Genomic DNA, 70,987 nt, shown 5'->3' with positions numbered 1-70,987 from the left:
TCTTGCCCATGATGTATTTATCCAAGTCATTGACATCACAATAATCCAGATTTGAGTTACTTACATTGTGGTGCTGAAACTTGAAGCAGCAATCGCAGCACAATCAATTGGAAATGGACAGCTGATAGTGCTGAAAATAGGCAAATTGGAGAAGGAATAATTCATTTAAACCGTCTTCATTTAATCAGACTTTACTAACAACAAGAGGGCTTTGTGTTGGAGCCTATTTCTTCCTTTCTGATTAAGAAATAAGAGGTAGCTCTACCTGTTTGACAGACAGAATTAGGCTATAGGCTGCTATATCCATAGATTTGTCGTTCAATTCCTCCACCCACTATGCACTCTTTAAATAACAGTCCTTCACTGACTTGGAGGGAGGCTAAGTTAAAACCAGTACTGGAATTGAGGGGGTATGAGAGGGTATGACACAGGCCTACCTTTTATTGAAGAAAATTTCAAAAAGAAAATGGCTACCATAAAACAGATCCGATTACATATAGTGATCTATAACAGCACTCTGGTCCATTACCCATTGTTATCTTAAGATTTGGATGCGTTATGCTTTATGCAAAAAACAACTTGAAAATACCCTGGAAAGACATGACTTCGATGCATATGGGAATGTCATTGTTTAGTTTCTTTGACATTCAGAGTCTGAGCTACAATCTCCTATAGTGGAGGAGGCAAACAATGTAATTTGCTTTTGAAGTCATCTAATTCTGTACCTTTAGATTGATTAAGCTATTTACTTTCTGTACAAAATATGTTTAAACCCAGACAGCTTTTAGGGAAACCCTTGTGAACTTCTGTTGTTAAAGAAGAGTAGAAGTCTGTTAAATCTTACATTTTGTCTGCGTCGGTAGGCCTAACTTTTGAAAGAAAGTACCATAGTCAGATTCCTAACAGGCACTGTTCGTTGCAAACAAGACACACTGATTTGGCATTGGAGAAATATGTTGGTAAACTCCCCCCCCCCCCCCCCCCCCCCACAAAACATGTAGCTGCATGCCAGCAAAGCACTAAACAATACATTAATTGCACTATAACGGTGCCCAAAATGTTAGGGCCTACATAAAGCTGTTCCAACAGCAGGCTCAACACCTTACTCCTGCTACACCTGGTAGCAATACAGTTAATTCAGCCTCAATTATTGCCTTTATAAAAAACAGATAGCTGGTATGGCTGACTTGCCAAATCAGATGTTTCTACTGACAATTGAGAATCACAAATGATGGCATAAGGGGACGACGAGCGGTTAAGAGGCAATGCGTAATTTCGATAAAGACATTAATCTGTGACGATGATTCGTGGGTGGCTGTTGTTGATGTGTGCAGAGGATCCCTGGTTCGCGCCCGGGTATGGGCGAGGGGACGGTCTAAGGTTATACTGTTACATTGATGCTGTTGACCCGGATCACTGGTTGCTGCGGAAAAGGAGGAGGTCAAAAGGGGGGTGAGTGTAACGGATGTGAAACGCTAGCTTAGTTAGCGGTGGTTCGCGCTAAATAGCGTTTCAATCGGTGACGTCACTTGCTCTGAGACCTTGAAGTTGTAGTTCCCCTTGCGATGGGTAACGATGCTTCGTGGGTGACTGTTGTTGATGTGTGCAGAGAGTCCCTGGTTCGCGCCCGGGTATGGGCGAGGGGACGGTCTAAAGTTATACTGTTACACCAGCACCCTGAAAGCACCCTGTCAACAGTTGTGGAAGATCAGGTCATGGGAAGTTGTGAGGAAGGTTATTACTTTCGTCTTTGATTTTCATTAGCTGTAAAAAGTTTTCCACTTCACAGTTTTAGCTTAATAACCTATGTATGGTTAGATGAATGTAGCTACTGATTTTGTGTAGTTATTTCTAGCCTAATGTAATCAACTGACATACCATTTGTCAACCTCAATATGTAATTTGAAACCGAAAGGTGTATCTTCAAATACCATTTCTACAAAAGCCAGCCTTTCTTTCTCTGTCCACTACTATATTCCCATACCTCATATTGAAAATTGAGCTGATATTTAAAAAAAGTGTGATAAACCATACAGTTTTTCTTTTGGCTCTATTCTGGAAAAGGTAAACAATTAAGCTAGGTATGCTATTGAAACATATGGTCTTAGAAAATGAAACAGAAGTTTACAGAACTGCGTCTCAAAGTTCAATTCCTTTTATATCCTAAATCAAACGTAGAAGTAGACTATTTCTAAATGAGCCTAATATTAGAATTCTTTCTATTTTCTTCTAAGGATATAACACACGCACATTTTTCAACAATAACTTCTGTAGTTAGACCTGCACTGTAGCATTGCTTTTGGCTGATACTACTGCTATAGTTGTTTCCAACAGAATGTTACTTTGTAATAAACAAAGTATTATTTTTTTTAAACAGTCCAAGAGGAAGAGGTCAAGGCGAGAGCATTTACTCTGCCCAAAATCTTTCCGCGTGAGATAACCCCGTTTTCTTTCAAATTACTTGAGGATTATGATCGAATAGAAGTTTCGTAATGTTTAAGCTTTTACAAATGTACTGATATATGTGGATGTATGTGGTATTCCGGAAACTTTGAGAAAAAATAAGTATATTTGTGCATAGTGTTCACACACGTACTTGCCCTCTTATTGGCTAGAATGGTCCCACCTGATCTCCCTGTCTTCATTCGTTGAGCACATGTATTTCCATTGATAGAGTGGTCACTCGACTCTCTTGTCAATATAAAAAATAATCTTTGCTCGGTTATGTGTATGAGTGGGCTGGTCTTTAAATGACCCGCCTAGTTCCTGTTGAAATTCTAAAGGTGATTGGCTACGCTTTGTGAGGGTGTATTTCACTGTCGTATACCGTTTGGAACAATAAATAGAGCGAACAAGACTCCTTCCAGTTCACAAGTCTGAGAAGACGCATGAAGAAGTTCTTGCTTCAACAGTGATTGAACGGAACTCCTCTGCCTTCGTCCCGCATTATAGAACATTACGGATTGATAACATAACACTTAGTTGAACTATAATAGCAATATAGTTTAAGAAACTCTATTTTTGTACTTTTCATTTTGATATAAAAGAAAATCTGCCAAGATGGAGTCTCAGATCCGCCAGAACTATCACCACGATTGCGAAGCTGCCATCAACCGGATGATCAACTTGGAGATGTTTGCCTCCTACACATACACCTCAATGGTAAGGAGTCTACCAAGATGACCGTGTTGTTGATCTACCTGTGTATTATTTTTATGCCTGGTCCTAAATGGCTTTTTTCACTTGATTTTTCTGTAGTCCTAGACAATTAATAGCCAAGAATCTCAACTCCGTGAAGTACATTTGAGTTTTACTTGGCAAGGCTATTAAGACCCTCCAGTTAGATATAGCATTCAAATGAAGTTGGGACTCTATCCTACCTCTGTCAGAGCAGGTGACTCATTGACAGGTTAATTGTCAGGTTACCAAGTAGACAACGGACTAGAATAGATTGCTTCATCCCTATATCATCAAGCCTAGTCGCCACAACAAGAACACAATACTGTCATGTTTTTTCCTTTTTCTAACTACAATGTTTTGTTTATCCACCCAGGCTTTCTATTTCTCCCGTGACGATGTGGCTCTGCGTGGCTTCGCGCATTTCTTCAAGGAGAACAGCGACGAGGAGCGGGAGCACGCCGACAAGCTACTCTCCTTCCAGAACAAGAGAGGTGGACGCATTTTACTCCAGGACATCAAGGTGAGCGACTGAGCTTCAAACACATTTAGATTGTAGACTGATTGAGAATGTAGTTTATCACTTTTGTGTTCACTCTGTCCTGTGTAGAAGCCAGAACGTGATGAGTGGGGCAATGGGCTGGAGGCCATGCAGTGTGCTCTGCAGCTGGAGAAGAATGTGAACCAGGCCCTGCTGGACCTGCACAAGATTGCCTCTGACAAGGTTGACCCCCATGTAAGTTATGGTGGAACTGCACTTCACATGTATGTATCACATAGAATACAGGTACTGTCCCAGGAGATGATCAGGTTATTGTAGCTCTGATAACTAATGACACAGGATTGTGTGACCTGCTTCTTCACAGGCGCACAATAGTCCACAGATGCAGCTAATGCATAAGCGGCAGCAGGTTGTGTAGTGGTTAGAGCTTTGAGCCAGTAACAAAGGTTGCAGGGTTGAATCCCAGAGCTGACAAGGTAAAAAATGTGTTCTGCCCCTGAACAAGGCAGTTAACCTATTGTTCCACATTAGGATGCCATTGTAAATAAGTTTGTTAACGGACTTGTCTAGTTAAAAAATAGACACCTCATTATCTACACATGCCATTACCACCAGGCTCTTGTGTGTTACTGTTACAATAGTCTGTATTCATTCTCTTGTCTGACCTGTGTTTTCCCTCTAGCTGTGTGACTTCCTGGAGACTCATTACCTGAATGAGCAGGTGGAGGCCATTAAGAAGCTGGGTGACCACATCACCAACCTCACCAAGATGGATGCTGTCAAAAACAAGATGGCAGAGTACCTGTTTGACAAGCACACCCTGGGAGGCCAGAGCTAAACCACTACCATCCCCAGGCTACGGCCTCCAGCCTCAGACCAGGACTCCTGGCTTCTCTGATAGATCCTACTGGCTTTCGTTTTATAGGGATGGGAGTGTTAAACTGGTGAATTGCAATACTGCTGTGACATTGTTTCTGTTCAACACTACTGTATTGGAGGCAAGGCATCTTGTAAAACAATAAAAAAATATCACTGAAGTTTGTTTCTGTTTTCTAAGTGTTGACCTGTAGTAATGGATGTTGTATCAGTCTAAGGTGCTTTGCTCTTTTACTGAGTGTCTTCATACCAGTGATAAATACTGACAATTGTAGACCTACTAGTGGCTGAGGGTCATAAGAGAAGTTAAACATGAGTTTTATAAAGGATGTGACCTCTGACCACAGGGTGTCCTTTACTGTATCTTGTAATAGTGCCATGTCAATTAAGGACCCAGCTGTCAACTCTAGCTCCGTAGGAGTGAAATTGTTACCTACAATTGATGTAGACCTTTACACTGTGCATCACAAGTTATTAGACAGCCTAGAGGTCAATCAAAACCGTTAGCCAGTTATGGCACATTTCTCTAGTGATGGGAAGTTTGGCTCTGACTGAGATATCGTCACTCATTATTTATTTCAGTTGGTAATGCCCAATAGTTCCCCTACAGCAAATTATGATCTGAATACTCAAAAAAGGAATGATTCTACAAGCCTCTCGTTCTTAAGGGGCTTATTTGTGCTGTCATATGGTTGCAACGTTACTGTTACTTTACATAAGTTACTGAACGCTGTCATTTTGGTAATTAACAGGCAAGCCAAACTTTAATACTTGAACTGAAAAAGATTGTTTTCAAGATCTAGCGAAATAATTTCTGGTGGCTAGACCACTTGGATAAAGGGGAAAATAGCCTAATGAGAACTGCCTAATCAGCAATGGCATTTTCAATTACTCTTCAACTTTATTGATTATACAACCAAGTATTGACATGGTAAAATTGAGTACATTTGTATGGTATTGACTAACTTGGTATATACACTGCTCAAAAGAAAGGGAACACTAAAATAACATCTGAATGAAAATATTATTAAATTTCTTTACATAGTTGAATGTGCTGACAAATCACACATGCTCAATGGAAATCAAATTTATCAACCCATGGAGGTCTGGATTTGGAGTCACACTCAAAATTAAAGTGGAAAACCACACTACAGGCTGATCACAATTAAATGTCCTTAAAACATGTCAAAATTAGGCTCAGTAGTGTGTGTGGCCTCCACGTGCCTGTATGACCTCCCTACAACGCCTGGGCATGCTCCTGATGAGGTGGCGGATGGTCTCCTGAGGGATCTCCTCCTGGACTAAAGCATCCGCCAACTCCTGGACAGTCTGTGGTGCAACGTGGCGTTGGTGGATGGAGCGAGACATGATGTCCCAGATGTGCTCAATTGGATTCAGGTCTGGGGAACGAGGAACTCAGGGCCAACCGCACCAGCATATGGTCTAACAAGGGGTCTGAGGATCTCATCTCGGTACCTAATGGCAGCCAGGCTACCTCTGGCGAGCACATGGAGGGCTGTGCGGCCCCCCAAAGAAATGCCACCCCACACCATGACTGACCCACCGCCAAACCGGTCATGCTGGAGGATGTTGCAGGCAGCAGAACGTTCTCCACGGCGTCTCCAGACTGTCACGTCTGTCACATGTGCTCAGTGTGAACCTGCTTTCATCTGTGAAGAGCACAGGGCGCCAGTGGCGAATTTGCCAATCTTGGTGTTCTCTGGCAAATGCCAAATGTCCTGCACGGTGTTTGGCTGTAAGCACAACCCCCAACCGGGGATGTCGGGCCCTCATACCATCCTCATGGAGTCTGTTTCTGACCGTTTGAGCAGACACATGCACATTTGTGGCCTGTTGGAGGTCATTTTTCAGGGCTCTGGCAGTGCTCCTCCTGCTCCTCCTTGCACAAAGGCGGAGGTAGCGGTCCTGCTGCTGGGTTGTTGCCCTCCTACGGCCTCCTCCACGTCTCCTGATATACTGGCCTGTCTCCTGGTAGCGCCTCCATGCTCTGGACACTACGCTGACAGACACAGCAAACCTTCTTGCCACAGCTCGCATTGATGTGCCATCCTGGATGAGCTGCACAACCTGAGCCACTTGTGTGGGTTGTAGACTCTGTCTCATGCTACCACTAGAGTGAAAGCACCGCCAGCATTCAAAAGTGACCAAAACATCAGCCAGGAAGCATAGGAACTGAGAAGTGGTCTGTGGTCACCACCTGCAGAACCACTCCTTTATTGGGGGTGTCTTGCTAATTGCGATAATTTCCACCTGTTGTCTATTCAATTTGCACAACAGCATGTGAAATGTGTCAATCAGAGGTGCTTCCTAAATGGACAGTTTGATTTCACAGAAGTGTGATTGACTTGGAGTTACACTGTGTTGTTTAAGTGTTCCCTTTATTTTTTTGAGCAGTGTATATAGAATAATGGGTTTTGACATTGGTGGTGACTTTCTGAACTGTTATAGTTAGACCAACAGTTTAAAGTAATACAGAAAAATATTGCTATTTGAGTTCTGATTGACTAAATTGACAACATTTTCTGGAAATTTGTTGTATTTTCCCTTAATTTCACCAAAAACAACCATTCACGTCTATTTGTTTTAAAATTCCTTAGTAAGTTACAAAGTATATGTAAATTGCATAGTATAGTGTTTGTTCCTGCTGTTCTCTCCTTCTTCCCTTTTTCCTTTTCTTCAAATCTGGTATCAGTCGGTCTTCGCCCATTCATCACCCCTCATGTCTGTTTCTGCAGTCACAAAACTCTGCCTCCTTCCACCATTGTCACTGTGATAACAGAACAGAACTACCTCGAGACCAACGATGGTTGATAAATGAAGATAGTTAACTCAGGACGTTTACCACTGTCTGATTTAGGAGGTGGCTCCTTAAGCAGACATCAATGCGATAGTGCGATGACTTCCTATGGGGGGGGGGGGGGGGGAATGAAGGAGTGGGCTGTCTCGCTTCCTCTTCCGTCTCTACTTGAGACTCCGGAATGCTGAGTCACAATGACAAGGCAGAAATACAGCCAGGGCAGAGCCTGAGTCATTCCATACTGTAGTATAACCAACAGGAGGTTATGACAGGAATAAGCAGGGGTGCTAATTTCACTGGTCATTTCACTGGTGACATGCATTTTTGTCCCCTCCCCAGTTTTATCATTGGAATGTGATACAAAACGAGGCAACGGTGTGCTTTAGAACCATGCGGATGCCTCCGAACAGTCGGGTAGGCTGTTTGCTGTGTTTATTCGACCAAAAATATATATAAATATATATGTCCCCTCCACATCTAAAACCAATGTTGCGCCCCTGGTAAAAATAGTGGGAGGGAGCAATTGAGAGGGGAAGGGGGGAAAGAGTACAGACTAAAACACTGTGTCACCCTTCAGAATTTAAATAGAAAGAGTTATGTAATGGTTAATCATTTACAGTATTACTTACTGTTTATAACTTTGTGCAGCTGGTCACATGATGGACCCTGTCATGACTTTAACAACTTAACACAGGTTCTCGGTTTTGAACATTACAGAAAAGAATTGCATAAAAAAATGAAGACAATTCTATGTCATTTTCATTTTTAATGCTATGTTTGCCCTTCTGCTAAAATATGGTCACTTAGAACAATCTGGACTCAGGGGTAGACGTAACATAGTAAAAGTAAATTCAGGATACTCCCATTAGTATGATGTGTTTTGTATGGTATGTATTAATTTGTGGATGTCCATCATCCATTTCGTATTATATTTTACTAATTGCAATTTTTACAATATGTTACGATTTGCTAAACATATGATATCTTACGAAATCCAATTTGTTGTGGCTAACATTATCTCGGTGGCTAGGTGCTAGCGTTAGCTAGGTGGCTGAAATTAGCTAGGCTAGGGGTTAAGGGTTAAGGTTAGGTCTAAGGTTAGGAGTTAGGTTAAAGGGCAACCTTTGTGATGCTAGACGTTCGCCTTATATGCTCACCCTAAATTATCCTTTAAGCATGACACATCATTTAGTCAACAGGTGATGTCCCTTTTCGCAAAAAAAAAAGAATGCCAACTATGTCACAGCCCTTTTTGTAACACCAGTTTAAGCATAAGTCTACTGTCACTCCCAACAGTCTGAAGAGGCTTCGACTCATTGTCTCCAAATCTTTGTTTGCGCTCATAATGAAAACATTACACTATAAACTGAGGTTCAGTCTAAAACAGTTGATCAAAGTAACAGAAAGCAGGGCACATAGTTCAAGGATTATCTATGTTGAAGACCCTTACCCCCATTTGAAGCAGCTTCATAATTTTTCATCAAACATTGCACCAAGATAGTAGTTATGACAAACTGATAGATAGAGCCTGTTTTGGCTTACATTTTAGGAGAAAGGGGGTCCTGTCCTCAAACAATTGGAGTAGAGGCACTACCTTACATACTAGGCCAGGAAAGATCAGGGGCTGTAAAATCAGTGGCGGCTGGGGGGAGGAGCTTCCCCATCAATGTGATGTTATTCAATGTGATCTAAAAGGCTAAACTGATCCTAAATCGGCACTCTTACTTTGAGACGCTTGATGCCCAAGAAGACCTAAGTAGTGTCCGATTACCCATTCTAACATACTGTATACTACATACATACTGCATACTATATACTATTAGTTCATAGGGCTCCCGAGTGGCGCAGTGGTCTAGGGCTCCCGAGTGGCGCAGCAGTCTAAGGCACAGCATCCCAGTGCAAGCGGCATCACTTTAGTACCTGGTTTGAATCCAGGCTGTATCACATCTGGCTGTGATTGGCCCAGCATCGTCCGGGTTTGGCTGGAGTAGGCCGAATTTGTTGACTTGCCTAGTTAAATAAAAGGTTACATTTGAGTATACTGTAAAAGAACGGTAAACTTCTAGATGAGCTTACTAGCGCTTCGCCTGTCTACCGGAAGCTGATGGTGTTGCTATGCAACGTCTTGCTAGCTTGTTAGCATAACAAATTACTAGCTAGACATCATACGTTTTCGGGTGTGTTTGTAAATTAAATCTGGAGTGCCAGAGTACACTCTCGGAGTTCATAAATTCAGAGCGTTGTCAGATTGTCCATTCGTAAATTTAAAGCGTTTCGCCCTCGGAGCGTTCAGACGTTCAGAGCCGAGGAGTAGGGTTGATCCGAGCATTTTGACCTCACAACGGCAGTCAAGCACCCAAGCTAACTGGCTAACTTTGGCTAGCTTGCTAGCTACTTCCAGTGTCCATTGAGAGCGCACAATGACTATACCACTTAGCTAATCCTGATGTATTAATAGCCAACTAACTTTACGTTAGGTAGCTAGCTAACATACTGGTACATACTGCTGTAATGATATGCTATGCAGTTCGTAAGGATAGCGTAGCTCAAAAATTGTCAGCCAACATCAGACATAACGTGTAACGTAACTTATTTGAAAAGTCATTACACCTCTCAACATTTTCTTAACTCTTGTCATAATTAGTCAAAACAAGTAAATTTATCCACTCTCGTAATAAACAAAGTAACAATTTTTAAACAGATTAAGATGAGGTCGAGGCAAGAGCATTTACTCCACCCCCAATCTGTCTGCGTGAGATAAAAACATTTTTGTGTGGAGGTATATAACAGTGTCAAATTACTTGCGGATTTTGATCATATAGAAGTTTCGTAATGTTTAAGCTTTAACAAATCTTCCATTAAAGATCAACAAATTAACAATGAAAGTTAAATCAGGGTCCATATCAAAAAGACTGGTTTGACAACAACATTATTTGGATTAAACAATTATTGAACAATGATGGCCAACTATACGATTATCAAGAATTCATGAGAACACACAATGTTACATTCACTCCTGAGGAATGGGATCGTCATCAAATGATCCGCATAGTTCCTGTTGAATTTCTAAAGGTGATTGGCTACGCTCTGTGAGGGTGGATTTCACTGACGCATTCCTTTTGGAACAATAAATAGAGCGAACAAGGCTCCTTCTAGTTCACAAGTCTGAGAAGACGCATGAAGAAGTTCTTGCTTCAACAGTGATTGAACGGAACTCCTCTGCCTTCGTCCCGCATTATAGAACATTAAGGATTAATGACATAGCACTTACTTGAACTATAATAGCAATATAGTTTAAACTCTATTTTTTTACTTTTTATTTTGATATAAAAGAAAATCTGCCAAGATGGAGTCTCAGATCCGCCAGAACTATCACCACGATTGCGAAGCTGCCATCAACCGGATGATCAACTTGGAGATGTTTGCCTCCTACACATACACCTCAATGGTAAGGAGTCTACCAAGATGACCGTTTTGTTGATCTACCTGTGTATTATTATGCCTGGTCCTAAATGGCTTTTTTTCCACTTGATTTTTCTGTTGTCCTAGACAATTAATAGCCAAGAATCTCAACTCCGTGATGTACATTTGAGTTTTACTTGGCAAGGCTATTAAGACCCTCCAGTTAGAAATAGCATACAAATGAAGTTGAATCTATCCTACCTCTGTCAGAGCGCGTAACAACTCATTGACAGGTTAAAAGTCAGGTTACCAAGTAGACAACAGACTGATTCATCCCTATATCATCAAGCCTAGTTGCCACAACAAGAACAGAATGCTGTCATGTTTTTTTCCTTTTTCTAACTACAATGTTTTGTTTATCCCCCCAGGCTTTCTATTTCTCCCGTGACGATGTGGCTCTGCGAGGCTTCGCGCATTTCTTCAAGGAGAACAGCGACGAGGAGCGGGAGCACGCGGACAAGCTACTCTCCTTCCAGAACAAGAGAGGTGGACGCATTTTACTCCAGGACATCAAGGTGAGCGCCTGAGCATCAAACACATTTAGATTGTAGACTGATGTTTTTCCTCCATGGAGGAAAGTGTCTACAGAGTTTAGTTGATCTAGAGAACCTGTAGTCCTAAACATACTGCCTCTAACCACTGAACTGAAACTGTGAGGGGTGTAACTCTGTTCACTTTATCCTGACCTCAACGTCTGCTAGTAGTCCTTAACACTTCTGTGTTCACTCTGTCCTGTGTAGAAGCCAGAACGTGATGAGTGGGGCAATGGGCTGGAGGCCATGCAGTGTGCTCTGCAGCTGGAGAAGAATGTGAACCAGGCCCTGCTGGACCTGCACAAGATTGCCTCTGACAAGGTTGACCCCCATGTAAGTTATGGTGGAACCACACATCACATAGAATACAGGTACTGTCCCAGGAGATGATCAGGTTGTTGTAGCTCTGATAACTAATGACACCGGATTGTTTACCTGCTTCGTCACACGCACACAATAGTCCACAGATGCTCACAATGCAGCTAATGCATAAGGGGTGGCAGGTTGTCTAGGGGTTAGAGATTTGGGCCTTAAAGGGTGCTGGATTGAATCCCAGAGCTGACCAGGTAAAAATGTGTTCTGCCCCTGAACAAGGCAGTTAACCTATTGTTCCACATTAGGATGCCATTGTAAAGCAGTGTTTTAATGGACTTGACTCGTTAAAAAATAGACACCTCATTATCTACACTTATGCCATTACCACCAGGCTATTGTGTGTTACTGTAATTACTGTTACAATAGTCGGTAATCATTATTTTGTCTGACCTGTTTTCCCTCTTTAGCTGTGTGACTTTCTGGAGACCCATTACCTGAATGAGCAGGTGGAGGCCATTAAGAAGCTGGGAGACCACATCACCAACCTCACCAAGATGGATGCTGTCAAAAACAAGATGGGAGAGTACCTGTTTGACAAGCACACCCTGGGAGGCCAGAGCTAAACCACTTCCATCCCCAGGCTATGGCCTCATGCCTCAGACCAGGACTCCTGGCTTCTCTGATAGATCCTCCTGGCTTTGCTTTTATAGGGATGGGAGAGTGTTAAACTGGTGAATTGCAACACTGCTGTGACATTGTTTCTGTTGACAACACTACTGTATTTTGGAGGCAAGGCTTCTTGTAAAACAATAAAAAAAGTTTGTTTGTTTCTGTTTTCTAAGTGTTGACCTGTAGTAATGGATGTTGTATCAGTCTATTCAGGTGCTTTGCTCTTTTACTGAGCGTCTTCATACCAGTGAGAAATATTTAATTGCAGACCTACTAGTGACTGAGGGTCATAACAATAGAAGTTAAACATGAGTTTTAAAGGATGTTACCTCTGACCACAGGGTGGCACTATTACAAGATACAGTAAAGGACATTTCAATTAAGGACCCAGCTGTCAACTCTAGCGCCGTAGGAGTGAAACTGTTACCTACAATTGATGTAGACCTTTACACTGTGCATCACAAGTTTATTAGACAGCCTAGAGGTCAATCAAAACTGTTAGCCAGCTGTTATGGCACATTTCTCTAGTGATGGGAAGTTTGGCTCTGACTGGCAAATCTCCACTTATTTATTTCATTTGGTAATGCCCAATAGTTCCCCATAAGTTACAGAACGCTGTCATTTTGGTAATTAACAGGCAAATTGACCTTTAATACTTGAACTGAAAAATATTGTTTTCAAGATATAGTAAAGGAGTTTCTGGTGGCTAGACAACTTGGTTAAAGGGGAAGATGGTCTACTCAGCATTGGAATTTTCAACTATTCTTTATACAACCAATTATTGACATGGTAAAATTGAGTACATTTGTATGGTATTGACTATCTTGGTTTATATTTAGGGTAGTTTTGCAGCTTTGTCATTCTATTTGAAAACATTTTACACAAAGAGGGCCAGAGATTTGTAATCTGATGTACCCAAAAAGGCCACTAGATGGCATCTGATTAAATTGCATATTCCTTCATTTCCCAACATTTTGTATTTATGGATCCCTATTAGCTGCTGTCAAGGCAGCAGTTACTTTCATGGGGTCCAGCAAAATAAAGGCAGTTCTATACATTAACTAACCTTACATTAAAAAGATTTCACAAAACATTAATGCTTCCCACTCAGGCCACTACTCTACCACCACATCTACAACACAAAATCCATGTGTGTGTATCTATAGTGAATATGTAATTGTGTTTTTATGGTTTTAAATCTTACTTTACTGCTTGCTTGAGTTACTTGATGTGGAATAGCAGCCATGTCATGGCTCTCTGTAGTACTGTGCACCTCCCATACTCTGTCCTGGAATTGTGAAGAGACCTGGCGGTATGTCTTGTAGCTCTCTGCGTACATTTAAGGGTGAGCTGTGCAGGCCAGTTCTGGGCCAATTGTAATTTTCCTAAGTCCTTTTTTGTGGCACCTGACCACATGACTGGACAGTAGTCCAGATGCGACAAAACAAGGGCCTGTAGAACCTACCTTGTTGAAAGCGTTAAGGCAGAGCAGTGCTTTATTATGGACAGATCTATCCCCATCTTAGCTAGTGTTGTATCCATATGCTTTTACCATTTCAGAAGTTTATTCTCAACTTGTTACATTTCCACATTATCCATTACAAGATTTAGTTGAGGTTCAGGGTTTAGTGTTTTTATTTTATGTCCAAAATACAATGCCTTTAGTTTTGAAATTCATGTATTTAGGACTAACTTATTTCTTGCCACCCAGTCTGAAAATGACTGCAGCTCTTAAGTGTTGCAGTGATTTCACCTGCTCTGGTAGCTGATGTGTGTAGTGTTGAGTCACAGACACACAGGCTTCACTCAGCACCAGTGCAAGTCATGAGTAAAGATAGAAAAAGTAAGGGCCTAGACAGCTGCTCTGGGGAATGCCTGACTCTTCCTAGATTATGTTGGAGAGGATTCCATTAAAGAACACCCTCTGTGTTCTGTTAGACAAGTAACTCTAGATCCACAAGCAGGGGATGTAAAGCCAGGGGATGTAAAGCCATAACACTTACGTTTTTCCAGCAGCAGATTATGATCAATAATGTCAAAGCTGCAGAGAAGTGCTTTATTTATTTGTAATCTTTATTTATTTAACTAGGCTAACTAAGTCGGTTAAGAACAAATTATTTACAATGACGGCCTAACAAAAGGCAAAAGGCCTTTCACGTCAAGAGAGACAACAACATAGCATGGTAAGCAGTAACAGGAGTCCGTTGTAACAGATAGGCCTACATTATTCAGTATATATACATACTTGGCTGAGTACCGGTGGAAAGTTTGGGACAGTCAAGTCAGCAATAGTCTATGTTGCTAGCAACAAGATAATGTTTTGAGTTTATGATCTTGCTCACTGGTTCTCAAAACCAGTCCTGGGGACCCAAACGGGTGCACATTTTTGTTTTGCCCTAGCACTACACAGCTGATTCAAATGATCAAGCTCATCAAAAGGCTTTGATTATTTGAATCAGCTGTGTAGTGCTTGGGAAAAAACTAAAATATGCACCCCTTTGGGTCCCCAGGACCAGGATAGAGAACCACTGATCTAGCTAATGATTAGCACACTGGGGTAAATGTTGATGGGAAACCCCATGCAACCCGTAATATAGGTTGTCATGCTTATCAGCCAACATAACACACCGTGCCTAATAATTTGGACCGATATGGTATTTGGCATTTGTTTTTAGTATTGCAGCTAATTAGCAAAACCAGTAATTACTTTCGTATAAACAAAGGAATTAGGTTTGCGTAACTTGGGTAATTAAAAATAAAAAAATAAGTAAATCATTTTTGTTGGAGTTATATTGTCAAATTACTTGCGGATTTATCATATAGAAGTTTCGTAATGTTTAAGCTTTAACAAATCTTCCATTAAAGATCAAAAATTAACAATAAAGTTAAATCAGGGTCCATATCAAAAAGACTGGTTTGACAACAACATTATTTGGATTAAACAATTATTGAACAATGATGGCCAACTATACGATTATCAAGAATTCAAGAACACACAATGTTTTCACTCCTGAGAACAATTCATTGATCCGGCAAGTTCCTGTTGATTTCTAAAGGTGATTGAAACGCTCTGTGAGGGTGGATTTCACTGACGCATTCCTTTTGGAACAATAAATAGAGCGAACAAGGCTCCTTCTAGTTCACAAGTCTGAGAAGACGCATGAAGAAGTTCTTGCTTCAACAGTGATTGAACGGAACTCCTCTGCCTTCGTCCCGCATTATAGAACATTAAGGATTAATGACATAGCACTTACTTGAACTATAATAGCAATATAGTTTAAACTCTATTTTTTTACTTTTTATTTTGATATAAAAGAAAATCTGCCAAGATGGAGTCTCAGATCCGCCAGAACTATCACCACGATTGCGAAGCTGCCATCACCGGATGATCAACTTGGAGATGTTGCCTCCTACACCTACACCTCAATGGTAAGGAGTCTACCAAGATGACCGTTTTGTTGATCTACCTGTGTATTATTATGCCTGGTCCTAAATGGCTTTTTTTCCACTGATTTTTCTGTTGTCCTAGACAATTAATAGCCAAGAATCTCAACTCCGTGAAGTACATTTGAGTTTTACTTGGCAAGGCTATTAAGACCCTCCAGTTAGAAATAGCATACAAATGAAGTTGAATCTATCCTACCTCTGTCAGAGCGCGTAACAACTCATTGACAGGTTAAAAGTCAGGTACCAAGTAGACAACAGACTGATTCATCCCTATATCATCAAGCCTAGTTGCCACAACAAGAACAGAATGCTGTCATGTTTTTTTCCTTTTTCTAACTACAATGTTTTGTTTATCCCCCAGGCTTTCTATTTCTCCCGTGACGATGTGGCTCTGCGAGGCTTCGCGCATTTCTTCAAGGAGAACAGCGACGAGGAGCGGGAGCACGCGGACAAGCTACTCTCCTTCCAGAACAAGAGAGGTGGACGCATTTTACTCCAGGACATCAAGGTGAGCGCCTGAGCATCAAACACATTTAGATTGTAGACTGATGTTTTTCCTCCATGGAGGAAAGTGTCTACAGAGTTTAGTTGATCTAGAGAACCTGTAGTCCTAAACATACTGCCTCTAACCACTGAACTGAAACTGTGAGGGGTGTAACTCTGTTCACTTTATCCTGACCTCAACGTCTGCTAGTAGTCCTTAACACTTCTGTGTTCACTCTGTCCTGTGTAGAAGCCAGAACGTGATGAGTGGGGCAATGGGCTGGAGGCCATGCAGTGTGCTCTGCAGCTGGAGAAGAATGTGAACCAGGCCCTGCTGGACCTGCACAAGATTGCCTCTGACAAGGTTGACCCCCATGTAAGTTATGGTGGAACCACACATCACATAGAATACAGGTACTGTCCCAGGAGATGATCAGGTTGTTGTAGCTCTGATAACTAATGACACCGGATTGTTTACCTGCTTCGTCACACGCACACAATAGTCCACAGATGCTCACAATGCAGCTAATGCATAAGGGGTGGCAGGTTGTCTAGGGGTTAGAGATTTGGGCCTTAAAGGGTGCTGGATTGAATCCCAGAGCTGACCAGGTAAAAATGTGTTCTGCCCCTGAACAAGGCAGTTAACCTATTGTTCCACATTAGGATGCCATTGTAAAGCAGTGTTTTAATGGACTTGACTCGTTAAAAAATAGACACCTCATTATCTACACTTATGCCATTACCACCAGGCTATTGTGTGTTACTGTAATTACTGTTACAATAGTCGGTAATCATTATTTTGTCTGACCTGTTTTCCCTCTTTAGCTGTGTGACTTTCTGGAGACCCATTACCTGAATGAGCAGGTGGAGGCCATTAAGAAGCTGGGAGACCACATCACCAACCTCACCAAGATGGATGCTGTCAAAAACAAGATGGGAGAGTACCTGTTTGACAAGCACACCCTGGGAGGCCAGAGCTAAACCACTTCCATCCCCAGGCTATGGCCTCATGCCTCAGACCAGGACTCCTGGCTTCTCTGATAGATCCTCCTGGCTTTGCTTTTATAGGGATGGGAGAGTGTTAAACTGGTGAATTGCAACACTGCTGTGACATTGTTTCTGTTGACAACACTACTGTATTTTGGAGGCAAGGCTTCTTGTAAAACAATAAAAAAAGTTTGTTTGTTTCTGTTTTCTAAGTGTTGACCTGTAGTAATGGATGTTGTATCAGTCTATTCAGGTGCTTTGCTCTTTTACTGAGCGTCTTCATACCAGTGAGAAATATTTAATTGCAGACCTACTAGTGACTGAGGGTCATAACAATAGAAGTTAAACATGAGTTTTAAAGGATGTTACCTCTGACCACAGGGTGGCACTATTACAAGATACAGTAAAGGACATTTCAATTAAGGACCCAGCTGTCAACTCTAGCGCCGTAGGAGTGAAACTGTTACCTACAATTGATGTAGACCTTTACACTGTGCATCACAAGTTTATTAGACAGCCTAGAGGTCAATCAAAACTGTTAGCCAGCTGTTATGGCACATTTCTCTAGTGATGGGAAGTTTGGCTCTGACTGGCAAATCTCCACTTATTTATTTCATTTGGTAATGCCCAATAGTTCCCCATAAGTTACAGAACGCTGTCATTTTGGTAATTAACAGGCAAATTGAACTTTAATACTTGAACTGAAAAATATTGTTTTCAAGATATAGTAAAGGAGTTTCTGGTGGCTAGACAACTTGGTTAAAGGGGAAGATGGTCTACTCGGCATTGGAATTTTCAACTATTCTTTATACAACCAATTATTGACATGGTAAAATTGAGTACATTTGTATGGTATTGACTATCTTGGTTTATATTTAGGGTAGTTTTGCAGCTTTGTCATTCTATTTGAAAACATTTTACACAAAGAGGGCCAGAGATTTGTAATCTGATGTACCCAAAAAGGCCACTAGATGGCATCTGATTAAATTGCATATTCCTTCATTTCCCAACATTTTGTATTTATGGATCCCTATTAGCTGCTGTCAAGGCAGCAGTTACACTTCATGGGGTCCAGCAAAATAAAGGCAGTTCTATACATTAACTAACCTTACATTAAAAAGATTTCACAAAACATTAATGCTTCCCACTCAGGCCACTACTCTACCACCACATCTACAACACAAAATCCATGTGTGTGTATCTATAGTGAATATGTAATTGTGTTTTTATGGTTTTAAATCTTACTTTACTGCTTGCTTGAGTTACTTGATGTGGAATAGCAGCCATGTCATGGCTCTCTGTAGTACTGTGCACCTCCCATACTCTGTCCTGGAATTGTGAAGAGACCTGGCGGTATGTCTTGTAGCTCTCTGCGTACATTTAAGGGTGAGCTGTGCAGGCCAGTTCTGGGCCAATTGTAATTTTCCTAAGTCCTTTTTTGTGGCACCTGACCACATGACTGGACAGTAGTCCAGATGCGACAAAACAAGGGCCTGTAGAACCTACCTTGTTGAAAGCGTTAAGGCAGAGCAGTGCTTTATTATGGACAGATCTATCCCCATCTTAGCTAGTGTTGTATCCATATGCTTTTACCATTTCAGAAGTTTATTCTCAACTTGTTACATTTCCACATTATCCATTACAAGATTTAGTTGAGGTTCAGGGTTTAGTGTTTTTATTTTATGTCCAAAATACAATGCCTTTAGTTTTGAAATTCATGTATTTAGGACTAACTTATTTCTTGCCACCCAGTCTGAAAATGACTGCAGCTCTTAAGTGTTGCAGTGATTTCACCTGCTCTGGTAGCTGATGTGTGTAGTGTTGAGTCACAGACACACAGGCTTCACTCAGCACCAGTGCAAGTCATGAGTAAAGATAGAAAAAGTAAGGGGCCTAGACAGCTGCTCTGGGGAATGCCTGACTCTTCCTAGATTATGTTGGAGAGGATTCCATTAAAGAACACCCTCTGTGTTCTGTTAGACAAGTAACTCTAGATCCACAAGCAGGGGATGTAAAGCCAGGGGATGTAAAGCCATAACACTTACGTTTTTCCAGCAGCAGATTATGATCAATAATGTCAAAGCTGCAGAGAAGTGCTTTATTTATTTGTAATCTTTATTTATTTAACTAGGCTAACTAAGTCGGTTAAGAACAAATTCTTATTTACAATGACGGCCTAACAAAAGGCAAAAGGCCTTTCACGTCAAGAGAGACAACAACATAGCATGGTAAGCAGTAACAGGAGTCCGTTGTAACAGATAGGCCTACATTATTCAGTATATATACATACTTGGCTGAGTACCGGTGGAAAGTTTGGGACAGTCAAGTCAGCAATAGTCTATGTTGCTAGCAACAAGATAATGTTTTGAGTTTATGATCTTGCTCACTGGTTCTCAAAACCAGTCCTGGGGACCCAAACGGGTGCACATTTTTGTTTTTGCCCTAGCACTACACAGCTGATTCAAATGATCAACTCATCAAAAGGCTTTGATTATTTGAATCAGCTGTGTAGTGCTTGGGAAAAAAACTAAAATATGCACCCCTTTGGGTCCCCAGGACCAGGATAGAGAACCACTGATCTAGCTAATGATTAGCACACTGGGGTAAATGTTGATGGGAAACCCCATGCAACCCCATAATATAGGTTGTCATGCTTATTGCTAAATAACACACCTGCCTGATAATTTGGACCGATATGGTATTTGGCATTTGTTTTTAGTAATTGCAGCTTAAGGTGGCAATACCAGTTATTACTTTGATACACAGGGGAATTAGGTGTTGCGTAACTTGGTTAATTAAATAAATAAAATAAGTAAATCTTTTTTGTTGTTGTTATTTGTAAACTCATGTTCCCTTTATCTTATATTAGGTTTTGGGTGAAGATCTGATAACATTCAGTATCAAAAATATGCAAAAATAGAGAACATCAGAAAGGGGGAAATACTTTTGTACGGCACTGTATATATACATTGAGTGTATAAAACATCAAGAACAACTTCCTAATACTGAATTGCAAACTCCCCTTTTTCCCTCAGAACAACCTCAATTCGTTGGGGCAAGGACTCGATCTACAGGGTGTCGAAAGCATTCTACAGGGATGCTTGTTCATGTTGACTCCAATGCTTCCCACAGTTGTGTTAAATTGGCTGTATGTCCCTATCTGAGGTGGATCATTCTTGATACACACAGGAAACTATTGAGTGTGAAAAACCAAGGGGTTTGGTGGTGATTTTCTAAACTGTTAGGTAGACCTACAGTTTAAAGTAATATTGAAAAATATTGTTACTTGAGTTGTGATTGGGGTATATTGGCCAAATGATCAGGAAAGTTGTTGGTGTATTTTCCCTCCAACATTCATCAGAAACAACCATATTACAGCTATTTGTTTAAAATGCCTTAGTAAGTTACAGAGTATGTTACTACTGTTCTCTACTTCTTCCCTTTTTTTCCTAGTCTCAGGACGTTTTCGCCCACTCTTCGCCGCTCAAGTCTGTTTCAATAGTCATGAGACCTAGTCTCCTTCCACCATTGTCACGGTGATAGTGGGGTACTCCATAGAAACCAATGCGATAGTGGTCTGCATAGTCCTTGACATCTATTGAAACAGAACCATTGAGGGAGTGAACATTTTGCGTCCTCTTCCGTCTCTGTTTGGGTCTCCAGAATGCTGAGTCACAATGACAAGGCAGAAATACAGCCAGGGCAGAGCCTGAGTCAGTCCATACTGTAGTACAACCAACGGGAGGTTATGACAGGAGAAAGAGTGGGAAGGAGGGAGACAAATAGGAATAGAGGGGGAGGGAGAAAGAGTACAGACTAAAAACGCTGTGTCACCCTTCAGAAGAGTTCTGTAACGGTTAATCATTTATAGTATTACTATCACTTCTGTTTATAACTTTAACTTAAGAACATTCTTAGTTAGTACGATTAATTTGTAATGCTAAGAGATGTACAGGGTGGGTACCTGGAGGAAAAAAGGGGAGGGTCATGCTTTTTCAATTTCAGTCAAGAGGAGGATTTACTATTTTTTAAATCTAGTGCAGGGGAGGGTCATGTAATTTGAAATTCTCTGTTGGTTGTGAAATATGAAGTGTCCCTATAGGTTATTTAGCGTGGTCTCAATCAAATGATTTATAGCCTATAGGCTACAGGCTACGAAGTGCATCCTCAGAGAAGCACAGAGAAAAGTTATATTTCTAAGATAGCTGCTGGGATAGCATAAATAAAACTAGACTGCTTACACACTGCAACGGATATTCCAACCCTGAGGCCTGCTCTGCCCTTGCTGATCAATACCGTTTTTTTTGCTGCCTAACCAATGTTGCGCTGTGTAGGCCTATAGCCTATGTTCTGTTCGTCCAAAAAAATGCAATATCTTGCGCGTAGACTAGCCTATAGCCTATGTTCTGTTCAGTTTGAGAAGCAGAGCATTTGAGGACCGGAGGTCAACTTTGATAGCTTGCTACTACTATAATTGATTTCAAGAAAAACAAAATGTTTCTTGCCCATGATGTATTTATCCAAGTTATTGACATCACAGTAAGCCAGATTTTAGTTACTTACATTGTGGTGCTGAAACTTGAAGCAGCAGTCACGGCACAATCAATTGGAAATGGACAGCTGATAGTGCTGAAAATAGGCAAATTGGAGAAGGAATAATTCATTTAAACCGTCTTCATTTAATTAGACTTTACTAACAACAAAAGGGCTTTGTGTTGGAGCCTATTTCTTCCTTTCTGTTTCAGAAATAAGAGGTAGCTCTACCTGTTTGACAGACAGAATTAGGCTATAGGCTGCTATATCCATAGATTTGTCGTTCAATTCCTCCACCCACCATGCACTCTTTAAATAGCCTCCCTCCAAGTCAGTGAAGGACTGTTAAGTTAAAACCAGTACTGGAATAGAGGGGGTATGAGAGGGTATGACATAGGCCTACCTTTTATTGAAGAAAATGTCATTAAGAAAATGGCTACCATAAAACAGATCCGATTACATATAGTGATCTATAACAGCAGTCTGGTCCGTTACCCATTGTTATCTTAAGATTTGGAATAAAATAAAACCGATCCAATTACATACAGTGATCTATAACAGCACTTTGGTCCGTTATGCTTTATGCAAAAAACAACTTGAAAATACCCTGGAAAGACGTAACTTCGATCCATATGGGAATGTCATTGTTTAGTTTCTTTAACATTCAGAGTCTGAGCTACAATCTCCTATAGTGAAGGAGGCAAACAATGTAATTTGCTTGAGAAGTAATCTAATTCTGTCACTTTCCATTGATTAAGCTATTTACTTTGTGTACAACAGATGTTTATACCCAGACAGTTTTTAGGGAAACCCTTGAGACCTTCTGTTGTTAAAGAAGAGTAGTCATCTGTTAAATCAAAAAAAAAATCTGCGTCGGTAGGCCTACTGTCTGGGGTGGAAAGCTAGGCCTAACTTTTGAAAGAAAGTACTACAGTCAGATTCCTAACAGGGACAGATTCGTTGGAAACAAGACACACTGATTTGACATTGGAGAAATATGATAAGATCACTGGTGGGGTAAACCCCCCCCCCCCCCCCCCCCCCCCCCCAAAAAAAAGAAAAGTAGCTGCATGCCAGCAAAGCACTAAACAATACATGAATTGCACGATAACGGTGCCCAAAATGTTAGGGCCTACATAAAGATTTTCCAACAGCAGGCTCAACACCTTACTCCTGCTACACCTGGCAGCAATACAGTTCATTCAGCCTCAATTACTGCCTTTATAAAAAACAGATAGCTGGTATGGCTGACTTGCCAAATCAGATGTTTCTACTGACAATTGAGAAGCGCAAATGATGGCATAAGGGGACGACGAGCGGTTAAGAGGCAATGCGTAATTTCGGTAAAGACATTAATGTGTGAAGTAGGATGAATGTAGTCAATATAACTATTTGTTCAGCACTTTTGAAACGTACAGCGGCAGAATTAAGAACATGGGCCGTTCTTACAGTATTCTCCCTGTGCACCAAGTCAGAACCGTAGGATAAACATAGGGGGCATAGAAGCAGACAATGAAAGCTCTTACAATATTTGTTGATGACATTTCTCTAAAACAGGCTTTAGGCTACATGTGCAACACCAAGTGCGAACAGTAGGCTAAGTTATGAGGGGGAAAATGACCCAATTATTTGAGTAAGGGACATGGGCTACTAACAGTTTACTACACAGCATACACTTGGTATTACTTTATTAGCTACAGTATGTATATCTCCCTGGCATATTATATAATTTATGCAGCAGCATACAACGCCTTTCTGGACTCATCTGTTTGTGCTGTGCTCACATGAACAGGAAGGTTGCGCGGCGGTCCTTTGTGGGCAAATTTTGTCATCAAAGTCTTGCATCCTCTGGATTTATGGTGCTTTCAAGACAACTGGAAACTCTACAAAAAAACACGGTTGAATCATGAAGTCAGTGATCTTCAGGTCGGAGCTCCAGAAAGATGCCTGAGTTCCCGACATGGAATTCCAAGTTGAATGACCGTTCAAAACGTATTTTCCCAGTCTGAGCTTTCTGAGTTCCCAGGTGTCTTGAACTCACTGAAGTCTGAGATTTCCCAGTTCCAAGTTTCTAGTTGTTTTGAACTCAGCCATTGGCATGGCCAATGTTGAATGTTTATCCTTTTAAGCTTCGAACAAACCAACTCCACTGAATAGTAGGCTAGTGATTGCTTTGCAATGCTTGCATTCAGCCACTGATTCCTTCCAAACCACTCATTGTTGAATTTGCGATTACCAATTTGATGTGCAATGTTTATGTCCAATGGCCGACGTTTTATCTATAATTTCTCTTCAGAATTCCCTTCATTTGACAAGGAGTGAAAAGGATTTGCCAGTAGAAAGTTTGATGTTGACATGATCAGTCCAATCAAAGCTACGGTAGATATAACGTGATTTGACATCATTTTATCTGTGGCCAATGACCTTGAGCCTTCTTAGATGGGCACTTCTTATGTAACTACATGGCAGCACCGAAGGGGGTTGAATTTCCGAGCTCTCCCCATACATTTTTCTTTGACGTAGTGTCCCCATGAGCGTCAGAACACTGAGCCAATCATGGTGCAAGTAGAGAACATTACCACCACCACAGAAAGCACTGAGCTAGGTGGAAACACCTCCATTTTGGAGGTGCCTTACTCAAGAAAGCAAAAGAAGAGACAATGTTTGTATGTGGTTTTATTAACTTAATGTTTTTTCTTTTCTATTCTTTGTACATTGTTTGCAAACTGATATGTGACACATATTGCCAGATTAACATGCAAAATAGGTGAGGCTCAAACAAAGCTAAACATGAAAAACCAAGCTGCCCTGAATGACAGGTCATCACTGGATAAGATGAACACATAGGGCTATCTCCATGTCCATTCTTAGCCTGTAATTTGAGTAATTTGTGTAGTATTAAAAAATATTCTGCTAATATGTAAAATTCCGTAGAGTTGCATGAATTGTTTATAATGGCAAATTTTTCTGCAAATATGATGATAGACTCATGCAATGCTTTTACTATGAATTAGATCTTTCCAACCTTACTCTTGTCCATAGGTGTCTGTGAAAACACAACCTTCTGGCCCGCAGCCCTGTCCGCTATCAAAATTCCTGCGTTGCCATGTAGTGCTGACAGGACGAAGAACAGTTTCTGAAACGGCATATCTAAGGCTCTGGTGTCTCCAAGAGGTGAGGTTAAACTGTAAGGATGTTCTGTTATCCACTTTGTTTTAATAATTGTTGGGGCATGAGGAGTGTCACTTGTTTTTTTATCAAGCGTTCAGTGAAGGTTTAGGTAAAATATAATTTGCTGAACGTAGAGACATCCATTTCCATTTCAGAGATGTCCGATTTTCTCTGTGTAACCCTTATTATAAATAACGTTTACTCCTGAAGTCGACCCTTCTGCTAAAACAAGGTCACTTTGAATGAGTGAGGGTTTCAGCTGACTAACAACACTTCATAAGGTTGTTGCTGACGAGCAACAGTTGAGGTGACAGCAAATACAGGAACATTTGTCCTTTTGTGAGACTATGAAAATGACTCACAATCTCAATCCTCCTGATCTGAATCATGGATTACCATCTCTCCTAAGCATTACACATTCTTTAGTCAAAAACTAACAATTTCCACAAAGAAAAAGAACGCTAGGTATGTCACAGGCCTTTTGCAACACCGGTTATAATAAAAAATGATAATAATAAACCTAGATAGTAGCTATGACTTATAGAGCCGGTTTTGGAGAGAGGGAGCGGGAGTAGGTGTGACAGTACCCCCTCCCGAAGATGCCGACCAGGAGGACGGCCCTAGGGCAATGAGAAGGCGGAGATGGAAATCCTGGACAATGTTGGGGTCTAGGATGTCGTCGTCCGAAACACAACAGCTTTCCTCTGGACCGCACCCCTCCCAGTCCACCAGGTACTGAAGCTGACGTCGGGAGTCCAATAGGGACCTGACGGCATAGGTAGGGGTCCCATCAATGTTCAGTTGAGGTGGAGTGGTGTCATGGGGGACGCATCAGCCAGTGGACCGGGAACCACCGACCTGAGGAGGGTAACATGACAAAAGGTTAAGATCTGGTATTTGGTGGGGAGTTGAAAATGGTAAGTTACCTCATTGACCCTTCGGAGGACCGTGAAGGGCCCCACAAACTGGGGGGCTCAGCTTCCGGGAGGGCAGGCGGAGCTGGAAGTTCCTTGTGGAGCGAAGTCTATGGACAGATGGGACCAGGGCCCTGAGGCACGGGAAGGGGAAGTAGTTTCTCTGCTGGAGCGTGCCGGGGTGATTCGGTTTGGGTACATATGGAGCAGGAGTTGACATAGCAGGCGATGCCCTGCGCCAAGGTGGGCCACCAGTACTTTTCAGAGAGGGATTGGATAGTGCAAGTGATACCTGGGTGTCCAGAGGCGAGGAATGCGTGTGCCCAGGTGAACAGCCGATCTCTTACCCCCGTGGTGACATAGATGCGTTCTGGAGTGCCGGTAGCAGGAGGGGATTCCTTCCCCAGAGCCTGCCGGATGTCCACATCTACGTCACAAATCACAGGGCCAATGATACGGGAGGACCGACTGATGGGCTGGAGGGCACTTTCGGGACTCTCAACTGGTGTGGAACCACAGGTTACAGGAAAGAAGGTCTTCAGGCAGTGATTTTTATCCTCGACCAGGAGATGGTGGGGTTATGACATTGGAGGCATGGGGGGGGGGGGGGGGGGGGCAAGGATGACTTTGTGATGATGACTTTGTGCAGTTATGATAAGGAAGGGAAGGCTTTCCTGGTGCATGGGTCCCATGGTGAGGGTGAGTGGTGCTGTAATGTGTGTGATTATGCCGGATCCCAATGGTTGCTTTTCCTGGGCTTGGACTGGAAAAGGAGAGGAAAGCGGATGCCAATTTATGGTCAGGGAGAAAGCCAAGTCCTGGGCGATGAAGTTCCCTGCGGCCCCGGAGTCCATTAGAGCTGTAGAGACCACACTTGAGGGACAGCCAGCCAGTAAAATGGGAACCAGAAAGGGTAAGGTGGAAAACGATGATGGAAAACTCACACCTACCCTGGAGATGGAAGATTACGAGGTAATCGTCTCTGCCCTAACTCTGAGTTGCAACACACCAGACAACGCTGAAGCTGGTGCCCCTCCTGGCCGCAACAGGGACAGAGCCCCAGCTGTCTCTGGCGATGCTACTCTGCCTAGGAAAGGTGTGTGGCCCGTACCTCCATGGGTTCAGGCTCTCCAGAAGAGAATGAGGAGTGCCGGCTCATTCCATCTACTGGAGGCTGCCACAGTCCAAAAGGTGAGGGCATACTCCGCAGCAGTCTGGGCACCTTGCTCACCTCCCTCTCTGCCCTCTGGAGGATGGTCAAAGACCGCCCTGAACAGAACCATGAACCACTCATAGGAACCAAGCTCCTCCTCTCCTCTCTCCCAGACAGCCGTAGCCAACGCCAACGCCCGCCAGATCAGCAGGGAAATGACCGTGGCAACCTTGGACCTCTCGGTGGTGGGGTCTCCCATCTGATGGGCGAAATAGAGGGAGCACTGGAGTAGGAAGCCACGGCATTTCGATGGAGTACGTCATACTTCCCCAGAAGGGACAGTACGTCATCGCTGACCTGGGTGGACGGCTGGGTAGGCTGGTGGACTGGCTCACTGTGACGACCTGTGGTACGAGGACCTCTGATAGGGTATGGAGAGCCATGCTAGTGGTATCGAGGTGGTGGAGAATGCCGAGGACCTCCTCCATGGCCGTACCCACTTGCGCCAACTGGTCGTGGTGTTCCGGTGGAGTAGATGACCCTGTTCCCAGACCTTCTGGATGATGGTTTTCTTCTCTACTGCTTCCATATTGAGAGGAAGTATTCTGCCGTGTATACACAGTGAGTCAGGAAGCATATGCAGAAAGAGAGAGCAAGGCAACATTAACAAAACAGGGGATATGTACTGAACAGGAAAACAAACCAATAATGCTTGATGACTGAGGCTACTGATGGCTAAATAAAAGGGAAGATGATCAAGTTGATGAGGAAGTCCAGGTGTGCGTAACGATGTGGAGGCATGACATACATATATTTCCACAAAAATATATGACATCACACTTGCTCAGACCCAATGTATCCACACCCAATGTTGTTTCTAATTCTTATGAAACTCTACCCCATATGACTTCAAATTGTGTTATGTTGTTTCTGTTTATAGTCAACACACTCTCCATCTTGTTCCAATATATGTTATTTTTAAGTCTTGGTTCCAATAGTTCATATTTTTTTTCTCCATAGATTGTGAGTCGGATCGGCTCTCTGCAAGGTTTTGTAAATCTTACTTATCACATGCGTATCTTTTTCTAACTCAAATAGGATTCCCTCAACATTGCTTTGATCTCCAAAAGCTTTTAGGTATCATATAGTGTATTCGGAAAGTATTCAGACCCCTTGACTTTTTCCACATTTTGTTACGTTACAGCCTTATTCTAAAATGTATTAAAGTTTTTTCCCCCATCAATCTACACACAATGTCCCATAATGACAAAGCAGAAACAGGTTAAGAAATGTTAGCAAATGTATTCAAAACTAAACATTGAAATATCACATTTACTTAAGTATCCAGCAGTGATGTAAAGTGCGTAAGTAAAAATACTTGAAAGTACGACTTATCTGTACTTTACTATTTATATTTTTGACAACTTTATACTTTTACTTCACTACATTCCTAAAGAAAATGATATACTTTTTACTCCATACATACCCAAAAGTACTCATTACACTTTGAATGCTTAGCAGAAGAGGAAAATGGTCTAATTCACACAATTATCAAAAGAACATCACCTGTCATCTGTACTTCCTCTGATACATACAAAATACATGCTTCATTTGTAAAGAATGTCTGAGGGTTGCAACATCCGTAAATAAATACAAATATTTCCATGAAAGCTGTACACCACTAGGGTACAAAGATTGTCTTAGGGTCATTTTTGACCCGGCAGTTTTACAATCATTTACACACCACATAAACCACAAAGACACACACACAATGAGACATTGAGATTATGTCTGCTACTTATTGAACTTTTTTGTTTTAATCTGAAGAAGGAAATGGGGAAGAATACAACCCAGAGCACGATGCATCATCTTCCGATGAAGAAATCCCCCAAGCTGAAAGAGAGACATTTTTATCAAAGAATAGCAAAATAACATGGTCCTTGTCACCATATGACAACCAGGGCAGGATGGCAGCACAAAATGTCATAAGGACGACCCCAGGGCCCACTAGACATGCAGTTGCCCATGCCCAGGACATCGCCTCAACATTCTACATGTTCATCACACCAGCCATCGAAAAAATCATCCTGGAAATGACAAATTTGGAGGGTTTCCGTAAATATGGAGACAACTGGAAAAGGATGGATGAGATTGATCTGTGTGCCTAAATAGGGCTGATAATCTTAGCTGGTGTGTATAGGTCCCGAGACGAAGCTACATGTAGTCCCTGGGATGCAGAGAGTGGAAGGGCGATTTTCAATGCCACGATGCCACTGAAAGTCTTCCACGCTTTCTCAAGAATGCTACGATTTGATAACCGTGAGAAAAGACCTGCAAGACGTATGGGAGACAAACTGGCGGCCATAAGAGAGGTCTGGGTTTCCTCCATACCTGTAATATCATTGATTTATGTCACTGTTTTCTGTGACACTGATACTTATTACTGATAGTAATCTCTTTTGTCAAAAGGTTGCTGTCCTTTCCGGCAGTATATTCCCAGCAAGCCAGCAAAGTATGGCATCAAGACATGGGTGGCCTGTGACGCACAATCCAGCTACGCTTGGAAGATGCAAGTCTACACAGGGAGCCGACCGGTGGGGGCCCAGAGAAGAACCAGGGGATGGGGGTTGTGCTTGATGTGACAGATGGACTGAGGGGGCACAATGTCACGTGTGACAATTTCTTCACCTCTTATGAACTCCGCCAGCAGCTCCTGAAGAGGAAGAGCACCATGGTTGGCACAGTTATAAAGAACAAGCCTGAGCTCCCCCCTGCACTCCTCGCTACAAGGGAGAGAAAGGACTTCTCATCAAAGTTTGCCTTTGTGATATGGAACAAGATCAACCCTACTTAGATGCCTGATAAGCAGAACAAGAGGAGGGTGTTCCTGGAGCAGCTGGGAAAGGCACTTGTAACCCACACAATCAAAGAAGGGAGCACCTCCCCCACACAACAGCCTCTACAGTGCTTGTGAAAGCTGTTCAGGGGGCTGAATTTTGTCCTGTTCCCCAAAGAAGGACTGTAAAACAAATACTATGTGCTGCACATGTGAAAAATACATCTACAAAGTCCATGCACACACACTTGCATACTGTCCTACATGTGCTAATTTGAGCTGATTGATTTATATTCTTCATGTTTTTGTTTTGTGTCTATGATCTTATTTTATTCTTATTCATTGTTGTTGATACACCTTGTGGGTGGGGGCAAAGGTTAAAAAAATGAGAGGACTAGTATTTTGTAGTTTAATTACTCATTATACAGTATATAAGAATATATCACTATGTTTCCAAAAACATTCAAGACTATTATTATTTCCCTTCAATAAAATACATTCAAAACTACTTTCTGCACATTTCTGCTACTTTCTTAGGCTACACAAGTGCTATCTCTTGCAAAAAAATGTACACCTACGCAGTACCTTTAGCAATAATAATAATAATAATACTCTACTTTATTAAAGAAAACAATTATGACAGTTGTGGTGTAATAAGAACAAGTGGTGTCAACTGATTAAATGCAGTCTTTCTGCTGTGTGAAGAGGGAAACCCCAGATATTCACAAAGTTTGTGACACATGATAGGTTGTTACTTCATGCAAAATAGATTTGGGGTTTAAAATACAATTAGCCTGCTTTATTTTAGGGGTTTAGTCAAGGCGGGGCATTGTTTACCCTTAGGACTAGGGGAGTATACAGAATGTTAAGACTACACAAGGGTTAAGTGTATTTAAAACAAAATACTTTTTGACTTTTACTCAAGTAGGATTTTACTGGGTGAGTTTCACTTTTACTTGAGTCATTTTCTATTACGGTATGTTTACTTTTACTAAAGTATAACAATTGGGTACTTTTTCAACCACTGGTATTCAAAGCCTTTACTTAATAATTTGTTGAAGCACCTTTGGCAGCGATTACAGCCTCAAGTCTTCTTGGGTGTAACGCTACAAGCTTTGCAAACCTGTATTTGGGGAAGTTTGCTTAGGTTCGTTGTCCTGTTGGAAGGTGAACTGTCGCCCAATCTGAGGTCTTGAGCAGGTTTTCATCAAGGATCTCTCTGTAATTCTGCTCTGTTCAGCTTTCCCTCGACCCTGACTAGTGTCCCAATCCCTGCCACTGAAAAACATCCCCACAGCATGATGCTGCCACCACCATGCTTCTCCGTAGGGATGGTGCCAGGTTTCCTCCAGATGTGACGCTTGGCATTCAGGCCAGAGTTCATTCTTGGTTTCATCAGACCAGATAATCTTGCCTCTCATGGTCTAAGAGTCCTTGAGGTGCCTTTTGGCAAACTCCAAGTGGGCTGTCAAGTGCCTTTTACTGAGATAGCTGATACTTTGCTCTGTCAAAATATAAACTTCATTTTGTTAATATTAAGACAAGTATTTGTAGAAAAAAAGTTGATTGTCCCATCTTTTAAGAATCCCTGAGCTCTAAAACAGCAACATTTTTCTCTCTGCACCATTGGAAAAATATCCATAGATTATAGCTACACTAGATATGATATAACCAAAGAATGTTGTTATCCATCATTTCTGGATATTACAGGCTTTGCCTAATCAAAACACTGCAATAGATTCTACAACTAACCTAGTATTGGCTGTACTCTCTTCGTTCCCAAATCTGGAAACCAGTTATCTTATACATGTCGAGTTGCAGGTGGTTCTAGAAATACCAGAGAAAATGCAGGTAGATAGCAAATAAAAAAATATTTCTTAGTTTTCTCTAGTGTTTGTGCATTTGCCTGTTGCCTTTTCTTTGCAGGTTTTGCCTTACACAATCTAATGCAGGAGTATTCAATTTACCCTACGAGACCCGGAGTCTGCTGGTTTTCTGTTCTAACTGATAATTAATTGCACACACCTGGTGTCCCAGGTCTAAATCAGTCCCTGACAAGAGGGGAACAATGGAACTGGCTTCTAGGTCCAGAGTTGAGTTTGAGGGGTAAAGTGCCTTTTAGAGTTGTAGAGCACCAACCACAGATACACATGCTCGCTAGACCATCTCGAAGACTAAATTCAATATAGAATCAGTGTGACGAGGTGACAAAGAGATTGTTTTACTATTGTAACATGCAGTGAATAGAATTCTGTTGTCCTCTGGTTTAGAAATCAAACTCTGGTTCTCTTATTGCAGACCAAATTGTATACATTTCTCCCAGTTGTTTTAAAGAGGACATTGTAATGCAAGGTATGCTACAGTATATGTGTAGGATATGCTGTGTTGGCTAATTTGCATATTCAGCTTTGTTTTTAAACCTCCATTCTAGCATACATGACACACACATCTTTCAAACTACACACCTTTATTTGACTTTCTAATGAAAGTATGTGATTGAATGTTTCTTTAAGCCTGCAGCTAGGCCAAAACATGATTTTTTTTTAAATGTCACATTTTCTTATTTCAGTCTTTGGGAGTTCATCAAACACCTACAGCAAGCAATTTGAGTTTTCAAACCTCGTTTGAGGCTGTGTTTACAATGTAGATAGAAGAAGTGTTAAACTACACCTTTTATGAGAAAATGTGCAAGAATTGAAGGTGCCAACAAATGTTATAGTTATTATAAGAATGTTTTACTGTCATATACAAAAAAATCTGCTCCTCCCTCGATGGGGATCGATCAACTTCACGTTTTCCCGGCTTCCGCCCACAACCTATAGTTGCATATTTGCATTTTTGAATTAATACTTGAGAGAGTAGCCCACCATTCACATTCTATTCCATATTCTGAGCCATAGGCCTATCCAAGCCTTTACACTTAATGTAGTTGGTCCAAAGTTGGCATCATGACACTCACTTTAATTGGATTGATAATGTAATTCTATCCCAGTTCACTTTCACTACAACAAAGTAATCAGCCTCTCTGTTTTCAGCTAGACTAACACAATACTTGTTTAATTTGATTCATTATAGAATCTTCAGCTTATTAGGACTGGACATGATTTCCTTTACAAATATGTATGTATGTATTTACGTATGTATGTATGAATACTTTTAAATTAATTGATAGTGCAATTAAAGTATGTAATCAAGTCAGCAGCTTCTTGACATTGAGTGCCTCGACTCCTATTAAGTTAATTGAGTATTAGACATTAGACATTTTGTGACATATTCTCGTCTAGTGGTAATGGTCTAGGGGCCCTTTGCTGCATGGATTCAAACCCTGCCTACGCTTCCTATCTGTATTCCTCTACCTTTCTGTCCCCCCCTCTCATTCATAACTTGATATCTCAATAAAGAGAGAAAATACTAATATATATAAAGAAATTAGTAATCTCCAGACCATGTACTACCCAAATGTGGTGAAGGGAACTTATATAGAATAATGGGTTTTGACCTTGGTGGTGACTTTCTGAACTGTTATAGTTAGACCAACAGTTTAAAGTAATACAGAAATATATTGCTATTTCAGTTCTGATTGACTAAATTGACAACATTTTCTGGAAATTTGTTGTATTTTCCCTTAATTTCAACCAAAAACAACCATTCACGGCTATTTGTTTAAAAATGCCTTAGTAAGTTACACAGGATATGTAAGTTGCATAGTATAGTGTTTGTTCCTGCTGTTCTCTCCTTCCCTTTTTCCTTTTCTTCAAATCTGGTATCAGCCGGTCTTCGCCAATTCATCACCCCTCATGTCTGTTTCTGCAGTCACAAAATTCCGCCTTCTTCCACCATTGTCACTGTGATAACAGAACAGAACTACCTCGAGACCAATGATGGTTGATAAATGAAGATAGTTAAACTCAGGTCGTTTACCAATGTCTGCTTTAAGAAGTGGCTCCTTAAGCAGACAACAATGCGATAGTGGTCTGCTTAGTTAATTGACTTCCATTGGGGGAAAAGAAGGAATGGGCTGTCTTGCTTCCTCTTCCATCTCTGCTTGAGACTCCAGAATGCTGAGTCACAATGACAAGGCAGAAATACAGCCAGGGCAGAGCCTGAGTCAGTCCATACTGTAGTAGAACCAACAGGAGGTTATGACAGGAATAAGAAGTGGCGCAAATTTCCCTGGGGACAGAGGGGACATGCATTTATGTCCCCTCCCCAGTTTTATCATTGGAATGTGATACAAAACAAGGCAACGGTGTGCTTTTGGACCATACGGATCTCACCGAGTAGTCGGGAAGGCTGTTTGTAGTGTTTATTCAACCCATCCAATATATATATATATATATATATATATATATATATATATATATAATATGTCCCCCCCACAACTAAAACCAATGTTGCGCCCCTGGTAAAAATAGTGGGAGGGAGCAATAGGGAGAGAGGGTGAGGGGGAAAGATTACAGACTAAAAACACTGTGTCACCCTTCAGAACTTCAATAGAAATAGTTATGTAATCGTTAACCATTGACAGTATTAGTTACTGTTTATAACTTAGTGCGGCTGGTCACATGATGGACCCGGTCATGACTTTAACAACTTAACACAGGTTCTCTGGGTTGAACATTACAGAAGAGATTTGCATGGAGAAATTAAGACAATTATTTGACTATTTCAATTTTAATCCTGTTTGCTCTTCTGCTAAAATATGGTCACTTAGAACAACCTGGAAGAGTAGACGTAACATAGTAAAAGTATATTCGGGAATATTCCAATTAGTATGATATGTTTTGTATGGTATGTATTAATTTGTGGATGTCCATCATCAAATTGGTATTATAATAAACTAATGGTAATTCGTACAATATGTTACGAATTGCAATTTTTATAATACGTTATGATTTGCTAAACATATGATATGTTACGAATTCCAATTTGTTGTGGCTAACTTTAGCTCGGTGGCTAGGTGCTAACGTTAGCTAGGTGGCTAAAGTTAGTTAGGCTAGGTTACTTTAGGATTAAGATAAGGATATGAGTTAGGTTAAAGGGTTACGGTTAGGGTTAGGGTTAGGGGAAGGGTTAGCTAACATGCTAAGTAGTTGCAAAGTAGCTAAAAAGTAGTAAATAGTTGCAAAGTTGCTAATTAGCAAAAAAGCTGAAGTTGTCTGTGATGAGCTACAAGCAACTTTTGGGATGCTAGACGTTCACGTTATATGCTCACCCAAACTTATACTTTAGGCATAACACATAATTTAGTCAAAAACTGATGTACCTTTTCGCAAAAAAAAGGAGGAATGCCAAGTATGTCACAGCCCTTGTTGTCACACCGGTTTAAGCATGAGTCTACTGCCACTTCCAACAGTCTGAAGAGGCTTCGTCTCATTGTCTCCAAAACTTTGTTTCCACTCATAATGAAATCAGTACGCTATAAAGTGAGGTTCAGCCTAGAACAGTTGATCAAAGTAACAGAAAGCAGGGCACATACTTCAAGGATTATCTATGTTGAAGACCCTTACCCACATTTGAAGCAGCTTCATAATTTTTCAACAAACAATGAACATAGATAGTAGCTATGACAAACTGATAGATAGAGCCTGTTTTGGCTTACATTTTAGGAAAAAGGGGGCCCTGTTCTAAAACAATTGGAGTAGAGGCAATACCTTACATACTAGGCCAGGAAAGACCAGGGTCTGTATAAATCAGTGGAAGCTGGGGGGAGGAGCTTCCCCATAAATGTAATGTTATTCAATGTGATCTAAAAGGCAAAACTGATCCTAACCCGGCACTCTTGCTCTGAGAGGTTGATGCAAACTGCCCCAGAAGACCTCAGCTGTGTTCGAATACCCATACTAACATGCTGTATACTACATACTTAATGAGTACATACTGCATACTATATACTATTAGTTCACAGTGCTCCCGAATGGCTCAGCGGTCTAAGGCACTGCATCTCAGTGCAAGCGGCGTCACTATAGTACTGCTGTAATTGAGGTATGATTGGGCCCAGTGTCGTCCTGGTTTGGCTGGAGTAGGCCGTCATTGAAAATAAGAATTTGTTCTTAAATGACTTGCCTAGTTAAATAAAGGTTACATTTGAATATACTGTAAAAGAACTGTAAACTTTTAGTTGAGCGTACTAGCGCTTCAGCGGTCTACCGGAAGCTGATGCTGTTGCTATGCAACCTCTTGTTAGCTTGTTAGCATAACTAATTACTAGCTAGACATCATACGATTTCGGATGCGTCTGTAAATTTAATCTGGAGTGCCAGAGTACGCTCTGGGCCTTCTTAAATTCAGAGCGTTGTCAGATTGTCCGTTCGTAAATTCAAAGCGTTTTGCTCTCTGGCCGAGGAGTTGGGTTGACTCGAGCGTTCTGACCTCATAACGGCAGTCAAGCACCCAAGCTAACTGGTTAACTTTGGCTACCTCACTCTGACCATTTTACTCGCCCTAGCAGAGCTGGTTAGGCTGTTTTCATGTTATCCAGAGCATTGGTGACTGTAACTGTGGTGCTGGCAACAATTGAATTACAATTCAATTTAATTTAATTATTATTTTTATCCATTTTCTTAAAATCTGAAAACGTTGTGTGGCCATGCCCGTTTTCTGAAGAATTGAATTATGGGCCCTGAAAGCTCAGAAATAATGTCCACTGCTTATATGCTTTGTATTTTGGCTAATTTAGTATGACATCCGGGAACTTTTGGCATACTAACTATATCCATACTATGACCAATAACCATACTACATACTCCACTTCCATCACAAATAGTACGGTTAGTGCGGTTAGTATGAGTATTCGAAACACAGCTCTAGTTCTTATGAATACCAATGACGTATCAACTACATGGCTGTATTGAGCAATAACCCAGCACCCTGAAAGCACCCTGTCAACAGTTGTGGAAGATCAGGTCATGTGAACTGAAGTTGTTAGGAAGGTTACTTTATTACTGTCGTCTTTGATTTTCATTAGCTGTAAAAAGTTTTCCACTTCACAGTTGTAGCTTAATAACCTATGTATGGTTAGATGTATGTAGCTACTGATTTTGTGTAGTTATTTCTAGGCTAATGTAATCAACTGACATACCATTTGTCAACCTCATTATGTAATTTAAACCGAAAGGTGTATCATCAAATATCATTTCTACAAAAGCCAGCCTTTCTTTCTCTGTCCACTACTGTATTCCCATACCTCATACTGCTGATATTAAAAAGTGTGATAAACCATACAGTTTTTCTTTTGGCTCTATTCTGGAAAAGGTAAACAATTAAGCTAGGTATGCTATTGAAACATGTGCTCTTAGAGAATGAAACAGACGTTTACAGAACTGCGTCTCAAAGTTCAATTCCTTTTACATCCTAAATCAAACGTAGACGTAGACTATTTCTAAATTAGCCTAATATTAGAATTCTTTCTATTTTCTTCTAAGGATATAACAAACACACATTTTTCCACAATAACTTCTGTAGTTAGACCTGCACTGTAGCATTTATTTTGGCTGATACTACTGCTTTAGATGTTTCCAATAGAATGTTACTTTGTAATAAACAAAGTTTAAAAAAATAATAACAGTCTGAGATGAAGGGGTCAAGGATAGAGCATTTACTCTGCCCAAAAACTTTCTTTCAAATTACTTGAGGATTATGATCGAATAGAAGTTTCGTAATGTTTAAGCTTTTACAAATGTACTGATATATGTGGATGCATGTGGTATTCCGGAAACTTTGAGAAAAATGAAGTATTTTTTGCGTGGTGTTCACACACTCTCATTGGCTGGAATGGTCCCACCTGATCGTGCCTGTCTTCATTCGTTGAGCACATGTATTTCCATTGATAGAGTGGTCACTCGGCTCTCTTGTCAATATAATAAATAATCTTTGCTTTAGGTCATGTGTATGAGTGGGCTCGTCTTTAAATGACCCGCCTAGTTCCTGTTGAAATTCTAAAGGTGATTGGCTACGCTCTGTGAGGGTGGATTTCACTGACGCGTTCCGTTTGGAACAATAAATAGAGCGAACAAGGGTCCTTCTAGTTCACAGGTCTGAGAAGACGCATGAAGAAGTTCTTGCTTCAACAGTGATTGAACGGAACTCCTCTGCCTTCGTCCCGCATTATAGAACATTAAGGATTAATGACATAGCACTTACTTGAACTATAATAGCAATATAGTTTAAACTCTATTTTTGTACTTTTTATTTTGATATAAAATAAAAAATCTGCCAAGATGGAGTCTCAGATCCGCCAGAACTATCACCACGATTGCGAAGCTGCCATCAACCGGATGATCAACTTGGAGATGTTTGCCTCCTACACCTACACTTCAATGGTAAGGAGTCTACCAAGATGACCGTTTTGTTGATCTACCTGTGTATTATTATGCCTGGTCCTAAATGGCTTTTTTTCCACTTGATTTTTCTGTTGTCCTAGACAATTAATAGCCAAGAATCTCAACTCCGTGAAGTACATTTGAGTTTTACTTGGCAAGGCTATTAAGACCCTCCAGTTAGAAATAGCATACAAATGAAGTTGAATCTATCCTACCTCTGTCAGAGCGCGTAACAACTCATTGACAGGTTAAAAGTCAGGTTACCAAGTAGACAACAGACTGATTCATCCCTATATCATCAAGCCTAGTTGCCACAACAAGAACAGAATGCTGTCATGTTTTTTTCCTTTTTCTAACTGCAATGTTTTGTTTATCCACCCAGGCTTTCTATTTCTCCCGTGACGATGTGGCTCTGCGAGGCTTCGCGCATTTCTTCAAGGAGAACAGCGACGAGGAGCGGGAGCACGCGGACAAGCTACTCTCCTTCCAGAACAAGAGAGGTGGACGCATTTTACTCCAGGACATCAAGGTGAGCGCCTGAGCATCAAACACATTTAGATTGTAGACTGATGTTTTTCCTCCATGGAGGAAAGTGTCTACAGATTTTAGTTGATCTAGAGAACCTGTAGTCCTAAACATACTGCCTCTAACCACTGAACTGAAACTGTGAGGGGTGTAACTCTGTTCACTTTATCTACCTAACATCTGCTAGTAGTCCTTAACACTTCTGTGTTCACTCTGTCCTGTGTAGAAGCCAGAACGTGATGAGTGGGGCAATGGGCTGGAGGCCATGCAGTGTGCTCTGCAGCTGGAGAAGAATGTGAACCAGGCCCTGCTGGACCTGCACAAGATTGCCTCTGACAAGGTTGACCCCCATGTAAGTTATGGTGGAACCACACATCACATGTATGTATCACATAGAATACAGGTACTGTCCCAGGAGATGATCAGGTTGTTGTAGCTCTGATAACTAATGACACCGGATTGTTTACCTGCTTCGTCACACGCACACAATAGTCCACAGATGCTCACAATGCAGCTAATGCATAAGGGGCGGCAGGTTGTCTAGGGGTTAGAGATTTGGGCCTTAAAGGGTGCTGGATTGAATCCCAGAGCTGACAAGGTAAAAATGTGTTCTGCCCCTGAACAAGGCAGTTAACCTATTGTTCCACATTAGGATGCCATTGTAAAGAAGTGTTTGTTAATGGACTTGTCTCTGTTAAAAATAGACTCCTCATTATCTACACTTATGCCATTACCACCAGGCTCTTGTGTGTTACTGTAATTACTGTTACAATAGTCGGTAATCATTATTTTGTCTGACCTGTTTTCCCTCTTTAGCTGTGTGACTTTCTGGAGACCCATTACCTGAATGAGCAGGTGGAGGCCATTAAGAAGCTGGGAGACCACATCACCAACCTCACCAAGATGGATGCTGTCAAAAACAAGATGGCAGAGTACCTGTTTGACAAGCACACCCTGGGAGGCCAGAGCTAAACCACTTCCATCCCCAGGCTACGGCCTCATGCCTCAGACCAGGACTCCTGGCTTCTCTGATAGATCCTCCTGGCTTTGCTTTTATAAGGATGGGAGAGTGTTAAACTGGTGAATTGCAACACTGCTGTGACATTGTTTCTGTTGACAACACTACTGTATTTTGGAGGCAAGGCTTGTAAAACAATAAAAAATATCACGTAAGTTTGTTACTGTTTTTGAAGTGTTGACCTGTAGTAATGGATGTTGTATCAGTCTATTCAGGTGCTTTGCTCTTTTACTGAGCGTCTTCATACCAGTGAAATATTTAATTGTAGACCTACTAGTGGCTGAGGGTCATAAGAGAAGTTCAACATGAGTTTTATAAAGGATGTGACCTCTGACCACAGGGTGTCCTTTACTGTATCTTGTAATAGTGCCATGTCAATAAAGGACCCAGCTGTCAACTCTAGCTCCGTAGGAGTGAAATTGTTACCTACAATTGATGTAGACCTTTACTCTGTGCATCACAAGTTTATTAGACAGCCTAGAGGTCACTCAAAACCGTTAGCCAGCTGTTATGGCACATTTCTCTAGTGATGGGAAGTTTGGCTCTGACTGGCAAATCTCCACTCATTATTTCAGTTGGTAATGCCCAATAGGTCCCCTAAGTTACTGAACACTGTCATTTTGGTAATTAACAGTCAAATTGAACTTGAATACTTGAAATGAAAAATATTGTTTTCAAGATATAGTAAAGGAGTTTCTGGTGGCTAGACCACTTGGTTAAAGGGGAAGATGGTCTACTCAGCATTGGAATTTTCACCTATTCTTTATACAACCAATTATTGACATGGTAAAATTGAGTACATTTGTATGGTATTGACGATCTTGGTTTATATTTAGGGTAGTTTTGCAGCTTTGTCATTCTATTTGAAAACATATTTTACACAAAGCCACAGAGGGCCAGAGATTTGTAATCTGATGTACCCAAAAAGGCCACTAGATGGCATCTGATTAAATGGCATATTCCTTCATTTCCCAACATTTTGTATTTATGGATCCCTATTAGCTGCTGTCAAGGCAGCAGTTACTCTTCATGGGGTCTGGCAAAATAAAGGCAGTTCTATACATTAAAACTAACCTTCATTAAACAGATTTCACAAAACATTAAGGGTTCCCACTCAGGCCACTACTCTACCACCACATCTACAACACAACATCCGTGTGTGTATCTATAGCGAATATGTAATTGTGTTTTTATGGTTTTAAATCTTACTTACTGCTTGCATGAGTTACTTGATGTGGAATAGCAGCCAAGTCATGGCTCTCTGTAGTACTGTGCACCTCCCATAGTCTGGACTGGGAACTGTGAAGAGACCTGGCGGTATGTCTTGTAGCTCTCTGTGTACATTTAAGGGTGAGCCGTGCAGGCCGGTTCTGGGCCAATTGTAATTTTCCTAAGTCTTTTTTGTGGCACCTGACCACATGACTGGACAGTAGTCCAGGTGCGACAAAACAAGGGCCTGTAGAACCTACCTTGTTGATAGCGTTAAGGCAGAGCAGTGCTTTATTATGGACAGATCTATCCCCATCTTAGCTAGTGTTGTATCCATATGCTTTTACCATTTCAGAAGTTTATTCTCAACTTGTTACATTTCCACATTATCCATTACAAGATTTAGTTGAGGTTCAGGGTTTAGTGTTTTTATTTCATGTCCCAAATACAATGCCTTTAGTTTTTGAAATTCATGTATTTAGGACTAACTTATTTCTTGCCACCCAGTCTGAAAATGACTGCAGCTCTTAAGTGTTGCAGTGATTTCACCTGCTCTGGTAGCTGATGTGTGTAGTGTTGAGTCACAGACACACAGGCTTCACTCAGCACCAGTGCAAGTCATGAGTAAAGATTGAAAAAGTAAGGGGCCTAGACAGCTGCTCTGGGGAATGCCTGACTCTTCCTAGATTATGTTGGAGAGGATTCCATTAAAGAACACCCTCTGTGTTCTGTTAGACAAGTAACTCTAGATCCACAATATAGCAGGGGATGTAAAGCCATAACACTTACGCTTTTTCCAGCAGCAGATTATGATCCATAATGTCAAAAGCTGCAGAGAAGTGCTTTATTTATTTTTAATCTTTATTTATTTAACTAGGCTAACTAAGTCGGTTAAGAACAAATTCTTATTTACAATGACGGCCTAACAAAAGGCAAAAGGCCTTTCACGACAAGAGAGACAACACTACATAAAAAGAGACCAAAGACAACAACATATCATGGTAAGCAGTAACAGGAGTCCGTTGTAACAGATAGGCCTACATTATTCAGTGTATATACATCCTTGGCTGAATACCGGTGGAAAGTTTGGGACAGTCAAGTCAGCAATAGTCTATGTTGCTAGCAACAAGATCATGTTTTGAGTTTATGATCTTGCTCACTGGTTCTCAAACCCAGTCCTGGGGACCCAAACGGGTGCACATTTTTGTTTTTGCCCTAGCACTACACAGCTGATTCAAATGATCAACTCATCAAAATGCTTTGATGATTTGAATCAGCTGTGTAGTGCTTGGGGGAAAAAAACTATAATGTGCACCCCTTTGGGTCCCCAGGACCAGGATTGAGAACCACTGATCTAGCTAATGATTAGCACACTGGGGTAAATGTAGATGGGCAACCCCATGCAACCCCATAATATAGGTTGTCATGCTTATTGCTAAATAACACACCTGCCTGATAATTTGGACCGATATGGTATTTGGCATTTGTTTTTAGTAATTGCAGCTTAAGGTGGCAATACCAGTTATTGAGTGTAAGGGGGAAATTACTTTGTTAAACCGGGGAATTAGGTGTTGCGTAACTTGGTTAATTAAATTTAAAAAATAAGTATCATTTTTTCTGTTATTTGTAAACTCATGTTCCCTTTATCTTATATTAGGTTTTGGGTGAAGATCTGATAACATTCAGTATCAAAAATATGCAAAAATAGAGACAATCAGAAAGGGGAAATACTTTTGTACGGCACTGTATATATACATTGAGTGTATAAAACTTGTTTTTGTTTTGTATTTGTTTAAAATGCCTTAGTAAGTTACAGAGTATGTTACTACTGTTCTCTACTTCTTCCCTTTTTTTCCTAGTCTCAGGACGTTTTCGCCCACTCATCACCGCTCAAGTCTGTTTCCACAGTCATGAGACCTAGTCTCCTTCCACCATTGTCACGGTGATAGTGGGGTACTCCATAGACACCAATGCGATAGCGGTTTGCATGGTCCTTGACATTCATTGAAACAGATCCATTGAGGGAGTGAACATTTTGCGTCCTCTTCCGTCTCTGTTTGGGTCTCCAGAATGCTGAGTCACAATGACAAGGCAGAAATACAGCCAGGGCAGAGCCTGAGTCATTCCATACTGTAGTACAACCAACGGGAGGTTATGACAGGAGAAAGAGTGGGAAGGAGTGAGACAAATAGGAATAGAGGGGGAGGGGGAAAGAGTACAGACTAAAAACGCTGTGTCACCCTTCAGAAGAGTTCTGTAACGGTTAATCATTTATAGTATTACTATCACTTCTGTTTATAACTTTAACTTAAGAACATTCTTAGTTAGTACGATTAATTTGTAATGCTAAGAGATGGATAAAAATGTACAGGGTGGGTACCTGGAGGAAAAAAGGGGAGGGTCATGCTTTTTCAATTTCAGTCAAGAGGAGGGTTTACTATTTTTTAAATCTAGTGCAGGGGAGGGTCATGTAATTTGAAATTCTCTGTTGGGCGTGAAATATGAAGTGTGCCTATAGGTTATTTAGCGTGGTCTCAATCAAATGATTCATAGCCTATAGGCTGCCGGCTACGAAGTGCATCCTTGGAGAAGCACAGAGCAAGGTTATATTTCTAAGATAGCTGCTGGGATAGCGTAAATAAAACTAGACTGCATTACACACTGCAACGGATATTCCAACCCTTAGGCCTGCTCTGCCCTTCGTGATCAAAACCTTCTTTTTTTTCTGCCTAACCAATGCTGTGCTGTGTAGGCCTACAGTGGCAGTTCAGGAGGAGAGTCAAAGAATTCCTCAGAAAAGTTTTTTTAATTAGGCCTCGTCCAAAAAATGCAATATCTTGCGCATAGACTAGCCTATGGCCTATGTTCTGTTCAGTTTGAGAAGGAGAGCATTTGAGGACCGGAGGTCAACTATGATAGCTTGCTACTACTGTAATTGATTTGAAGAAAAACAACATGTTTCTTGCCCATGATGTATTTATCCAAGTCATTGACATCACAATAATCCAGATTTGAGTTACTTACATTGTGGTGCTGAAACTTGAAGCAGCAATCGCAGCACAATCAATTGGAAATGGACAGCTGATAGTGCTGAAAATAGGCAAATTGGAGAAGGAATAATTCATTTAAACCGTCTTCATTTAATCAGACTTTACTAACAACAAGAGGGCTTTGTGTTGGAGCCTATTTCTTCCTTTCTGATTAAGAAATAAGAGGTAGCTCTACCTGTTTGACAGACAGAATTAGGCTATAGGCTGCTATATCCATAGATTTGTCGTTCAATTCCTCCACCCACCATGCACTCTTTAAATAACAGTCCTTCACTGACTTGGAGGGAGGCTAAGTTAAAACCAGTACTGGAATAGAGGGGGTATGAGAGGGTATGACACAGGCCTACCTTTTATTGAAGAAAATTTCAAAAAGAAAATGGCTACCATAAAACAGATCCAATTACATACAGTGATCTATAACAGCACTTTGGTCCGTTATGCTTTATGCAAAAAACAACTTGAAAATACCCTGGAAAGACATGACTTCGATGCATATGGGAATGTCATTGTTTAGTTTCTTTGACATTCAGAGTCTGAGCTACAATCTCCTATAGTGGAGGAGGCAAACAATGTAATTTGCTTTTGAAGTCATCTAATTCTGTACCTTTAGATTGATTAAGCTATTTACTTTCTGTACAAAATATGTTTAAACCCAGACAGCTTTTAGGGAAACCCTTGTGAACTTCTGTTGTTAAAGAAGAGTAGAAGTCTGTTAAATCTTACATTTTGTCTGCGTCGGTAGGCCTACTTTCTGGGGTGGAAAGGTAGGCCTAACTTTTGAAAGAAAGTACCATAGTCAGATTCCTAACAGGCACCGTTCGTTGCAAACAAGACACACTGATTTGGCATTGGAGAAATATGTTGGTAAACTCCCCCCCCCCCCAAACTACCCCCCCCCCCCCCAAAAAAAAAAACAACATGTAGCTGCATGCCAGCAAAGCACTAAACAATACATTAATTGCACTATAACGGTGCCCAAAATGTTAGGGCCTACATAAAGCTGTTCCAACAGCAGGCTCAACACCTTACTCCTGCTACACCTGGTAGCAATACAGTTAATTCAGCCTCAATTATTGCCTTTATAAAAAACAGATAGCTGGTATGGCTGACTTGCCAAATCAGATGTTTCTACTGACAATTGAGAATCACAAATGATGGCATAAGGGGACGACGAGCGGTTAAGAGGCAATGCGTAATTTCGATAAAGACATTAATCTGTGACGATGATTCGTGGGTGGCTGTTGTTGATGTGTGCAGAGGATCCCTGGTTCGCGCCCGGGTATGGGCGAGGGGACGGTCTAAGGTTATACTGTTACATTGATGCTGTTGACCCGGATCACTGGTTGCTGCGGAAAAGGAGGAGGTCAAAAGGGGGGTGAGTGTAACGGATGTGAAACGCTAGCTTAGTTAGCGGTGGTTCGCGCTAAATAGCGTTTCAATCGGTGACGTCACTTGCTCTGAGACCTTGAAGTTGTAGTTCCCCTTGCGATGGGTAACGATGCTTCGTGGGTGACTGTTGTTGATGTGTGCAGAGAGTCCCTGGTTCGCGCCCGGGTATGGGCGAGGGGACGGTCTAAAGTTATACTGTTACACCAGCACCCTGAAAGCACCCTGTCAACAGTTGTGGAAGATCAGGTCATGGGAAGTTGTGAGGAAGGTTATTACTTTCGTCTTTGATTTTCATTAGCTGTAAAAAGTTTTCCACTTCACAGTTTTAGCTTAATAACCTATGTATGGTTAGATGAATGTAGCTACTGATTTTGTGTAGTTATTTCTAGCCTAATGTAATCAACTGACATACCATTTGTCAACCTCAATATGTAATTTGAAACCGAAAGGTGTATCTTAAAATACCATTTCTACAAAAGCCAGCCTTTCTTTCTCTGTCCACTACTATATTCCCATACCTCATATTGAAAATTGAGCTGATATTTTAAAAAAAGTGTGATAAACCATACAGTTTTTCTTTTGGCTCTATTCTGGAAAAGGTAAACAATTAAGCTAGGTATGCTATTGAAACATATGGTCTTAGAAAATGAAACAGAAGTTTACAGAACTGCGTCTCAAAGTTCAATTCCTTTGATATCCTAAATCAAACGTAGAAGTAGACTATTTCTAAATGAGCCTAATATTAGAATTCTTTCTATTTTCTTCTAAGGATATAACACACGCACATTTTTCAACAATAACTTCTGTAGTTAGACCTGCACTGTAGCATTGCTTTTGGCTGATACTACTGCTATAGTTGTTTCCAACAGAATGTTACTTTGTAATAAACAAAGTATTATTTTTTTTAAACAGTCCAAGAGGAAGAGGTCAAGGCGAGAGCATTTACTCTGCCCAAAATCTTTCCGCGTGAGATAAACCCGTTTTCTTTCAAATTACTTGAGGATTATGATCGAATAGAAGTTTCGTAATGTTTAAGCTTTTACAAATGTACTGATATATGTGGATGTATGTGGTATTCCGGAAACTTTGAGAAAAAATAAGTATATTTGTGCATAGTGTTCACACACGTACTTGCCCTCTTATTGGCTAGAATGGTCCCACCTGATCTACCTGTCTTCATTCGTTGAGCACATGTATTTCCATTGATAGAGTGGTCACTCGACTCTCTTGTCAATATAAAAAATAATCTTTGCTCGGTTATGTGTATGAGTGGGCTGGTCTTTAAATGACCCGCCTAGTTCCTGTTGAAATTCTAAAGGTGATTGGCTACGCTTTGTGAGGGTGTATTTCACTGTCGTATACCGTTTGGAACAATAAATAGAGCGAACAAGACTCCTTCCAGTTCACAAGTCTGAGAAGACGCATGAAGAAGTTCTTGCTTCAACAGTGATTGAACGGAACTCCTCTGCCTTCGTCCCGCATTATAGAACATTACGGATTGATAACATAACACTTAGTTGAACTATAATAGCAATATAGTTTAAGAAACTCTATTTTTGTACTTTTCATTTTGATATAAAAGAAAATCTGCCAAGATGGAGTCTCAGATCCGCCAGAACTATCACCACGATTGCGAAGCTGCCATCAACCGGATGATCAACTTGGAGATGTTTGCCTCCTACACATACACCTCAATGGTAAGGAGTCTACCAAGATGACCGTGTTGTTGATCTACCTGTGTATTATTTTTATGCCTGGTCCTAAATGGCTTTTTTCACTTGATTTTTCTGTAGTCCTAGACCATTAATAGCCAAGAATCTCAACTCCGTGAAGTACATTTGAGTTTTACTTGGCAAGGCTATTGAGACCCTCCAGTTAGATATAGCATTCAAATGAAGTTGGGAATCTATCCTACCTCTGTCAGAGCCGGTAACTCATTGACAGGTTAATTGTCAGGTTACCAAGTAGACAACGGACTAGAATAGATTGATTCATCCCTATATCATCAAGCCTAGTTGCCACAACAAGAACAGAATGCTGTCATGTTTTTTTTCTTTTTCTTTTTCTAACTACAATGTTTTGTTTATCCACCCAGGCTTTCTATTTCTCCCGTGACGATGTGGCTCTGCGTGGCTTCGCGCATTTCTTCAAGGAGAACAGCGACGAGGAGCGTGAGCACGCCGACAAGCTACTCTCCTTCCAGAACAAGAGAGGTGGACGCATTTTACTCCAGGACATCAAGGTGAGCGCCTGAGCTTCAAACACATTTAGATTGTAGACTGATTGAGAATGTAGTTTATCACTTGTGTTCACTCTGTCCTGTGTAGAAGCCAGAACGTGATGAGTGGAGCAATGGGCTGGAGGCCATGCAGTGTGCTCTGCAGCTGGAGAAGAATGTGAACCAGGCCCTGCTGGACCTGCACAAGATTGCCTCTGACAAGGTTGACCCCCATGTAAGTTATGGTGGAACTGCACATCCCATGTATGTATCACATGTATGTATCACATAGAATACAGGTACTGTCCCAGGAGATTATCAGGTTGTTGTAGTTCTGATAACTAATGACACAGGATTGTGTGACCTGCTTCTTCACAGGCGCACAATAGTCCACAGATGCAGCTAATGCATAAAGGGCAGCAGGTTGTCTAGTGGTTAGAGCTTTGAGCCAGTAACAAAGTTTGCTGGGTTGAATCCCAGAGCTGACAAGGTAAAAAATGTGTTCTGCCCCTGAACAAGGCAGTTTACCTATTGTTCCACATTAGGATGCCATTGTAAATAAGTTTGTTAACGGACTTGTCTAGTTAAAAAATAGACAACTCATTATCTACACATGCCATTACCACCAGGCTCTTGTGTGTTACTGTTACAATAGTCTGTATTCATTCTCTTGTCTGACCTGTGTTTTCCCTCTAGCTGTGTGACTTCCTGGAGACTCATTACCTGAATGAGCAGGTGGAGGCCATTAAGAAGCTGGGTGACCACATCACCAACCTCACCAAGATGGATGCTGTCAAAAACAAGATGGCAGAGTACCTGTTTGACAAGCACACCCTGGGAGGCCAGAGCTAAACCACTTCCATCCCCAGGCTACGGCCTCCAGCCTCAGACCAGGACTCCTGGCTTCTCTGCTGGATCCTACTGGCTTTGGTTTTATAGGGATGGGAGAGTGTTAAACTGGTGAATTGCAATACTGCTGTGACATTGTTTCTGTTCACAACACTACTGTATTGGAGGCAAGGCATCTTGTAAAACAATTAAAAAATATCACTGAAGTTTGTTTCTGTTTTCTAAGTGTTGACCTGTAGTAATGGATGTTGTATCAGTCTAAGGTGCTTTGCTCTTTTACTGAGTGTCTTCATACCAGTGATAAATACTGACAATTGTAGACCTACTAGTGGCTGAGGGTCATAAGAGAAGTTAAACATGAGTTTTATAAAGGATGTGACCTCTGACCACAGGGTGTCCTTTACTGTATCTTGTAATAGTGCCATGTCAATTAAGGACCCAGCTGTCAACTCTAGCTCCGTAGGAGTGAAATTGTTACCTACAATTGATGTAGACCTTTACACTGTGCATCACAAGTTTATTAGACAGCCTAGAGGTCAATCAAAACCGTTAGCCAGTTATGGCACATTTCTCTAGTGATGGGAAGTTTGGCTCTGACTGAGATATCGTCACTCATTATTTATTTCAGTTGGTAATGCCCAATAGTTCCCCTACAGCAAATTATGATCTGAATACTCAAAAAAGGAATGATTCTACAAGCCTCTCGTTCTTAAGGGGCTTATTTGTGCTGTCATATGGTTGCAACGTTACTGTTACTTTACATAAGTTACTGAACGCTGTCATTTTGGTAATTAACAGGCAAGCCAAACTTTAATACTTGAACTGAAAAAGATTTTTCAAGATCTAGCGAAATAATTTCTGGTGGCTAGACCACTTGGATAAAGGGGAAAATAGCCTAATGAGAACTGCCTAATCAGCAATGGCATTTTCAATTACTCTTCAACTTTATTGATTATACAACCAAGTATTGACATGGTAAAATTGAGTACATTTGTATGGTATTGACTAACGTGCTATATACACTGCTCAAAAGAAAGGGAACACTAAAATAACAGATCTGAATGAAAATATTCTTATTAAATTTCTTTACATAGTTGAATGTGCTGACAAATCACACATGATCAATGGAAATCAAATTTATCAACCCATGGAGGTCTGGATTTGGAGTCACACAAAATTAAAGTGGAAAACCACACTACAGGCTGATCACACTTAAATGTCCTTAAAACATGTCAAAATTAGGCTCAGTAGTGTGTGTGTGTGGCCTCCACGTGCCTGTATGACCTCCCTACAACGCCTGGGAATGCTCCTGATGAGGTGGCGGATGGTCTCCTGAGGGATCTCCTCCTGGACTAAAGCATCCGCCAACTCCTGGACAGTCTGTGGTGCAACGTGGCGTTGGTGGATGGAGCGAGACATGATGTCCCAGATGTGCTCAATTGGATTCAGGTCTGGGGAACGGGTGGGCCAGTCCATAGCATCAATGCCTTCCTCTTGCAGGAACTGCTGACACACTCCAGCCACATGAGGTCTAGCATTGTCTTGCATTAGGAGGAACTCAGGGCCAACCGCACCAGCATATGGTCTAACAAGGGGTCTGAGGATCTCATCTCGGTACCTAATGGCAGTCAGGCTACCTCTGGCGAGCACATGGAGGGCTGTGCGGCCCCCCAAAGAAATGCCACCCCACACCATGACTGACCCACCGCCAAACCGGTCATGCTGGAGGATGTTGCAGGCAGCAGAACGTTCTCCAATCAGAGGTGCTTCCTAAATGGACAGTTTGATTTCACAGAAGTGTGATTGACTTGGAGTTACACTGTGTTGTTTAAGTGTTCCCTTTATTTTTTTGAGCAGTGTATATAGAATAATGGGTTTTGACATTGGTGGTGACTTTCTGAACTGTTATAGTTAGACCAACAGTTTAAAGTAATACAGAAAAATATTGCTATTTGAGTTCTGATTGACTAAATTGACAACATTTTCTGGAAATTTGTTGTATTTTCCCTTAATTTCACCAAAAACAACCATTCACGTCTATTTGTTTTAAAATTCCTTAGTAAGTTACAAAGTATATGTAAATTGCATAGTATAGTGTTTGTTCCTGCTGTTCTCTCCTTCTTCCCTTTTTCCTTTTCTTCAAATCTGGTATCAGTCGGTCTTCGCCCATTCATCACCCCTCATGTCTGTTTCTGCAGTCACAAAACTCTGCCTCCTTCCACCATTGTCACTGTGATAACAGAACAGAACTACCTCAAGACCAACGATGGTTGATAAATGAAGATAGTTAACTCAGGACGTTTACCACTGTCTGATTTAGGAGGTGGCTCCTTAAGCAGACATCAATGCGATAGTGCGATGACTTCCTATGGGGGGGGGGGGGAATGAAGGAGTGGGCTGTCTCGCTTCCTCTTCCGTCTCTACTTGAGACTCCGGAATGCTGAGTCACAATGACAAGGCAGAAATACAGCCAGGGCAGAGCCTGAGTCATTCCATACTGTAGTATAACCAACAGGAGGTTATGACAGGAATAAGCAGGGGTGCTAATTTCACTGGTAATTTCACTGGTGACATGCATTTTTGTCCCCTCCCCAGTTTTATCATTGGAATGTGATACAAAACGAGGCAACGGTGTGCTTTAGAACCATGCGGATGCCTCCGAACAGTCGGGTAGGCTGTTTGCTGTGTTTATTCGACCAAAAATATATATAAATATATATGTCCCCTCCACATCTAAAACCAATGTTGCGCCCCTGGTAAAAATAGTGGGAGGGAGCAATTGAGAGGGGAAGGGGGGAAAGAGTACAGACTAAAACACTGTGTCACCCTTCAGAATTTAAATAGAAAGAGTTATGTAATGGTTAATCATTTACAGTATTACTTACTGTTTATAACTTTGTGCAGCTGGTCACATGATGGACCCTGTCATGACTTTAACAACTTAACACAGGTTCTCGGTTTTGAACATTACAGAAAAGAATTGCATAAAAAAATGAAGACAATTCTATGTCATTTTCATTTTTAATGCTATGTTTGCCCTTCTGCTAAAATATGGTCACTTAGAACAATCTGGACTCAGGGGTAGACGTAACATAGTAAAAGTAAATTCAGGATACTCCCATTAGTATGATGTGTTTTGTATGGTATGTATTAATTTGTGGATGTCCATCATCCATTTCGTATTATATTTTACTAATTGCAATTTTTACAATATGTTACGATTTGCTAAACATATGATATCTTACGAAATCCAATTTGTTGTGGCTAACATTATCTCGGTGGCTAGGTGCTAGCGTTAGCTAGGTGGCTGAAATTAGCTAGGCTAGGGGTTAAGGGTTAAGGTTAGGTCTAAGGTTAGGAGTTAGGTTAAAGGGCAACCTTTGTGATGCTAGACGTTCGCCTTATATGCTCACCCTAAATTATCCTTTAAGCATGACACATCATTTAGTCAACAGGTGATGTCCCTTTTCGCAAAAAAAAAAGAATGCCAACTATGTCACAGCCCTTTTTGTAACACCAGTTTAAGCATAAGTCTACTGTCACTCCCAACAGTCTGAAGAGGCTTCGACTCATTGTCTCCAAATCTTTGTTTGCGCTCATAATGAAAACATTACACTATAAACTGAGGTTCAGTCTAAAACAGTTGATCAAAGTAACAGAAAGCAGGGCACATAGTTCAAGGATTATCTATGTTGAAGACCCTTACCCCCATTTGAAGCAGCTTCATAATTTTTCATCAAACATTGCACCAAGATAGTAGTTATGACAAACTGATAGATAGAGCCTGTTTTGGCTTACATTTTAGGAGAAAGGGGGTCCTGTCCTCAAACAATTGGAGTAGAGGCACTACCTTACATACTAGGCCAGGAAAGATCAGGGGCTGTAAAATCAGTGGCGGCTGGGGGGAGGAGCTTCCCCATCAATGTGATGTTATTCAATGTGATCTAAAAGGCTAAACTGATCCTAAATCGGCACTCTTACTTTGAGACGCTTGATGCCCAAGAAGACCTAAGTAGTGTCCGATTACCCATTCTAACATACTGTATACTACATACATACTGCATACTATATACTATTAGTTCATAGGGCTCCCGAGTGGCGCAGTGGTCTAGGGCTCCCGAGTGGCGCAGCAGTCTAAGGCACAGCATCCCAGTGCAAGCGGCATCACTTTAGTACCTGGTTTGAATCCAGGCTGTATCACATCTGGCTGTGATTGGCCCAGCATCGTCCGGGTTTGGCTGGAGTAGGCCGAATTTGTTGACTTGCCTAGTTAAATAAAAGGTTACATTTGAGTATACTGTAAAAGAACGGTAAACTTCTAGATGAGCTTACTAGCGCTTCGCCTGTCTACCGGAAGCTGATGGTGTTGCTATGCAACGTCTTGCTAGCTTGTTAGCATAACAAATTACTAGCTAGACATCATACGTTTTCGGGTGTGTTTGTAAATTAAATCTGGAGTGCCAGAGTACACTCTCTGAGTTCATAAATTCAGAGCGTTGTCAGATTGTCCATTCGTAAATTTAAAGCGTTTCGCCCTCGGAGCGTTCAGACGTTCAGAGCCGAGGAGTAGGGTTGATCCGAGCATTTTGACCTCACAACGGCAGTCAAGCACCCAAGCTAACTGGCTAACTTTGGCTAGCTTGCTAGCTACTTCCAGTGTCCATTGAGAGCGCACAATGACTATACCACTTAGCTAATCCTGATGTATTAATAGCCAACTAACTTTACGTTAGGTAGCTAGCTAACATACTGGTACATACTGCTGTAATGATATGCTATGCAGTTCGTAAGGATAGCGTAGCTCAAAAATTGTCAGCCAACATCAGACATAACGTGTAACGTAACTTATTTGAAAAGTCATTACACCTCTCAACATTTTCTTAACTCTTGTCATAATTAGTCAAAACAAGTAAATTTATCCACTCTCGTAATAAACAAAGTAACAATTTTTAAACAGATTAAGATGAGGTCGAGGCAAGAGCATTTACTCCACCCCCAATCTGTCTGCGTGAGATAAAAACATTTTTGTGTGGAGGTATATAACAGTGTCAAATTACTTGCGGATTTTGATCATATAGAAGTTTCGTAATGTTTAAGCTTTAACAAATCTTCCATTAAAGATCAACAAATTAACAATGAAAGTTAAATCAGGGTCCATATCAAAAAGACTGGTTTGACAACAACATTATTTGGATTAAACAATTATTGAACAATGATGGCCAACTATACGATTATCAAGAATTCATGAGAACACACAATGTTACATTCACTCCTGAGGAATGGGATCGTCATCAAATGATCCGCATAGTTCCTGTTGAATTTCTAAAGGTGATTGGCTACGCTCTGTGAGGGTGGATTTCACTGACGCATTCCTTTTGGAACAATAAATAGAGCGAACAAGGCTCCTTCTAGTTCACAAGTCTGAGAAGACTCATGAAGAAGTTCTTGCTTCAACAGTGATTGAACGGAACTCCTCTGCCTTCGTCCCGCATTATAGAACATTAAGGATTAATGACATAGCACTTACTTGAACTATAATAGCAATATAGTTTAAACTCTATTTTTTTACTTTTTATTTTGATATAAAAGAAAATCTGCCAAGATGGAGTCTCAGATCCGCCAGAACTATCACCACGATTGCGAAGCTGCCATCAACCGGATGATCAACTTGGAGATGTTTGCCTCCTACACATACACCTCAATGGTAAGGAGTCTACCAAGATGACCGTTTTGTTGATCTACCTGTGTATTATTATGCCTGGTCCTAAATGGCTTTTTTTCCACTTGATTTTTCTGTTGTCCTAGACAATTAATAGCCAAGAATCTCAACTCCGTGATGTACATTTGAGTTTTACTTGGCAAGGCTATTAAGACCCTCCAGTTAGAAATAGCATACAAATGAAGTTGAATCTATCCTACCTCTGTCAGAGCGCGTAACAACTCATTGACAGGTTAAAAGTCAGGTTACCAAGTAGACAACAGACTGATTCATCCCTATATCATCAAGCCTAGTTGCCACAACAAGAACAGAATGCTGTCATGTTTTTTTCCTTTTTCTAACTACAATGTTTTGTTTATCCCCCCAGGCTTTCTATTTCTCCCGTGACGATGTGGCTCTGCGAGGCTTCGCGCATTTCTTCAAGGAGAACAGCGACGAGGAGCGGGAGCACGCGGACAAGCTACTCTCCTTCCAGAACAAGAGAGGTGGACGCATTTTACTCCAGGACATCAAGGTGAGCGCCTGAGCATCAAACACATTTAGATTGTAGACTGATGTTTTTCCTCCATGGAGGAAAGTGTCTACAGAGTTTAGTTGATTGAGAGAACCTGTAGTCCTAAACATACGGCCTCTAACCACTGAACTGAAACTGTGAGGGGTGTAACTCTGTTCACTTTATCCTGACCTCAACGTCTGCTAGTAGTCCTTAACACTTCTGTGTTCACTCTGTCCTGTGTAGAAGCCAGAACGTGATGAGTGGGGCAATGGGCTGGAGGCCATGCAGTGTGCTCTGCAGCTGGAGAAGAATGTGAACCAGGCCCTGCTGGACCTGCACAAGATTGCCTCTGACAAGGTTGACCCCCATGTAAGTTATGGTGGAACCACACATCACATAGAATACAGGTACTGTCCCAGGAGATGATCAGGTTGTTGTAGCTCTGATAACTAATGACACCGGATTGTTTACCTGCTTCGTCACACGCACACAATAGTCCACAGATGCTCACAATGCAGCTAATGCATAAGGGGTGGCAGGTTGTCTAGGGGTTAGAGATTTGGGCCTTAAAGGGTGCTGGATTGAATCCCAGAGCTGACCAGGTAAAAATGTGTTCTGCCCCTGAACAAGGCAGTTAACCTATTGTTCCACATTAGGATGCCATTGTAAAGCAGTGTTTTAATGGACTTGACTCGTTAAAAAATAGACACCTCATTATCTACACTTATGCCATTACCACCAGGCTATTGTGTGTTACTGTAATTACTGTTACAATAGTCGGTAATCATTATTTTGTCTGACCTGTTTTCCCTCTTTAGCTGTGTGACTTTCTGGAGACCCATTACCTGAATGAGCAGGTGGAGGCCATTAAGAAGCTGGGAGACCACATCACCAACCTCACCAAGATGGATGCTGTCAAAAACAAGATGGGAGAGTACCTGTTTGACAAGCACACCCTGGGAGGCCAGAGCTAAACCACTTCCATCCCCAGGCTATGGCCTCATTCCTCAGACCAGGACTCCTGGCTTCTCTGATAGATCCTCCTGGCTTTGCTTTTATAGGGATGGGAGAGTGTTAAACTGGTGAATTGCAACACTGCTGTGACATTGTTTCTGTTGACAACACTACTGTATTTTGGAGGCAAGGCTTCTTGTAAAACAATAAAAAAAGTTTGTTTGTTACTGTTTTTGAAGTGTTGACCTGTAGTAATGGATGTTGTATCAGTCTATTCAGGTGCTTTGCTCTTTTACTGAGCGTCTTCATACCAGTGAGAAATATTTAATTGCAGACCTACTAGTGACTGAGGGTCATAACAATAGAAGTTAAACATGAGTTTTAAAGGATGTTACCTCTGACCACAGGGTGGCACTATTACAAGATACAGTAAAGGACATTTCAATTAAGGACCCAGCTGTCAACTCTAGCGCCGTAGGAGTGAAACTGTTACCTACAATTGATGTAGACCTTTACACTGTGCATCACAAGTTTATTAGACAGCCTAGAGGTCAATCAAAACTGTTAGCCAGCTGTTATGGCACATTTCTCTAGTGATGGGAAGTTTGGCTCTGACTGGCAAATCTCCATTTATTTCATTTGGTAATGCCCAATAGTTCCCCATAAGTTACAGAACGCTGTCATTTTGGTAATTAACAGGCAAATTGAACTTTAATACTTGAACTGAAAAATATTGTTTTCAAGATATAGTAAAGGAGTTTCTGGTGGCTAGACAACTTGGTTAAAGGGGAAGATGGTCTACTCAGCATTGGAATTTTCAACTATTCTTTATACAACCAATTATTGACATGGTAAAATTGAGTACATTTGTATGGTATTGACTATCTTGGTTTATATTTAGGGTAGTTTTGCAGCTTTGTCATTCTATTTGAAAACATTTTACACAAAGAGGGCCAGAGATTTGTAATCTGATGTACCCAAAAAGGCCACTAGATGGCATCTGATTAAATTGCATATTCCTTCATTTCCCAACATTTTGTATTTATGGATCCCTATTAGCTGCTGTCAAGGCAGCAGTTACTCTTCATGGGGTCCAGCAAAATAAAGGCAGTTCTATACATTAACTAACCTTACATTAAAAAGATTTCACAAAACATTAATGCTTCCCACTCAGGCCACTACTCTACCACCACATCTACAACACAAAATCCATGTGTGTGTATCTATAGTGAATATGTAATTGTGTTTTTATGGTTTTAAATCTTACTTTACTGCTTGCTTGAGTTACTTGATGTGGAATAGCAGCCATGTCATGGCTCTCTGTAGTACTGTGCACCTCCCATACTCTGTCCTGGAATTGTGAAGAGACCTGGCGGTATGTGTTGTAGCTCTCTGCGTACATTTAAGGGTGAGCTGTGCAGGCCAGTTCTGGGCCAATTGTAATTTTCCTAAGTCCTTTTTTGTGGCACCTGACCACATGACTGGACAGTAGTCCAGATGCGACAAAACAAGGGCCTGTAGAACCTACCTTGTTGAAAGCGTTAAGGCAGAGCAGTGCTTTATTATGGACAGATCTATCCCCATCTTAGCTAGTGTTGTATCCATATGCTTTTACCATTTCAGAAGTTTATTCTCAACTTGTTACATTTCCACATTATCCATTACAAGATTTAGTTGAGGTTCAGGGTTTAGTGTTTTTATTTTATGTCCAAAATACAATGCCTTTAGTTTTGAAATTCATGTATTTAGGACTAACTTATTTCTTGCCACCCAGTCTGAAAATGACTGCAGCTCTTAAGTGTTGCAGTGATTTCACCTGCTCTGGTAGCTGATGTGTGTAGTGTTGAGTCACAGACACACAGGCTTCACTCAGCACCAGTGCAAGTCATGAGTAAAGATAGAAAAAGTAAGGGGCCTAGACAGCTGCTCTGGGGAATGCCTGACTCTTCCTAGATTATGTTGGAGAGGATTCCATTAAAGAACACCCTCTGTGTTCTGTTAGACAAGTAACTCTAGATCCACAAGCAGGGGATGTAAAGCCAGGGGATGTAAAGCCATAACACTTACGTTTTTCCAGCAGCAGATTATGATCAATAATGTCAAAGCTGCAGAGAAGTGCTTTATTTATTTGTAATCTTTATTTATTTAACTAGGCTAACTAAGTCGGTTAAGAACAAATTCTTATTTACAATGACGGCCTAACAAAAGGCAAAAGGCCTTTCACGTCAAGAGAGACAACAACATAGCATGGTAAGCAGTAACAGGAGTCCGTTGTAACAGATAGGCCTACATTATTCAGTATATATACATACTTGGCTGAGTACCGGTGGAAAGTTTGGGACAGTCAAGTCAGCAATAGTCTATGTTGCTAGCAACAAGATAATGTTTTGAGTTTATGATCTTGCTCACTGGTTCTCAAAACCAGTCCTGGGGACCCAAACGGGTGCACATTTTTGTTTTTGCCCTAGCACTACACAGCTGATTCAAATGATCAACTCATCAAAAGGCTTTGATTATTTGAATCAGCTGTGTAGTGCTTGGGAAAAAAACTAAAATATGCACCCCTTTGGGTCCCCAGGACCAGGATAGAGAACCACTGATCTAGCTAATGATTAGCACACTGGGGTAAATGTTGATGGGAAACCCCATGCAACCCCATAATATAGGTTGTCATGCTTATTGCTAAATAACACACCTGCCTGATAATTTGGACCGATATGGTATTTGGCATTTGTTTTTAGTAATTGCAGCTTAAGGTGGCAATACCAGTTATTACTTTGATACACAGGGGAATTAGGTGTTGCGTAACTTGGTTAATTAAATAAATAAAATAAGTAAATCTTTTTTGTTGTTGTTATTTGTAAACTCATGTTCCCTTTATCTTATATTAGGTTTTGGGTGAAGATCTGATAACATTCAGTATCAAAAATATGCAAAAATAGAGAACATCAGAAAGGGGGAAATACTTTTGTACGGCACTGTATATATACATTGAGTGTATAAAACATCAAGAACAACTTCCTAATACTGAATTGCAAACTCCCCTTTTTCCCTCAGAACAACCTCAATTCGTTGGGGCAAGGACTCGATCTACAGGGTGTCGAAAGCATTCTACAGGGATGCTTGTTCATGTTGACTCCAATGCTTCCCACAGTTGTGTTAAATTGGCTGTATGTCCCTATCTGAGGTGGATCATTCTTGATACACACAGGAAACTATTGAGTGTGAAAAACCAAGGGGTTTGGTGGTGATTTTCTAAACTGTTAGGTAGACCTACAGTTTAAAGTAATATTGAAAAATATTGTTACTTGAGTTGTGATTGGGGTATATTGGCCAAATGATCAGGAAAGTTGTTGGTGTATTTTCCCTCCAACATTCATCAGAAACAACCATATTACAGCTATTTGTTTAAAATGCCTTAGTAAGTTACAGAGTATGTTACTACTGTTCTCTACTTCTTCCCTTTTTTTCCTAGTCTCAGGACGTTTTCGCCCACTCTTCGCCGCTCAAGTCTGTTTCAATAGTCATGAGACCTAGTCTCCTTCCACCATTGTCACGGTGATAGTGGGGTACTCCATAGAAACCAATGCGATAGTGGTCTGCATAGTCCTTGACATCTATTGAAACAGAACCATTGAGGGAGTGAACATTTTGCGTCCTCTTCCGTCTCTGTTTGGGTCTCCAGAATGCTGAGTCACAATGACAAGGCAGAAATACAGCCAGGGCAGAGCCTGAGTCAGTCCATACTGTAGTACAACCAACGGGAGGTTATGACAGGAGAAAGAGTGGGAAGGAGGGAGACAAATAGGAATAGAGGGGGAGGGAGAAAGAGTACAGACTAAAAACGCTGTGTCACCCTTCAGAAGAGTTCTGTAACGGTTAATCATTTATAGTATTACTATCACTTCTGTTTATAACTTTAACTTAAGAACATTCTTAGTTAGTACGATTAATTTGTAATGCTAAGAGATGTACAGGGTGGGTACCTGGAGGAAAAAAGGGGAGGGTCATGCTTTTTCAATTTCAGTCAAGAGGAGGATTTACTATTTTTTAAATCTAGTGCAGGGGAGGGTCATGTAATTTGAAATTCTCTGTTGGTTGTGAAATATGAAGTGTCCCTATAGGTTATTTAGCGTGGTCTCAATCAAATGATTTATAGCCTATAGGCTACAGGCTACGAAGTGCATCCTCAGAGAAGCACAGAGAAAAGTTATATTTCTAAGATAGCTGCTGGGATAGCATAAATAAAACTAGACTGCTTACACACTGCAACGGATATTCCAACCCTGAGGCCTGCTCTGCCCTTGCTGATCAATACCGTTTTTTTTGCTGCCTAACCAATGTTGCGCTGTGTAGGCCTATAGCCTATGTTCTGTTCGTCCAAAAAAATGCAATATCTTGCGCGTAGACTAGCCTATAGCCTATGTTCTGTTCAGTTTGAGAAGCAGAGCATTTGAGGACCGGAGGTCAACTTTGATAGCTTGCTACTACTATAATTGATTTCAAGAAAAACAAAATGTTTCTTGCCCATGATGTATTTATCCAAGTTATTGACATCACAGTAAGCCAGATTTTAGTTACTTACATTGTGGTGCTGAAACTTGAAGCAGCAGTCACGGCACAATCAATTGGAAATGGACAGCTGATAGTGCTGAAAATAGGCAAATTGGAGAAGGAATAATTCATTTAAACCGTCTTCATTTAATTAGACTTTACTAACAACAAAAGGGCTTTGTGTTGGAGCCTATTTCTTCCTTTCTGTTTCAGAAATAAGAGGTAGCTCTACCTGTTTGACAGACAGAATTAGGCTATAGGCTGCTATATCCATAGATTTGTCGTTCAATTCCTCCACCCACCATGCACTCTTTAAATAGCCTCCCTCCAAGTCAGTGAAGGACTGTTAAGTTAAAACCAGTACTGGAATAGAGGGGGTATGAGAGGGTATGACATAGGCCTACCTTTTATTGAAGAAAATGTCATTAAGAAAATGGCTACCATAAAACAGATCCGATTACATATAGTGATCTATAACAGCAGTCTGGTCCGTTACCCATTGTTATCTTAAGATTTGGAATAAAATAAAACCGATCCAATTACATACAGTGATCTATAACAGCACTTTGGTCCGTTATGCTTTATGCAAAAAACAACTTGAAAATACCCTGGAAAGACGTAACTTCGATCCATATGGGAATGTCATTGTTTAGTTTCTTTAACATTCAGAGTCTGAGCTACAATCTCCTATAGTGAAGGAGGCAAACAATGTAATTTGCTTGAGAAGTAATCTAATTCTGTCACTTTCCATTGATTAAGCTATTTACTTTGTGTACAACAGATGTTTATACCCAGACAGTTTTTAGGGAAACCCTTGAGACCTTCTGTTGTTAAAGAAGAGTAGTCATCTGTTAAATCAAAAAAAAAATCTGCGTCGGTAGGCCTACTGTCTGGGGTGGAAAGCTAGGCCTAACTTTTGAAAGAAAGTACTACAGTCAGATTCCTAACAGGGACAGATTCGTTGGAAACAAGACACACTGATTTGACATTGGAGAAATATGATAAGATCACTGGTGGGGTAAACCCCCCCCCCCCCCCCCCCCCCCCAAAAAAAAGAAAAGTAGCTGCATGCCAGCAAAGCACTAAACAATACATGAATTGCACGATAACGGTGCCCAAAATGTTAGGGCCTACATAAAGATTTTCCAACAGCAGGCTCAACACCTTACTCCTGCTACACCTGGCAGCAATACAGTTCATTCAGCCTCAATTACTGCCTTTATAAAAAACAGATAGCTGGTATGGCTGACTTGCCAAATCAGATGTTTCTACTGACAATTGAGAAGCGCAAATGATGGCATAAGGGGACGACGAGCGGTTAAGAGGCAATGCGTAATTTCGGTAAAGACATTAATGTGTGAAGTAGGATGAATGTAGTCAATATAACTATTTGTTCAGCACTTTTGAAACGTACAGCGGCAGAATTAAGAACATGGGCCGTTCTTACAGTATTCTCCCTGTGCACCAAGTCAGAACCGTAGGATAAACATAGGGGGCATAGAAGCAGACAATGAAAGCTCTTACAATATTTTTTGATGACATTTCTCTAAAACAGGCTTTAGGCTACATGTGCAACACCAAGTGCGAACAGTAGGCTAAGTTATGAGGGGGAAAATGACCCAATTATTTGAGTAAGGGACATGGGCTACTAACAGTTTACTACACAGCATACACTTGGTATTACTTTATTAGCTACAGTATGTATATCTCCCTGGCATATTATATAATTTATGCAGCAGCATACAACGCCTTTCTGGACTCATCTGTTTGTGCTGTGCTCACATGAACAGGAAGGTTGCGCGGCGGTCCTTTGTGGGCAAATTTTGTCATCAAAGTCTTGCATCCTCTGGATTTATGGTGCTTTCAAGACAACTGGAAACTCTACAAAAAAACACGGTTGAATCATGAAGTCAGTGATCTTCAGGTCGGAGCTCCAGAAAGATGCCTGAGTTCCCGACATGGAATTCCAAGTTGAATGACCGTTCAAAACGTATTTTCCCAGTCTGAGCTTTCTGAGTTCCCAGGTGTCTTGAACTCACTGAAGTCTGAGATTTCCCAGTTCCAAGTTTCTAGTTGTTTTGAACTCAGCCATTGGCATGGCCAATGTTGAATGTTTATCCTTTTAAGCTTCGAACAAACCAACTCCACTGAATAGTAGGCTAGTGATTGCTTTGCAATGCTTGCATTCAGCCACTGATTCCTTCCAAACCACTCATTGTTGAATTTGCGATTACCAATTTGATGTGCAATGTTTATGTCCAATGGCCGACGTTTTATCTATAATTTCTCTTCAGAATTCCCTTCATTTGACAAGGAGTGAAAAGGATTTGCCAGTAGAAAGTTTGATGTTGACATGATCAGTCCAATCAAAGCTACGGTAGATATAACGTGATTTGACATCATTTTATCTGTGGCCAATGACCTTGAGCCTTCTTAGATGGGCACTTCTTATGTAACTACATGGCAGCACCGAAGGGGGTTGAATTTCCGAGCTCTCCCCATACATTTTTCTTTGACGTAGTGTCCCCATGAGCGTCAGAACACTGAGCCAATCATGGTGCAAGTAGAGAACATTACCACCACCACAGAAAGCACTGAGCTAGGTGGAAACACCTCCATTTTGGAGGTGCCTTACTCAAGAAAGCAAAAGAAGAGACAATGTTTGTATGTGGTTTTATTAACTTAATGTTTTTTCTTTTCTATTCTTTGTACATTGTTTGCAAACTGATATGTGACACATATTGCCAGATTAACATGCAAAATAGGTGAGGCTCAAACAAAGCTAAACATGAAAAACCAAGCTGCCCTGAATGACAGGTCATCACTGGATAAGATGAACACATAGGGCTATCTCCATGTCCATTCTTAGCCTGTAATTTGAGTAATTTGTGTAGTATTAAAAAATATTCTGCTAATATGTAAAATTCCGTAGAGTTGCATGAATTGTTTATAATGGCAAATTTTTCTGCAAATATGATGATAGACTCATGCAATGCTTTTACTATGAATTAGATCTTTCCAACCTTACTCTTGTCCATAGGTGTCTGTGAAAACACAACCTTCTGGCCCGCAGCCCTGTCCGCTATCAAAATTCCTGCGTTGCCATGTAGTGCTGACAGGACGAAGAACAGTTTCTGAAACGGCATATCTAAGGCTCTGGTGTCTCCAAGAGGTGAGGTTAAACTGTAAGGATGTTCTGTTATCCACTTTGTTTTAATAATTGTTGGGGCATGAGGAGTGTCACTTGTTTTTTTATCAAGCGTTCAGTGAAGGTTTAGGTAAAATATAATTTGCTGAACGTAGAGACATCCATTTCCATTTCAGAGATGTCCGATTTTCTCTGTGTAACCCTTATTATAAATAACGTTTACTCCTGAAGTCGACCCTTCTGCTAAAACAAGGTCACTTTGAATGAGTGAGGGTTTCAGCTGACTAACAACACTTCATAAGGTTGTTGCTGACGAGCAACAGTTGAGGTGACAGCAAATACAGGAACATTTGTCCTTTTGTGAGACTATGAAAATGACTCACAATCTCAATCCTCCTGATCTGAATCATGGATTACCATCTCTCCTAAGCATTACACATTCTTTAGTCAAAAACTAACAATTTCCACAAAGAAAAAGAACGCTAGGTATGTCACAGGCCTTTTGCAACACCGGTTATAATAAAAAATGATAATAATAAACCTAGATAGTAGCTATGACTTATAGAGCCGGTTTTGGAGAGAGGGAGCGGGAGTAGGTGTGACAGTACCCCCTCCCGAAGATGCCGACCAGGAGGACGGCCCTAGGGCAATGAGAAGGCGGAGATGGAAATCCTGGACAATGTTGGGGTCTAGGATGTCGTCGTCCGAAACACAACAGCTTTCCTCTGGACCGCACCCCTCCCAGTCCACCAGGTACTGAAGCTGACGTCGGGAGTCCAATAGGGACCTGACGGCATAGGTAGGGGTCCCATCAATGTTCAGTTGAGGTGGAGTGGTGTCATGGGGGACGCATCAGCCAGTGGACCGGGAACCACCGACCTGAGGAGGGTAACATGACAAAAGGTTAAGATCTGGTATTTGGTGGGGAGTTGAAAATGGTAAGTTACCTCATTGACCCTTCGGAGGACCGTGAAGGGCCCCACAAACTGGGGGGCTCAGCTTCCGGGAGGGCAGGCGGAGCTGGAAGTTCCTTGTGGAGCGAAGTCTATGGACAGATGGGACCAGGGCCCTGAGGCACGGGAAGGGGAAGTAGTTTCTCTGCTGGAGCGTGCCGGGGTGATTCGGTTTGGGTACATATGGAGCAGGAGTTGACATAGCAGGCGATGCCCTGCGCCAAGGTGGGCCACCAGTACTTTTCAGAGAGGGATTGGATAGTGCAAGTGATACCTGGGTGTCCAGAGGCGAGGAATGCGTGTGCCCAGGTGAACAGCCGATCTCTTACCCCCGTGGTGACATAGATGCGTTCTGGAGTGCCGGTAGCAGGAGGGGATTCCTTCCCCAGAGCCTGCCGGATGTCCACATCTACGTCACAAATCACAGGGCCAATGATACGGGAGGACCGACTGATGGGCTGGAGGGCACTTTCGGGACTCTCAACTGGTGTGGAACCACAGGTTACAGGAAAGAAGGTCTTCAGGCAGTGATTTTTATCCTCGACCAGGAGATGGTGGGGTTATGACATTGGAGGCATGGGGGGGGGGGGGGGGGGGGGCAAGGATGACTTTGTGATGATGACTTTGTGCAGTTATGATAAGGAAGGGAAGGCTTTCCTGGTGCATGGGTCCCATGGTGAGGGTGAGTGGTGCTGTAATGTGTGTGATTATGCCGGATCCCAATGGTTGCTTTTCCTGGGCTTGGACTGGAAAAGGAGAGGAAAGCGGATGCCAATTTATGGTCAGGGAGAAAGCCAAGTCCTGGGCGATGAAGTTCCCTGCGGCCCCGGAGTCCATTAGAGCTGTAGAGACCACACTTGAGGGACAGCCAGCCAGTAAAATGGGAACCAGAAAGGGTAAGGTGGAAAACGATGATGGAAAACTCACACCTACCCTGGAGATGGAAGATTACGAGGTAATCGTCTCTGCCCTAACTCTGAGTTGCAACACACCAGACAACGCTGAAGCTGGTGCCCCTCCTGGCCGCAACAGGGACAGAGCCCCAGCTGTCTCTGGCGATGCTACTCTGCCTAGGAAAGGTGTGTGGCCCGTACCTCCATGGGTTCAGGCTCTCCAGAAGAGAATGAGGAGTGCCGGCTCATTCCATCTACTGGAGGCTGCCACAGTCCAAAAGGTGAGGGCATACTCCGCAGCAGTCTGGGCACCTTGCTCACCTCCCTCTCTGCCCTCTGGAGGATGGTCAAAGACCGCCCTGAACAGAACCATGAACCACTCATAGGAACCAAGCTCCTCCTCTCCTCTCTCCCAGACAGCCGTAGCCAACGCCAACGCCCGCCAGATCAGCAGGGAAATGACCGTGGCAACCTTGGACCTCTCGGTGGTGGGGTCTCCCATCTGATGGGCGAAATAGAGGGAGCACTGGAGTAGGAAGCCACGGCATTTCGATGGAGTACGTCATACTTCCCCAGAAGGGACAGTACGTCATCGCTGACCTGGGTGGACGGCTGGGTAGGCTGGTGGACTGGCTCACTGTGACGACCTGTGGTACGAGGACCTCTGATAGGGTATGGAGAGCCATGCTAGTGGTATCGAGGTGGTGGAGAATGCCGGAGGACCTCCTCCATGGCCGTACCCACTTGCGCCAACTGGTCGTGGTGTTCCGGTGGAGTAGATGACCCTGTTCCCAGACCTTCTGGATGATGGTTTTCTTCTCTACTGCTTCCATATTGAGAGGAAGTATTCTGCCGTGTATACACAGTGAGTCAGGAAGCATATGCAGAAAGAGAGAGCAAGGCAACATTAACAAAACAGGGGATATGTACTGAACAGGAAAACAAACCAATAATGCTTGATGACTGAGGCTACTGATGGCTAAATAAAAGGGAAGATGATCAAGTTGATGAGGAAGTCCAGGTGTGCGTAACGATGTGGAGGCATGACATACATATATTTCCACAAAAATATATGACATCACACTTGCTCAGACCCAATGTATCCACACCCAATGTTGTTTCTAATTCTTATGAAACTCTACCCCATATGACTTCAAATTGTGTTATGTTGTTTCTGTTTATAGTCAACACACTCTCCATCTTGTTCCAATATATGTTATTTTTAAGTCTTGGTTCCAATAGTTCATATTTTTTTTCTCCATAGATTGTGAGTCGGATCGGCTCTCTGCAAGGTTTTGTAAATCTTACTTATCACATGCGTATCTTTTTCTAACTCAAATAGGATTCCCTCAACATTGCTTTGATCTCCAAAAGCTTTTAGGTATCATATAGTGTATTCGGAAAGTATTCAGACCCCTTGACTTTTTCCACATTTTGTTACGTTACAGCCTTATTCTAAAATGTATTAAAGTTTTTTCCCCCATCAATCTACACACAATGTCCCATAATGACAAAGCAGAAACAGGTTAAGAAATGTTAGCAAATGTATTCAAAACTAAACATTGAAATATCACATTTACTTAAGTATCCAGCAGTGATGTAAAGTGCGTAAGTAAAAATACTTGAAAGTACGACTTATCTGTACTTTACTATTTATATTTTTGACAACTTTATACTTTTACTTCACTACATTCCTAAAGAAAATGATATACTTTTTACTCCATACATACCCAAAAGTACTCATTACACTTTGAATGCTTAGCAGAAGAGGAAAATGGTCTAATTCACACAATTATCAAAAGAACATCACCTGTCATCTGTACTTCCTCTGATACATACAAAATACATGCTTCATTTGTAAAGAATGTCTGAGGGTTGCAACATCCGTAAATAAATACAAATATTTCCATGAAAGCTGTACACCACTAGGGTACAAAGATTGTCTTAGGGTCATTTTTGACCCGGCAGTTTTACAATCATTTACACACCACATAAACCACAAAGACACACACACAATGAGACATTGAGATTATGTCTGCTACTTATTGAACTTTTTTGTTTTAATCTGAAGAAGGAAATGGGGAAGAATACAACCCAGAGCACGATGCATCATCTTCCGATGAAGAAATCCCCCAAGCTGAAAGAGAGACATTTTTATCAAAGAATAGCAAAATAACATGGTCCTTGTCACCATATGACAACCAGGGCAGGATGGCAGCACAAAATGTCATAAGGGCCCACTAGACATGCAGTTGCCCATGCCCAGGACATCGCCTCAACATTCTACATGTTCATCACACCAGCCATCGAAAAAATCATCCTGGAAATGACAAATTTGGAGGGTTTCCGTAAATATGGAGACAACTGGAAAAGGATGGATGAGATTGATCTTTGTGCCTAAATAGGGCTGATAATCTTAGCTGGTGTGTATAGGTCCCGAGACGAAGCTACATGTAGTCCCTGGGATGCAGAGAGTGGAAGGGCGATTTTCAATGCCACGATGCCACTGAAAGTCTTCCACGCTTTCTCAAGAATGCTACGATTTGATAACCGTGAGAAAAGACCTGCAAGACGTATGGGAGACAAACTGGCGGCCATAAGAGAGGTCTGGGTTTCCTCCATACCTGTAATATCATTGATTTATGTCACTGTTTTCTGTGACACTGATACTTATTACTGATAGTAATCTCTTTTGTCAAAAGGTTGCTGTCCTTTCCGGCAGTATATTCCCAGCAAGCCAGCAAAGTATGGCATCAAGACATGGGTGGCCTGTGACGCACAATCCAGCTACGCTTGGAAGATGCAAGTCTACACAGGGAGCCGACCGGTGGGGGCCCAGAGAAGAACCAGGGGATGGGGGTTGTGCTTGATGTGACAGATGGACTGAGGGGGCACAATGTCACGTGTGACAATTTCTTCACCTCTTATGAACTCCGCCAGCAGCTCCTGAAGAGGAAGAGCACCATGGTTGGCACAGTTATAAAGAACAAGCCTGAGCTCCCCCCTGCACTCCTCGCTACAAGGGAGAGAAAGGACTTCTCATCAAAGTTTGCCTTTGTGATATGGAACAAGATCAACCCTACTTAGATGCCTGATAAGCAGAACAAGAGGAGGGTGTTCCTGGAGCAGCTGGGAAAGGCACTTGTAACCCACACAATCAAAGAAGGGAGCACCTCCCCCACACAACAGCCTCTACAGTGCTTGTGAAAGCTGTTCAGGGGGCTGAATTTTGTCCTGTTCCCCAAAGAAGGACTGTAAAACAAATACTATGTGCTGCACATGTGAAAATACATCTACAAAGTCCATGCACACACACTTGCATACTGTCCTACATGTGCTAATTTGAGCTGATTGATTTATATTCTTCATGTTTTTGTTTTGTGTCTATGATCTTATTTATTCTTATTCATTGTGTTGATACACCTTGTGGGTGGGGGCAAAGGTTAAAAAAATGAGAGGACTAGTATTTTGTAGTTTAATTACTCATTATACAGTATATAAGAATATATCACTATGTTTCCAAAAACATTCAAGACTATTATTATTTCCCTTCAATAAAATACATTCAAAACTACTTTCTGCACATTTCTGCTACTTTCTTAGGCTACACAAGTGCTATCTCTTGCAAAAAATCACCTACGCAGTACCTTTAGCAATAATATAATAATAATACTCTACTTTATTAAAGAAACAATTATGACAGTTGTGGTGTAATAAGAACAAGTGGTGTCAACTGATTAATGCAGTCTTTCTGCTGTGTGAAGAGGGAACCCCCAGATATTCACAAAGTTTGTGACACATGATAGGTTGTTACTTCATGCCAAAATAGATTTTGGGTTTAAAATTCAATGAAGCTGCTTTATTTTTAGTGAAGGCAGGCATTTTTTACCATTAGGACTAGGGGAGTATACAGAATGTTACTCAAGTGGGATTTTACTGGATGAGTTTAACTTTTACTTGAGTCATTTTCTATTACGGTATCTTTACTTTTACTAAAGTATAACATTTGGGTACTTTTTTCAACCACTGGTATTCAAGAGCCTTTACTTAATACTTTGTTAATTAACTTTGTTAATAATTTAGTCAAAAAGTGATGTCCCTTTTCGCAAAAAAAAGGAATGCCAAGTATGTCACAGCCCTTTTTGCAACACCGGTTTAAGCATGAGTCTACTGCCACTTCCAACAGTCTGAAGAGGCTTCGTCTCATTGTCTCCAAAACTTTGATGGCACTCATAATAAAAGCATTACGCTATTAAGTGAGGTTCAGTGTAGAACAGTTGATCAAAGTAACAGAAAGCAAGACACATACTTCAATGATTATCTATGTTGAAGACCCTTACCCCCATTTGAAGCAGCTTCATAATTTTTCAACAACAATGAACCTAGATAGTAGCTATGACAAACTGATAGATAGAGCCTGTTTTGGTTTACATTTTTAGGAAAAATGGGGTCCTATTCTCAAACAATTGGATTAGAGGCACTACCTTACATACTAGGCCAGGAAAGACCAGGGTCTGTATAAATCAGTGGAGGCTGGGGGGAGGAGCTTCGCCATCAATGTAATGTTAATCAATGTGATCTAAAAGGCAAAACTGATCCTAAATCGGCACTCTTACTCTGAGAGGCTTGATGCATACTGCCCCAGAAGACATAAGCTGTGTTCGAATACGCATACTAAAATACTGTATACTACATACTTAAGGAGTACATACTGCATACTATCAGTTCATAGGGCTCCCGAATGGGGCAGCGGACTATTTAAAATAAAAAGAATGTTTTTATTAACAACAAATCAATATATAAATCACATGAGGGAACACAAGCATACATAGATTACAAACATAGACAATTGAGCTAGGGGGTACAATATCACATTACAATTACACAAGGACCTTAAGGGACATGCATATACTTACAATTCTAACAGCTTTTTGTTAGTAGAGCATTTAACCGTCTTAAAATACAGTTCAATTTCTTTTTGTAGGGTATGAAAATGTGGTTTTCTGTTTGTAAATGTACATTTGTGTATATGAAATTTGGCCAAAAGAATAATGAAATTAATTACATAAAAATGTTTCATCTTATTTCTATTGTATGTAAAAATCCTCACAGTACATCTGCTTGTATACTTCGTATTTTGGCTAATACGACATCCGGGAACTTCTGGCAAACTAACTATATCCATTCTATGACCAATAACCATACTACATACTCCACTTACATCACAAGTAGTATGGTTAGTGCGGTTAGTATGAGTATTCGAACACAGCTCTAGTTCTTATGAATATCAATGACGTTTCAACTACATGGCTGCATTGAGCAATAACCAGCACCCTGAAAGCACCCTGTCAACAGTTGTGGAAGATCAGGTCATGTGAACTGAAGTTGTTAGGACAGTACTTTATTACTGTAGTCTTTGATTTACATTGGCTGTAAAAAGTTATCCACTTCACAGTTTTAACTTAATAACCTATGTATGTTAGACGTATGTACCATTTCTACAAAAGCCAGCCTTTCTTTCTCTGTCCACTACTGTATTCCCATACCTCATACTGAACATTGAATTGATATTTTTTTTAAGTGTGATAAACCCTACAGTTTTTCTTTTGACTGCATTCTGGAAAAGGTCAATAATTAAGCTTCATGTGCTATTGAACATGTGCTCTTATTGAAACATGTGCTCTTATAGAGAATGAAACAGAAGTTTGCAGAACTGTGTCTCAAATTCAGTTCCTGTTATATGCTAAATCAAATGTAGACATACATTATTCTCAATTAGCCTTATATTGGAATGAGTGTTCCAATTCTTCCTATT

At 41.3% G+C, this 70,987-nt stretch overlaps 5 protein-coding genes, 2 long non-coding RNA genes and 1 pseudogene across 7 annotated transcripts; 6 read left to right on the top strand and 2 right to left on the bottom strand.

The window, feature by feature from the left end:
• The first annotated feature begins 2,653 nt into the window (after positions 1-2,653).
• LOC116374438 (ferritin, middle subunit-like) lies at positions 2,654-4,716 on the top strand. The gene is made up of 4 exons (XM_031827123.1): positions 2,654-3,162; positions 3,554-3,700; positions 3,788-3,913; positions 4,362-4,716. Exons 1-4 carry the CDS (start codon positions 3,061-3,063, stop codon positions 4,515-4,517), a joined length of 531 nt encoding a protein of 176 aa, XP_031682983.1. The 5' UTR covers positions 2,654-3,060; the 3' UTR covers positions 4,518-4,716.
• A 5,804-nt stretch (positions 4,717-10,520) lies between these two features.
• On the top strand, positions 10,521-12,537 carry LOC109884796 (ferritin, middle subunit-like). The gene is made up of 4 exons (XM_031827120.1): positions 10,521-10,821; positions 11,204-11,350; positions 11,576-11,701; positions 12,151-12,537. Exons 1-4 carry the CDS (start codon positions 10,720-10,722, stop codon positions 12,304-12,306), a joined length of 531 nt encoding a protein of 176 aa, XP_031682980.1. The 5' UTR covers positions 10,521-10,719; the 3' UTR covers positions 12,307-12,537.
• A 2,942-nt stretch (positions 12,538-15,479) lies between these two features.
• On the top strand, positions 15,480-17,494 carry LOC116374437 (ferritin, middle subunit-like; annotated as a pseudogene).
• Positions 17,495-24,463: 6,969 nt separating this feature from the next.
• On the bottom strand, positions 24,464-26,473 carry LOC116374441 (uncharacterized). Its single transcript, XR_004210365.1, has 2 exons — positions 25,900-26,473; positions 24,464-25,831 (listed from the first exon to the last, which is right to left on the bottom strand). It is a non-coding gene; the product is annotated as an uncharacterized LOC116374441 (long non-coding RNA).
• An 11,345-nt stretch (positions 26,474-37,818) lies between these two features.
• LOC116374432 (ferritin, middle subunit-like) lies at positions 37,819-40,140 on the top strand. Its single transcript, XM_031827117.1, has 4 exons — positions 37,819-38,197; positions 38,580-38,726; positions 38,949-39,074; positions 39,539-40,140. Exons 1-4 carry the CDS (start codon positions 38,096-38,098, stop codon positions 39,692-39,694), a joined length of 531 nt encoding a protein of 176 aa, XP_031682977.1. The 5' UTR covers positions 37,819-38,095; the 3' UTR covers positions 39,695-40,140.
• A 6,603-nt stretch (positions 40,141-46,743) lies between these two features.
• LOC116374439 (ferritin, middle subunit-like) lies at positions 46,744-48,661 on the top strand. Its single transcript, XM_031827124.1, has 4 exons — positions 46,744-47,085; positions 47,484-47,630; positions 47,716-47,841; positions 48,303-48,661. The coding sequence occupies exons 1-4, from the start codon at positions 46,984-46,986 to the stop codon at positions 48,456-48,458; spliced, it is 531 nt and encodes a 176-aa protein (XP_031682984.1). The 5' UTR covers positions 46,744-46,983; the 3' UTR covers positions 48,459-48,661.
• Positions 48,662-53,866: 5,205 nt separating this feature from the next.
• On the top strand, positions 53,867-56,014 carry LOC116374435 (ferritin, middle subunit-like). The gene is made up of 4 exons (XM_031827121.1): positions 53,867-54,159; positions 54,542-54,688; positions 54,914-55,039; positions 55,489-56,014. The coding sequence occupies exons 1-4, from the start codon at positions 54,058-54,060 to the stop codon at positions 55,642-55,644; spliced, it is 531 nt and encodes a 176-aa protein (XP_031682981.1). The 5' UTR covers positions 53,867-54,057; the 3' UTR covers positions 55,645-56,014.
• Positions 56,015-62,837: 6,823 nt separating this feature from the next.
• Positions 62,838-64,847, bottom strand: LOC116374431 (uncharacterized). The gene is made up of 2 exons (XR_004210364.1): positions 64,274-64,847; positions 62,838-64,205 (listed from the first exon to the last, which is right to left on the bottom strand). It is a non-coding gene; the product is annotated as an uncharacterized LOC116374431 (long non-coding RNA).
• Positions 64,848-70,987: the final 6,140 nt, after the last annotated feature.

Source organism: Oncorhynchus kisutch, linkage group LG6 (genome assembly GCF_002021735.2).
Source record: "Oncorhynchus kisutch isolate 150728-3 linkage group LG6, Okis_V2, whole genome shotgun sequence".
NCBI lineage: Eukaryota > Metazoa > Chordata > Actinopteri > Salmoniformes > Salmonidae > Oncorhynchus > Oncorhynchus kisutch.
This window is presented reverse-complemented; position numbering and strand designations above follow the sequence as displayed.

Bases quoted from the DNA above. Each gene is read 5' to 3' on its own strand.
- LOC116374438 (XM_031827123.1), top strand. From the start codon at position 3,061: ATGGAGTCTCAGATCCGCCAGAACTATCACCACGATTGCGAAGCTGCC. The intron at 3,701-3,787 runs GTGAGCGACTGA...TGTCCTGTGTAG, and splicing joins TTTTACTCCAGGACATCAAG to AAGCCAGAACGTGATGAGTG. The intron at 3,914-4,361 runs GTAAGTTATGGT...TTTTCCCTCTAG, and splicing joins CTGACAAGGTTGACCCCCAT to CTGTGTGACTTCCTGGAGAC.
- LOC109884796 (XM_031827120.1), top strand. From the start codon at position 10,720: ATGGAGTCTCAGATCCGCCAGAACTATCACCACGATTGCGAAGCTGCC. The intron at 10,822-11,203 runs GTAAGGAGTCTA...TTATCCCCCCAG, and splicing joins CCTACACATACACCTCAATG to GCTTTCTATTTCTCCCGTGA. The intron at 11,702-12,150 runs GTAAGTTATGGT...TTCCCTCTTTAG, and splicing joins CTGACAAGGTTGACCCCCAT to CTGTGTGACTTTCTGGAGAC.
- LOC116374432 (XM_031827117.1), top strand. From the start codon at position 38,096: ATGGAGTCTCAGATCCGCCAGAACTATCACCACGATTGCGAAGCTGCC. The intron at 38,727-38,948 runs GTGAGCGCCTGA...TGTCCTGTGTAG, and splicing joins TTTTACTCCAGGACATCAAG to AAGCCAGAACGTGATGAGTG. The intron at 39,075-39,538 runs GTAAGTTATGGT...TTCCCTCTTTAG, and splicing joins CTGACAAGGTTGACCCCCAT to CTGTGTGACTTTCTGGAGAC.
- LOC116374439 (XM_031827124.1), top strand. From the start codon at position 46,984: ATGGAGTCTCAGATCCGCCAGAACTATCACCACGATTGCGAAGCTGCC. The intron at 47,086-47,483 runs GTAAGGAGTCTA...TTATCCACCCAG, and splicing joins CCTACACATACACCTCAATG to GCTTTCTATTTCTCCCGTGA. The intron at 47,631-47,715 runs GTGAGCGCCTGA...TGTCCTGTGTAG, and splicing joins TTTTACTCCAGGACATCAAG to AAGCCAGAACGTGATGAGTG.
- LOC116374435 (XM_031827121.1), top strand. From the start codon at position 54,058: ATGGAGTCTCAGATCCGCCAGAACTATCACCACGATTGCGAAGCTGCC. The intron at 54,689-54,913 runs GTGAGCGCCTGA...TGTCCTGTGTAG, and splicing joins TTTTACTCCAGGACATCAAG to AAGCCAGAACGTGATGAGTG. The intron at 55,040-55,488 runs GTAAGTTATGGT...TTCCCTCTTTAG, and splicing joins CTGACAAGGTTGACCCCCAT to CTGTGTGACTTTCTGGAGAC.